General features: G+C 46.4%; 3 protein-coding genes across 6 annotated transcripts in view; all 3 read right to left on the reverse strand.

Annotated features, from left to right (window-relative positions):
• LOC143335503 (protein MTSS 1-like) overlaps positions 1-19,919 on the reverse strand; it is a 47,459-nt gene extending 27,540 nt beyond the window's left edge. For all 3 annotated transcript variants that reach the window (XM_076754978.1, XM_076754977.1, XM_076754976.1), the window contains exons 1-3: positions 19,500-19,919; positions 11,866-11,927; positions 10,137-10,210 (exon numbers count right to left, since the gene is read on the reverse strand). In XM_076754978.1, the coding sequence (XP_076611093.1) occupies positions 10,137-10,210; positions 11,866-11,927; positions 19,500-19,571 (208 nt within the window). In that variant the 5' untranslated portion in view covers positions 19,572-19,919. The remainder of the gene's footprint in view (positions 1-10,136; positions 10,211-11,865; positions 11,928-19,499) is intronic.
• Positions 19,920-30,526: 10,607 nt separating this feature from the next.
• On the reverse strand, positions 30,527-34,396 carry LOC143335498 (secretagogin-like). Its single transcript, XM_076754971.1, has 11 exons — positions 34,211-34,396; positions 33,630-33,700; positions 33,297-33,392; positions 32,769-32,858; positions 32,560-32,616; positions 32,253-32,330; positions 32,116-32,171; positions 31,938-31,983; positions 31,749-31,808; positions 31,355-31,423; positions 30,527-31,044 (listed from the first exon to the last, which is right to left on the reverse strand). The coding sequence occupies exons 1-11, from the start codon at positions 34,278-34,280 to the stop codon at positions 30,919-30,921; spliced, it is 819 nt and encodes a 272-aa protein (XP_076611086.1). The 5' UTR covers positions 34,281-34,396; the 3' UTR covers positions 30,527-30,918.
• Positions 34,397-34,460: 64 nt separating this feature from the next.
• carmil1 (capping protein regulator and myosin 1 linker 1) lies at positions 34,461-60,217 on the reverse strand. Of its 2 annotated transcripts, XM_076754967.1 has the most exons (38): positions 59,843-60,217; positions 55,379-55,476; positions 52,022-52,072; positions 47,095-47,154; positions 46,603-46,724; positions 45,976-46,073; positions 45,818-45,888; positions 45,256-45,329; positions 45,090-45,165; positions 44,884-44,972; positions 44,605-44,699; positions 44,211-44,297; positions 44,018-44,121; positions 43,801-43,878; positions 43,618-43,694; positions 43,341-43,445; positions 42,987-43,056; positions 42,792-42,873; positions 42,602-42,701; positions 42,362-42,416; positions 41,969-42,141; positions 41,613-41,681; positions 41,420-41,513; positions 41,217-41,315; positions 40,990-41,118; positions 40,763-40,885; positions 40,504-40,679; positions 40,035-40,122; positions 39,771-39,938; positions 39,567-39,633; positions 39,084-39,337; positions 38,598-38,713; positions 37,956-38,436; positions 37,753-37,795; positions 37,456-37,656; positions 37,214-37,351; positions 36,079-36,234; positions 34,461-35,793 (listed from the first exon to the last, which is right to left on the reverse strand). In XM_076754967.1, exons 1-38 carry the CDS (start codon positions 59,880-59,882, stop codon positions 35,669-35,671), a joined length of 4,332 nt encoding a protein of 1,443 aa, XP_076611082.1. In that variant the 5' UTR covers positions 59,883-60,217; the 3' UTR covers positions 34,461-35,668. The 2 variants fall into 2 exon arrangements, with proteins under 2 accessions (XP_076611082.1, XP_076611085.1); XM_076754970.1 differs by lacking the exons at positions 47,095-47,154; positions 52,022-52,072; positions 55,379-55,476; positions 59,843-60,217 and having other exon boundaries at positions 45,976-46,077; positions 46,603-46,639.
• Between the last annotated feature and the right edge of the window lie 731 nt (positions 60,218-60,948).

The raw sequence follows: 60,948 nt of genomic DNA on the forward strand, positions 1-60,948 counted from the left end.
GCCTTTCTCCTCCTTCTTCACCTGTGAGTCATCACACAATTTTCTTTCCCATCTCTTCTCATTTTTACTTCCTTTTCTTTCTCTCCATCGCTTCATACTTCTCAACCGAATGTGAAAATAAATAAAAACAAAGCTGTGAATTTTAAAGCTTCCACCTCGACTACGGGCCAGCAGACCTGCACTGAGCCCGAGGCCAGGCCTGCAGAGGGAGCGCTTCGTTATTCTTTCTCATGCTGCCTCAGACAGGTGGGGTCCCATAACTAATTAGAAGCAGTTTGTGCAGGAGATGAAAGGAACACACACACACACACACACACACACACACACACACACACACACACACACACACACACACACACACACACACACCTGCTGGGCGCCCCTGGTTAATAATTCAAACTCAACCTCTGGCTGATTCACAGACAGACAGCAGGTAGATTCCTGCATCAGGACTTTTTTTTTTTTTTTTTTTTTTGCTTTCTGGACATAAAGAATGAATTGAATGAACTACTGACACTTGTTTTCAATTACGTCCAATAACCACAAAATTTTCGTTAGTTTTTCTTATTTTTCAAAAACTAAAATGAAACTATGGATCATGGAGGATGTTTTTTGTTTGTTTTTGGTGGATTATCTCCCCTCAAACCCCCCCAGTAGGTGTTGTTATCCTGAAAAATATCACCAGTCATGTGCATTAACTGGATGTACAGCAAGTCTGCAGGCTGCCTGCACTCCCTCCATATGTTCACTGAGAGTGTGTGTGTGTGTGTGTGAGATTCTTATACATCTTCTGTGATGTCATATCAGGCAGCTGCTGCTGTTGCCATGGCGATGCCATACCATAATGAGGCCCTTTCAGACCACGCGCTGCAGCGGTTGTGCTCTCACCGTCTTGCTCTAAAGAGGCTGAGACCTTGTTTGAGGACCAGGAGGATGAGACGTGTCCTCCCAGAAGACAGTCCAGGCTGTAGACCCTGAACCTTGTCTTGGACTCCAGACTTGTATTGTGAGCTCGTAACATTTCTACATGTCTGAGTAGAAATGTGTCTCCGTCTTCTCGTCTTGGATCGATTTATTGTTCTTTTCACGGCAGAAAATGGGACTTTCTCAAAAGAGGCACCGGCTGATTCATTCTGAGGGACCGAAAACTCGAATGTGAGTCCGACGTGAGCAGGATAACGACATTTAAGCCTTTAAAGGTGGACTAAACCAGTGAGTGTTTCTGGCCCCTGGGATCTGATTTTAAGGGTATTTTTTTATGTTTTTTGAGGGTGAATCACAATTTCCAATCTTAAATAAATGATTTTTTTCTTTTCTCTCCTGTTTTTCAACTCAACACAACTACATAAATTATCCAGAAAGACAGTGAAAAACTATTTTTCAGATCTTTTCACATAACATCTCTCATTTTCACATAATCCCTTTAATAAAGCTTTCAAAAATATTTTCTGAAAATTTAGTAGGAAATCATCTGTAAAATAAAAAGCAACCTATTTAATTGTCTCTCAGACGGCAAATCAATATGTTGAGTCCTAAGTTGAAAAGTATTTGAAACTATTTTTAAATATTTTAACACAGCACATGTACTTTACGGTGAAATGTGAGAGGAAATGATGCAGAACATGCACGAACAATTTGATGTCTAACTTCATAAATTCACAAATCGCAAGTAAAAAAAGTCATTTCAAAGGATCGACGCTCTTATTTCTGCTGTTTTTCACCAGCGGCCACATTAACATAAGTCAGCACATAAAACATGAAGAGTCTGAAAGCGCATGTTCATGTAATTTATGCATGAATTTCAATGCGACAGATATTTCCTGATCTGGTCCTGAACCCTGTTAATTATTGATCCTGGTGGGTTTGATCTGATCTGTGATCGAGGTCTGGTTATAAAAATTTAAATGTAACACAGCTTTCTCTTATTTCTGTGTCTCAGTTCTTCTCTTTGTCTCTAATAAAAACATTTGCAGGCCACAGAAATACCAACAGTGCGCTGCGACCTCTGACCCTCATCTCTTTATTTCTGGTTTCTTGTCATTTAAATCCATGAACCGTTGATTCTGTAGAGGAGAGAGCTGAACTGAACATATAAAACATTTCAAACATTATCAGCACGTCTGATCAACCAGTGTGTTCAGTAAAGAGCTCAGGATGAAGCTCAGAGGAAATGTGAGCTTTACCAAAAGCAGAAAGCGACGGCAGAGCTCCGGTTTCCTGCCGGACCCTGAACCACGGGGGCACACAGCTGCCGTGTGACTGGCGAGCAGTGACCTGAGGGCAGCTTCATACAGACGGCAGGACAGAGGGACGTTCACCTCATACAAACTGGACACACAAGCCTCCAAATCTCCAGCTGTGTTTACATGTGACCCACTGAGACAGACTTTGAAGTGGTGTCCGTCACGGAGGTCAGTCGGAGAATTACATTTGATCAAATCAAGTCTACGAGTGTGCAATAAATAGTCTACATATCGACCAACAGAAACCTCCAAACCTCCAGGGCTTGACGATGAAGCCAACAGTCGAGTCCCAAAAACTGCAGTTCCTTGAGTGGCCACTCGAGGCAGCCTCCTCATCGAGCCCTTTGGTCTCACTCCTCTAAATTACATTAAGGCTTAAAGTTATGCATTAATCTTGAATTCAAAGCTCATTTTCTCTTCGCTGTACTAATGGAACTTGACGTCTTGAACACTGTTGGACGTCAGACTCTGACACCTGTTATTCCCCTCCAGTCAGACTGATGCAGCTCTGGGATCCTCAGACTGAAACCAGTCTTCACCTCAACAGAGACCAAATCTTTCCACTGACTTTGTGTACTCATCATCATCATCATCATCATCAAGCGGTAATCACAGACTTAACGAGGTGATTTCATCGCGGTTATGATGTTAACATGCGTTGACCCAAAACAAGTTGCATCATGTCAGTCTACAGAGTTTTTAAAACACAGTGTGTGTGAGTGTTTTCAGTGTTTATGTATGAGGCCAGTCAACATGTGTAAAACACTCCAACACTGTTTTTCAGCACTTCACGAAGCCTAAAAACAGCTGAACATGGATTTTGGGGGAAGTTTGAACATGGAGTCTCTGTGTGACCTTGATGAGAATCCTAAAACAACGCAGGCGTGTGGACACTGCAGATATGACGTCACTCACCTGCGACTGAGATGATATCATTAAATGACGAGCTGCCAAAGGAGGCCATCTGTGAGCTGCTGAGGACTCAACCCCAACACACACACACACACACACACACACACACACACACTGCAGATACTGACTGCAGCAGCATCCACAGGGATCCACTTCACTACAGTCCGTCTAAAATCCCCAACACACATTTACAAAGTGGTGCAGACGAGCTGTTCATGACGTCTAACTCCCTCACAAACACAACCCGACAGGTCAGACCTCTGAGAACAACACCATAAAATATGAACTTTATGTCACACTGAGGACAAGGTAAGGCCATGAAACACTCGCTCTCCGTGTAAAAAAAGTCAAAGCTACAAGACGACGGCAGGAAGTGAACTACGCGTCCCACAGTGCACTGCGGTCAGGAAGTCAGCTGGCTGCAGCGGCAGAGGTTGAGCCTGGATGTTGGATCAGATTTGGATAAATAAATTTGCCATTCAGCATACCAAATGATGTGACTGTTTTCAATAACAAAGGTCAAATATTTACAGCCAAATCATCCACAAACGCGTGGATCTGTGCTGAGAAACGTGCACTGAAGCTACACATATTACATATATACAGAATCTATGATTACCAAATGATCCTAATTAAACAGATCGCTTCCTTCACAGTTCCCACGACCCGCAGCTGGATTTAATAGCAGTTTAGCTTTCGAACTCATACCATCATGGAATTACATGGTTGGTCTGCTTCCTGTTCACACTGAAAAACAAACCCAGAGATCCACAATTTCCAGAGGTCTCGGTCTGGTTCTTTGGAACCGAGTAAGAAAAACAAGAGAGTCTGAATCCACCGAGGTTGGTGTGAAAGCGCCTATGTAGGCAGCCCTGTCCACTTACTTTTGGCCTGAACCACTTCACTCCACTGAAGGGAAATCTTGACATAACAGACAGACTGTGACAGCAGCAGACTGATGACCGTGGTTTTGGAGTGAGATGTTTAACTTTCAGGTAAAAATAAGGAAGTTCATCAGGATGTGCTGCTGCAGTCGTAGCTGCAGATGATGCTCGTGTGTGTCTGCAGATGGAAAATGCTGGACATCAGCTCAAGAGGACCAGCGGGAGTTTTTATCCTGCAGCTTTCTCTCAGCTCCATATGCTGCAGCTCTGCTCACACAGTTGAACCACAACCACCGCAACACATCGGAGCCATTTAACCCGAAAACAACATCTGGCCTTAAGCCTTTTGTGGCTCATAAGCGACTACAGTTTTTACAGTTAGGCGGTGATACAGAAGCTCTGATAACACGTGACTGAAGTGGGAGTATCGAGGGTCTGCTTCAGTTTACTGCGGCTAACTGTCAGCCTCTGAGCAGATGGACCGAGGTGTAAAAAACAGTTTCCGCTCTCATCTGGATGTCAGAGTCTCCACGAGCTTTCCAGATGTTGCTTAATGAAACTCCAGGACTTTACAAGGTGAGACAACAAAAAACAAACATTTACACAGAAGAAGGTCTTTAACCATCAGCGACTTTCAGGAAACGGTGTTTTTCTACCCTAACAAACAAACGGCACCATTCAAACATTCACACATCGAGCTGCCAAGCAAGAACGAGAACCCAGAAACAGACAGACGGCCCACGACTGACTGATCTGCTGATTTTATTATCCTTTCCATCTGTAAAACATCAGGAAATAGACCCCCTGAGCCTAAATTCACATCCTCAGATTACTTCCTATGTTCGACCAACAGCCCACAAGCCAAAATATTCACTTTACTACCAAAGATAACAAAGAAAAACAGCAAATCCTCACATTTGAGTAGCTGGAACCAATAAAATTTCATTATTGTTGCTGTCGACAGACTTAATGATTAAATGATGATTCAAATCATCAGTCAAACATCACGTTCTCAGTTTTTTGCTGCATCATTGAGCGTCGCAGGCTCTGTGACCTTTAACAAACCGAGCCTCGCCTCAAAATGACCAAACTACAAATCGAACTGCAACGGAAACAGAGAGGAGTGATGGGAGAGGAGGGCAGAGCAGCGCTTAGCGTCTGCTTCGCTTTTCTTTGATAAAAAAATACCTGTAGAGGAGTGAAAACAGGGACCAGAAGCACACAATCAAGAAAGAGACGCACTGACGTAAACTGGAAAGTCAGAGTCCACTCTCAAATCTCCAGTACTGAATTCTTTTAGCAGTACCTGAACGCACCGTCGATCAGCCTCAAGCTGTATTTTCTTGTGGCTGAAATGTTTCTTCTAACCGGCCTCCTTTTCTCCTTCCCTCCTCTCCTCTTGCCCCTCCTGTCTACATCCCTCTCTCTCATGTTCTCCTCCTCCTCCTCTTCCTCCTCTTGTTCCTTCTCTCACCGTCTTCTCTCTTCCCTCTTTTCCCCCCTTCTTCCTCGTCTCATTTCTTGCTATCTCTCCTCCTAATTCTTCCATTTCCACCTCTCCTTCCTTCAAACATACTCAGTTATTTCCTCCTCTCCTCCTGCCCAACTTCCTGTCCTCCCCGCTCCTTTCCTTCCTCTTCCTCCTCGTCCTCCTCCTCAGTCCGACCCAGTCACCAGGTGTTGACATACTGACGTGGCCCCCGCCAAAGTGACGGAGCTCATCAGCCCTTTAAGGATGAATTCATCCCTGGAAGCAGGTTGCTATGGTAACCGTGGACCAACACACACGCACACACTAACAGGTGGAGAGAGGACACCTGTGTCTCATGTCCACAGTGTTTGTGTTGGATATGATCCTCGACGCTCACAATGAGGACAGCTCGTGTGGTCAGACACTGTCAGACAACCACGAGTGAACCCACCTGCAGCCGTGAACTTTGAGTTTAAGGGAAAATAAAAAGTGACTGAAGGTCAGAGCTAACCTCAACTTTGAACTGACTTTTATTAACCTCTCACCATTTCAGCCGAATCATTTAATCTTCAGAATATTAGAATTAAAGACAAAACGGACGCAATCAGTCACAAGAAACATCTGTGGAAGTTCCAGCATTTCCCTCCATTTCATTACGTGTTACGGTATGTGAATTTAAGATAAGATAAGTTAAGGTTAGGTTCTTTGCTTGGGCTGAGCCCTGCAGTGATTTCCATCTTGTTGCCATGAGCACCAGCAGCAGCCGGCTGGACATGACAGCCAGCAGCCTCCTCCCCCTCCATCCCTCATCCATCTTTTGCATCATCTCTCCCCATCGCCATCTGCCCTCTATCCTCTTTCTCCTCCACCTGCTCCTCCTCCTCTCCCATTTGCAGTCCATCCCTCCACAGCACATCTTCCTCTCTTTGGTGTTTTTTCTTACTCTTTTATATGTTTCCACCTAAAATTTCACACCTTCTCTGACTTCTAACACCACTTCCCTCCATTTCTCACTTTTCACCCAACCTCCTCCATCCCTCTGGAAAGGTGATGTACAGGGATGAAAGTGAGTGCTGGTACACTGGTAAGAATTCAATAGAAATTCAATAATTCAACACATCTGTCAGAGTGGACCGACTGCAAGCTGAACAAGATTAAAACCCAAAACACCAAAAGGGGACTGGTCTACACATCTGTCTACATCTGGTTTGTGTATATTATGACCTTTTTTAAATATGGGATTTTCTAAAAACCTTTATAGAATCTGATATTTGAAGAATATACGTAGAAAATCCCTAAAAAAAATCAATATTTTTAATCACATCGATGTACCAATCATGTCAACAGAAAACTGCCATAAATCAGTCCAGCTCACTGATGTCCCCCCGAGACACCGAGAGGACACCACCACCGCATGAACAGCGAGGCACAATCTATGACGGTGGGCAGATTTACAGCATCGCACAGACCATCAGATCACCCAAACAGTACAAGCAGCACTTTATGTATACAAATACTTTATGTACACAAATACTTTATGATACTGTTGGAGGAGACGAGGCTGGAGGAGCTCCGTGGAGGAGGAGGTCAGGGAAGGAGGAGCGTGGCTCCACAAACCTCTAATTTATCCCAACAGATCCTGAAGGAAACCAATAATTCTACACACTGCTCCAGGTGTAACAGCTACCGCAACACACACACACACACACACACACACACACACACACACACACACACACACACACAGAGTCAATTACAGAGCCGCTGTGACCCAGAGCCCTAGAATCACCATGACATTGACTGATTGTTTCCTCGGCTGCTGTTGTCAAAGTGACAGCGAGTCACCTCGACAGGAAGCTGGCCTACATCCCACCGCAGACACACACACACACACACACACACACACACACGAATACACACACAGTAAACCTTAAAGACAGCGTTTCCTGAAACAAAACACGCAGAAAGGTTACCAGAGAGATAGAAGCTGAACACTGCTGGAAACAAACAAACACAAACACAAACACACACACACACACACACACACACACACACACACACACACAGCTGCCCATCAGGGCTTCCTGCTTAATTTAATCAATGCAGGAAGAGACCTCTATTGACGTCCCAGTCCAGCGATCAGGAAAGCAGCCACCTCTGATCATTAGTCAATAATGAAAAAGCACTAATCAATAGACACGTGCAAACTGCCTCACAGCAGTAACAACGGGGCTTAAAATTGGCCAAAATTGGCCTATTTTTGCGCGTTATGTCCGTAACAGAGAAAACAAATATGAGAGACGTCTTTTAAAAGATCTTAATAGCCACACATTACAAAATGAATGGTGTCCTGTACCGTGTTGCTGAATTGTTTGCTGGTTTCATCCTGACCTGCATTTCACACTCAGTCGAAGTGATGCTGCGCGCACAGTTGTTCGTCCACGCGTCCTGGAGGACTTCAGTGTCCCGGACCAACGGGAGGAATTACAGCCCCATACTGTCTGATAACGGAACCTAATGTTCCATGTTTTTGTGTCCAATGGACTAATGGAGACGACATTTTTTCAAGTTTTTACAGTGTTGAACGAGAGCGCTGCAGCCGGCAGCAAAGAAACGATGCAATTCAACCCCCGCGGGTGTGTGTCCACAGTCACTGTACGTCCACTGAAAGCGTTTATTTTCTCCACTGACAGACTCAGATTGTTATAACACGTGTCTGACATCATCATGGAAATGATCCATACAGAGATACCTTCTTGTTAAAGAGATAGATCCGTTTTGTTTAACCAGAAACAGCCGTTATATCGCTCTGGCCAAAGCCACCAGACTCCATTCAAAAAACAGTGATTTTAATTATCGTAAAACGCACTTGTCTCAAAGGCGACTAAAACAAACTAAAATTAAACAAAATCTTCTTGGTTCATCTTTCCGCTGTTCAATCAACCATCACTAATTCTGGTTTGGTTGAAATAAACTCTTAATTTACTGATTAATTCACCGAGAGGAGTGACAGGACGGACATCAGAGAGGCAGCGGAGGACACCGGAATATTTAATATTTTCACTTCTGTAACTCAGGAATTATTTTCACTGAACATTATCAGACTTCAATATGCTGGACTTCAGCTGATTTCACCGGTAAAAAAAAAAAAAAAAAGAAACAAAAAAAGAAAAAAAGAAACAAAAAGAAACAAAAAACAAAACAGTAATTACTGATCAATAGAAACTAGGTTTGTGTTTTCTGTCCCTGGTGCAGTGCTGTCGGTACAGCCGCTAGCTTGATATCAAGGTTAGCATGAAGTCTGGATGACGCTGCTAATGAGTCAGTTGCTTTTTGGTTGACGTTTGGCTCAGTTTGGAGACATTTTGAGGCGTCAATTCAAACACGATGTTAGCTACTGAGTTCGTTTACTGAGGTCAACATAACAACATGAAGAATATATAATACAAATTCAACTTCATGCTGTCTCGATGGTCCGCCTGCAGGCCACAGGCGGACTTACCGTTTATTGTTGAAGAACAGTATTACTCTACTGACACAAACGTTCCGTTCACGGTTATACTCATATTGAACACGATAAAAGCCAAAGATTCTCGTGAAATCACGACAAGAGTCAAAATGAACGCCAACAGCAGACAAACAACCGTTTTTAAAATTGACGCAACATAGAGGCAACTCACCGATCACGTCTCTCATTGATCCACAGATCCATAAAACTCCGACAAAAACGGTCTGGAAACATCAATAAAGATCCAGAAGATCCACTGCAGTAAAAATATTTAGTCTAAAACATGACAATAATCCACAGAAAGATGTTTCTCCAGCAGGTGATGGGCTCTTCTTCCGCTTGTCTTCCGTATTTTCACCTTCACAACTTCCGGGCAAACATAAAAATTGGCGCCATGTTGTCTAGCAACAAGAGTGGCCAATAAGAGTCTGAGTTGAACAGAAGGACCGCCTTCTCTTCTGCCTGACAGTTCGAGTAGCCAATGAAATTCTGATCATGCTGATAATGCCCCTTCAGTAAGTTATTTACACCTCAAATCAAATTAAATCAAGGATGGCTGTGCTAACAGGATATTACACATAGTTTGAAGTGATAAATATAGTAAATTGCCTCAAAATAAAGATATATAGCCAAAATATAGGTATAGATACCTTGAATGTGATTACTGATGGCCAACGTTTTTGGAGAATGCCTAGATATACAATTTGAGAAAACATGAAAATATTCAGTTTCTGTGGTGTTGTTATCAGTTTTTGTTGAACCTAGTCTTACAACTTAGTCTTAAATTTGCTTTCTCCATTTGTTCACTCTCTTCAGTCAGTTGGACACAATCTGTCATACAGTTTGAGTTCATAATGTAATGTCAATCTAAAAACAAATCCGGCGTTTAGACTGTTCTGTGGCTGACGCTGCAGCAACTGCTCAGCCAGAGGTGATGACGACCGCCGCCAGCCGGCATCTCACCACCGGTCCATTGACTTCCATCATTTATTCAGCTTCATCACAACCACAAACAGCAGCTTTGAGACGTTACATCCCGAAGAAAAACACTCGTGACATGAGACAGCGAACAGCAGGAAACACCCTCACCAACACAAGACAGACACGTTGACACGTACCTCGGCTGTTGGTTGCAAGGTCGGCCACCTTCTGGAAGGCATCCAGGAAGGCTGCTACCGCGACCACTGTGGTCCTGGGAGACACAACAGAGGAAGGTTTGGATGCAAATGGTGATTGAAAATCAGTTTCTATGTTGTATCTTCAGGAAATATGTTAAGATTCTAGGTTTGGGTCCACTCACTGGTTGCTGGATTGTGCCATATTCAGAGTGAAACATTACACTTTTAATTGCTGCTAATCCTCATTTTAACAACAATAAAAAAAAAGATTCTGTTAATCACATCCTGTTTTAGTATCTAATTGAAAACACTTGACCACGTTCAGTTAATTTGTGATGTTGACCTTGATCTTTATCTGAAAGTGTCAGGTGTTTGCAAGAAGATTTTTCACGACATACTGAGGTGACACCATCCAAACACGGCAGGTGATCTGCAGTACTGGAGCGCACGCACAGGAGAAACATGCTCAAGCACTGGCCTGGTCCTTTAATGCCACAGACACGAGTGCTGCCCAAAACGCCATGACGCCGTGTGGTGAGGAAGACGAGGAAGGATGCAGTCGCAGTGTTTGCAATCAGCTTCGACCTCTGGTGACCTCTGCTCCAGTGCAGAATCTCTGGAGGCTGCTGCTGATCCATCTCACTGATAATGACTTTATGGTGGCATCATTAATCTCTGCCAGCCACAGAAGGTTAATTGAGTTGTGCACGTGTGTGAGTGTGTGCGTGAAGGTGGATGTCGGTGGGTGGTTAATAGCTGGAAGGAGTGAGTGTAAACCTGTGTGTGTTTGTGTGGAGGTAGAGTCCATGATGAATTAATGTTTAAGTGTATGTTTGCAGTTTGTATGTATACGTTTCTCAAAGTTACATGTTTGTGTGTGTGGATGACCTTCAGCAGTGTGTATGTGTGTGTGTGTGTGTGTGTGTGTGTGTGCGTGCGTGCAGAGCCACTGAACCAGAGCGCCGGGGACGAGGCGACAGAACAGAAGAGGTGGGCCTGACATTTAAACACTTAATGATACAGACTGATTGGATTTTCATGAGCTCAGGTTACACAAACTCTCAGCATGTGTGTGTGTGTGTTTGCGTGCGCTACCTGTGCACACATTTCTCTTTTTTCAGCATCGCAGAGAAAACTGAATGTCGGTTTTGACACGCTCTGCAGAAAAACATGGATGGAGCATCTGAAACATCACCTACAGGTTTCTAAAGAGATGTTTTGAACCCTAGAATGGACGACTGAAGCTGATTCCGCTGTCGTGGTCGTCCCGGATATTCCCATATCGCTCTTCATCCTCATAATCTTCATCACAGCATGAAACATGGCCCGTAACAGCTGACGTGAAAGAACAACTACAACTTTCCCAAATGAACAAATCCCTGCGGACCTCTCTCCAGATGACTCGTGTTTCCAGTTTTCAACATTCTTCTTCTACTGTCTTTATTGCAGCCAGGCGTCATGTATCTTACACCACCAAATTCGGAGGAAGCTACGCTTTGCGTAGCCTCGTTTATTCATTATGATGTCACAGCTGAGTCTTCCTGCTTTAGAATTGCAGTGGACCAATGACAGTGCCTGCACAATCTGTGTGTTGACCTCTCTCAACTCTCTCACTTTGTACTTAACAGAGCCAACGACACACCTCTGTGTGTGTGTGTGTGTGTGTGTGTGTGTGTGTGTGTGTGTGTGTGTGCGTGCGTGTGCGTGTGTGTGTGTGTGTGTGTGTTACCTGAGCTGTGATTGTAGCTTGCTGGCCTTGCTGATGAAGTCGTCCCACACAGGATAGCTGCCCTGAAGAGAGAGAGGGGAAATCAGAAAGGTGCAGCACAAACACGGAGTAATATCCTCATTTTTATGGAAGGTTTATAAAATCGTGTTGTTGTAATATCTAAATTGTACAAACAGCGTTCAGTGCTGATTGATCATGTCTCGTAAATATCCTTCAGTAGGTCGGGCACACAGTTTCTTTTCATATTAATGTGTATTGATTACATGCACACTCAACTACAAAAGAGAACATAAAAGTTCTGCCGTGTACCGATCGCCAGGCTCAGCCAAAACACATTAATCCTGAGCGTCAGATGCAGCAGTGAGCCAACAGACAACAAGGAGACAGATCAATACCAGCGATCCATACGCCACACCCACCCAGCCAGTGTAGAGGAAGCCAAACAAGCACCCCCAGGCATGCAAATCCAGTTTGGGTCCACCGACTGGCTTTAATATGAGACAGATACAAAGACTGAGAGGCCAAAACGCTGCAGTGCAGTGCTGCTGGATGTGTGTTCAGAAAGTAGGCTGCATGGAGGGAAACAGTGCAGCCAAACACACAAAGACACAAGAAACTGGGGTGCGCTTCTAATGTCTGCAGGAGTCCCCTGATGTTTTAGGGGCGGGTGGGGCTTTTCTACTGCAGCGAAACATCCGAGGCATCTTCGCTCTCTGGATTCGGGGTGTGCACTCAGATCGTGCTGTGACTGTGGTTCTAAACAGCCAAACAAATAAATAAAGATTCCTTCCTTGGATTATGAGCGCTGCAGAAATACGACCCTGGAACACTAAAAGTATGTGGACATCCCTGAAGTTTAGTGCACGTTGCTTCCAGGGCCGTCTCCAAGGTTTAGGCGAAGACCTTCACGCCTTCCTCACAGCCCAATACAAAACCAACATGGCTGCACATGCAATGGCTTGTCCACACCAGAGGCGTCTCAGCTGCTCTCCAGTCAAACATCTGACTGACAGAACGCTTTCGAACACAGCTGTTTTTAGGTCTTTTGAACCGAGTCCAAGTCTTTGAGGCCTTATATTGACATTTGAGACATTATGTTGGACAGATGTTTAAAGGACACGCTCTGAAGTCTATTTTAATACAATTCTCACACGCCACATGCACGTCGTGAGAGTTGCTGTAATCAGTTCTCCTGTCCGGACTGGCCGTGAAAACACTCCCCTGTGCCACGACTACACTCTAAGAAACCAAGAGCTAAATCCACGTTCTGTCAAAGCTCAGTCTGAAGTTCAACCAAATTCAAAGTCATTTCACTACAAAATCCTCCACAGTGTTGCATTCAGGGAACAAAACAGCAGCACCAGACAACAAGCCACTACTGGGACAAAGACACGTCTCAGCTTTAGCTTACATGATTACAGAACAAGGACTGTTGATTTTGTCCCTCATTTCTTTCAGTGTAGCCTTTCTTTGACGACCAGTTTGGAAAGGAGAGAGACCAGTGACTCGTCAAGGCAGACCCAGACTGACCACCCTCAGCTCCTGCATGGCACTGTGTGGGCGTCGCCTTTTGTCAGCATCATCGGCCGAGCCGGCCGAGCCGAGCCGAGCCGAGCTGAGCTGGGCCAAGCCAGGCTGAGGTGGGTGTGTTCAGCCTTGCGCTGTGAGAGTGATGCCCAGCGTCATCGCCTGGCTACCGTTGCTATGGCGACGCTGCAGCTGCAGATGCAGAGGGGTCTCAGACAGAGAGGGATGTGTGGGGAGGGGGGAGTCACACGTGCATTCATCCTCACCCAAACACACACACACACACACATTTTTTCCTGTCACACATTTGCCTTCTTTGTGTCTCTCGCTCTCTCTTTCACATTCAACACACACGTATTTTTTTGTTCTTCTTTTCCTCTTTTTCTCTCTTTCACGTGCGCACACGCTCAATCTTTCCATTTCCATCCAGTCACTTCATCTTCCTGCTCTTCATTACTCATTAATCATGTCCTCTGTATTACACTGTACATATCTATATATCTGTATCTATATACACATAGGTTTAGATATATAGCCACATCTCATTACATCCCCTCTCTCTCCGTTTTTCTCTCTCAGGGTCGCTGCATCAATCAGTCACTGAGAACATAAATTGTCACCGTGGCAACAACCAGAGGCAGCGGCGGCGGCAGCAGTGGCGGCCCGCGGGTCCTTCAGGAGTCCTCGGCTCTGTTTGTTTGGCCTCTGCTCGGCCCCTGTGAGCATCTGCACAGGCTGCATACCAAGAAATCCCACTGTGCTTCTTCTTTATCGGTGATGGTGAGCGATAATCACTCAGATCTGATTCCTCAGACTTCAGCGTGATAGGGTTTTTTTTTTTTTTGCCGTGTTAAGCCTGGGGACAGGGGCGGGGCTTGCGGAGAGGCAAGACAGGCAGTTGCTTGGAGCCCCCGGCCACTAGAGGGGCCCCGGCCACTTATTTACAACAACGATTATTGATAGGCCTGGGCTTTCAGGGACCACTGTTGGTCCCTGGACCTCACTTTGAGAACCACTAATCTATTTTTTTAGTATTCATCTCAAATGTCCCAGAAATTGTGCATCGATGTGTGCAAAAACCAAATTTTTGCAGCGTGTACAGGTGGGGTGGGGTGGGGGCCCCAGGGACCCGAGCAACACCACTGCCCGAGGATGTGACTGAGTATTTCCTTCAGCATGAGGAAAAGCATCTACCTTCTCTATAAAGGTCCCAGATGGGTTCAGCCTGAGGATGTTGCACTTACATGAGCAGCATCCTAAACAACCAGGACACCTTAACGGTCATACAGCTACGTGAACATTAGTAGAAAATATCAACAAAATCCAGTCGAGTACCCAGCAGAGGATTTCACCTCTGAAAGAGTAAACACATCAGAGAGCAGAAAAAGACTCACGTCAGCCAGTTTTATATCAACAACAGGCCAAAAAAACCAAAGTGACCCATTTGGCCGAAGCACCGAAGCCAATAGCAGCTCTGTCCGTGAGGTTTCCATGACGATGTCAACACGGACACACAGCAGCCCCCGAAAAAGAGACGAGGATTATTTTAGCTCAGAGGTGATTAAGATGACGCTCAGTCCAAGATAAACGGTGATTAGAATTCAGCTAATACGCTCAATGGCATTGCTTTAAACCAAACACACACACACACACACACACACACACACACACACACACACACACACACACACACACACACAGCAACACCTTGCACCCTGGTTGCTTTGTAGCAGTAACCAGGTTAAAAAGCTCCAGCAGCCTCTACAGAGTCTCATCTTCAGTTAGCATCACAGCTGTTTCCACAGATGTTCTCCACAGTTTAGAAAGTGTTCAACAGAGAAACAAAGTCGACTTCTTATTAGTTCAACATTTACAGTGCTGCAGTACGCTCCAACACACTTCCTGTCAATTGTCTGACTCACAGGAACAAAGCTTGGAGAGATTTGTACTAAATTAAATAAACTAGACAGATAGACGGCAACAGAAGTATGAGACCCTCTGCCCCAGCTCATGGTTTGGACTCTCCAGGTACAGATGGACAGTATAGTATAGTAGAGTCTCACCAACCCCCCCATTTAAATAACGGGCACCTGTTTCCACCTGTAAACGAGCATTGATAACCCCGCTGCACACAGAAAAGACAAAGTTAATGACCAGCTGCAGAAAGTGGAGGCATTTAGCAGCTATAAGGGAAGTGAATATCCGACTCAGACAGGAGAATAACGGAGGTCTGTATCTGCTGGATGTGTGAGTGAGGAATAGTTTGCTGAAAGACTTTCACTTCATTAAATCTCATTGAATTTCTTAGTATTCTTAGTATCTATTGTTCCTCTTGTCCAATGACCTGCTACGTTCACAGATTAACTGTGAAATCTTGTGATGTCATGTCAAATGTTGTAAGATGCTAACATGGGCTCGTTCCACATCCACAGTGAGCCTGCAGTTCAGTGTCTGTTAAACGACAGAAGACACAGTTCAAAGGCAGACGTGAAGCTCGGTGTGCAGCAGCTCGCAGTAGATGAGGACGAGCCAGTTTCTCCTCCAGGGAAAAACATGCAGATCGGTTCCACTTAAACGGATCAACAGCAATGTGTCTGCTTCAATTTAAGCAGCACAATGATGTGTGGATGATGAACGGCACACAGCCACACACACACACACACACACACACACACACACACACACACACACACACACACACACACACACACACATTTACACAGTGGATACACAACATACTGACTGCAGGTGTGCTCAACCTGCTGACAGGAAATGTGTATTTGATGGTGAGGAGATGAAACTTCAAGAATCTCATTTAAGTGCAGTTACATCAGGCCATCAGCAGCATAATGGACCAGAGCTGATAGACTACATGAAGATCAAAGTGCTTTTACAGCAACACTAGGAGGCGCTGTCATGTAATGTTGTGAAGTCTCTTATGTGGAGCATCTCTGCTTGGTCACATGACTGAAGATTACAGGTTACAGTACAGGATTTCCTCAAATTACAAAGACCAGTGAATTTTTGGTAACTTTCTCTTCTCATTTTTTAATCTTGACATCAGTCACAGTAAATGAAATGATTTTGAGACGTTTATGGTGTTGACAGTCCGCCCTGGTTTGCTTTAAATAACGGCCTCAAACATCCTTTTTCGGCTGCAGGAACCTAGCACAGCATGAAGCCATTGTCACAGGTCCTGTTTTTGTCTCCGCCGCGCTCTTGGGCTCTGGTCAGGAGGCGATCTGAAGTTCTCGGGACTTCTCTGGCAGTGCTGTCGATCGTGATTGGTCGAGCAGATGTGCGGTCACAACAAAGACCACTAGAACAATTTAACAGTGGTTTAAATTCCATCTGTTACAACCAATACTTAAAAACACACAGCTAAACAGTGCAAGGGGAAAATGGAGATAAAACAAAACCATGGCCAACGTGGAGCAAACTGGACGGCGGTTTGGCCAACTAACCCGCCTGTGTCAGCCACCAGCAGGGTCCTGGATTCTCTATTAACGTATGAACTGGGACCTTGTGTTTGTGTGAACATGAAAGAAAATCAATACAGATTCCTTACAAACAGCACGTAAAAATGCTGTAAATGCACCAACTTCTGACAGACTCTTACTGTCTCAGCTCTCACCTCTGAATGTTATGAGCTAAAAAATCAACTTATTATTGGTTATTATTAGCAAGCAAGCAGGCATTCTGACTGGCTTCATTAACCCAGCGGCTGTAAAATGTTCTCATTGTTTACCTGTGACTGAAGGTAAAATATGGACTCTCTCAGCTGACTCTCAGCCTGAATATACAAACAAAACCTGTGCATGTGAAACAATTAGGAGCAGCAGAGCGGAGTCTCCTCCACGGTGACAAAGTAAAACCTCTCTCCACCCACACATGCTAATGTTAACAAGGGAAAACCTGCATCTGGTTGTCTGTGAGTCACGTGTATGAATAAAACATCAGGCCGTCTTACAGTGAGGAGCATTTCATTCAATTTAGATGATTCAGTCAGCAATTAAAGATCATCATGAGGATTATATTCATGTTGTTGTTCTCAGTAAGCGCTGAGTGTGAATCAAAGCCTGACAGATCTTCTTCCTCTTTGCTATAGAGCTCAGTTTTTGTCCAGAAACTATGCAAACACATCAGTGAGCCTCACTGTTGCACTGGCTGACACGTTCCTTCATCACAGTGAACACACACGCTGTAGTTTATTCTGACACAAACACTCCACATGTGGATTAATCCGCCGCTGAAAACAGTCCCAGACAAATGCACAGTTTCCTCCTGTTTTCATTTTATGTTACTTCTTAATTTTCCTTTCACTATATACATAATAAAACAGAGTATCTTTACTTGAAGATTCAGATTTAACAGAAAACCTGTGATGAGCTCACGAAACATGATGCAGCGTTACAGGTTAAACTAGCAGTGCAGTTCAAATGAGCTCATCCATGACCAGCCATGAAGTCCTTCTGAAAATGGTCATCATTTTATCTTCATTATGAACAAACATCAAACAGTCCACTCTGTTCACAGTCATGATGCAGCATCGCTCCCGGCTCCGATCTGCAGCAGCCATGTTTGTGGATTCAACACGTTTAGAGAGAGTGTGGAAGCAGCTGACTCATTTCGCGCCATCGAGCATCATTAAGAGCATGAACCTGATACGAGTTTCAGCGGTTATCACGAGATGATGAAGAGGTAAAACAAATGCCACAGAAAAAGAGAGACGAAAGATGAAGGCCGAACTGAAAGGAGAAAGGATGGAAGAGAGGGGAGAGAAAGAGGAAGATGAAAAGAGAGAAAACTGAAGGAGGACAAAAACCGACAGACGTGTATGAAAGAAGAAAACGAGGGAGAACAAGACAAGAGGAGCAGGAGGATGGGAGGATAACAGGAGCAAGAGGAAGAGGAGGGCATGCTGTAGGAAAACAAGATGACAGGAGGAAGAGGAGGCTGACAAAGACAGGAATAGAAAGGAGGAAGAGGGTGTGGCAGGTTTCCCAGACCTCCCTTTGTGAACCAACCACACCACACCTGTTAGAAACCACCTGTCTGTTTTTACGTCACCACGGAAACAGGTGTGTGTATGTGTGTGTGTGTGTGTACATGGTGCCCCTCCCCCAACAACACACACTCGTGAGGACACTGCAGGCTAACCTTCAGTATTCACCATAACCTGCACACACTCCACCCTTCACCCAAACTCCTCCCAGAGGTTAGCGCCCTCATCACACACACACACACACACACACACACACACACACACACTAGAACAACATTAACATTGAAACTGACCAAAAATGTGTGTTTGAATACACAAAAACACTGCAGAGCCATAGAAGCTTCCTTTAGAGACGACAACAGTTAACACACACACACACACACACACACACACACACACACACACACACACACACACACAGGTGTGTGTTTGTGTCAACCCTCACCTCATTTAGGATCACAACTAATTAATATCTTCATTAGCCAATCACAGAGGACGTCAGAGAAGGGTCTTTTAACATTTGCTCAGTCCACCTCCCTGAAGGACTCAGTTTCCTGTCACACTGGACAAAGAGAAGCAGCCAGGCTTCTCATTTCTGAGGCTGGAACTGCGTCAATTCATGTTCCTGAAGATCACATTTAAGTTCTTCTCTTTAAGAAAGGAGCAAACCACATTTCACATGTCCATCTCCATGAGACGGTCCCCGTCAGTCCACCCTCAGTTTGTCCCTGTCCTACCTAAAACCCCGTGAAATGTGCCTGAGCTTTGGTGTGAGGACATCAAACTGTCCTTCAGCATCACTCATCTGTCGCTGTGGTCAGCGGGATGAAGCTGCTTTACGCGTTTCAGTGCAGAAAAGCTGCAGGCGGTCACATCCTGAGAGCCCGAACACACCCACCTTGCTCCCCCTCCTCCCCCTCTCCTGAATAATTAGAAAATTAGTGATGAAATCTCCAATAATCAGACGGAATCAAATGTGCGCTTTTCCTGGTTTGACGCAACAGGATCCACGGAGGGATGTTTTCCAGGCGCCCTGCCCTCATTATTTCAACATTGATTTAAATCACAGATCAGATGCAATAATAATGTTCCTTCATGTTACCTTCATGTCTCCTATGACAGTCTGGAAAAGCCCCCCCAGCGCGCTGCACTCCCTCTCCATCACTGTCTCCATCTTCAGCGTTGTGAACGGAAATTACCGACAATCACTCGCAGCTTCTGTGGTCCATAAATGAAGCGCCAGGAAACAAATGAATTAAAGGGGGAAAAGCAGATCGGTGGTGGAAACGCTGAGACTCGCGCTGCAGGGTTCCCCCGGCTGAAGGAGCTCAGAAGACGGACAGAAGCAGCAGCAGAGGCCGCGGTTAGTTTCCGCTCAGAGCCGATAGATCCATGTCTGCAGGAGGAGACGCATGCTGGAGCGGAGAGACGCTGCGGGCAGGAGACCGAGAGACACAAGCCCTCACTGAGACCTGCTCCTCTGGCTCTGTGCGGCCGGGTGCGCGCCTGGAGGGACGAGGACGCGCGTCCGCTTTGCCCCGCCTTCATCTGAGGAAGCTTTTTGTTAATGAGACCGAAATGGGGAGGAGGAGGAGGAGGAGGAGGAAGGGCCAGCAAGGTGAAATAAAAACCAGCTCCTGGACACTGAAATCTACGAGACAAGTCCGAGAAATAAAAGAAGTTAAAAAAACAAAGATTCATCCAACAAGAAGGTCTTCAGATAGAAGGTCATTTAAAAACGTGATAAAAAAAGAAAGAAAGAAAATAAATGAAAAAACAGCATCAATATCTTAAAATGTCATGAAAGATATGAAACAGTGAGAAAAATAATGTTTATTATTATTATTGTTGTATTATTATGCTGAACATTAAATGTCTTTACTTGCTTGTCAGAGGAGGAACCTGATCCACTTCAACCTAAAACTGTGCCGCCACCTAGTGAGTGTTTCTCTGAACTGTTTGGATGATGAAAAAGTGGAGGATGAGGAGTAAAGTGAAGGAGAGGTGACAGATTGGTACTGGAACAGAAAATCAGCCCATCTCACAGATACATTATGACACAATAATAGTAGCTAACAACTCATAAACATCTGAAATTAGACAAGAGACCAAAGAAATCCAAAGCTAAAATGTTAGTTTAATCTTCAACAATGCTTCATATTTTAGAGTCTTATGTGTGTTTATGTTCTATTCGAGTCTGAAAAGTATCAACATTAGGCAGAAAACTGCTGTGGAGTAAAAAGTACAGTAGTTTCCTCTGTAGAGGTGGTGATAACTGTGTTTATTCACTCATCAGCTGAATTCATGTGAACTTCATGGATTCTCAGTACTGACCTTCATGTAAGTGGGAGGACACCTAGTGGTAAAACTCAGTCAGTGCACTTCCAGTTGTCTCTTGACTGACCACATACCAAAGAGCTTGATTTATAAAGGACAACGCAACAAAATGTTAAATGCACTCCTGCATTTCGTCAGTGCTGTACTGTGCCTCTTTGTCTTTAAAACCGAGGACTCTGCTGGTATCTGGACCTGCACTTTATCCAAAAGAGCCACCAGGTGCCACAAGCAGAGATGAATAGTCTCACTGGAATCACGTGGTACACTCGTTGGTGCCGTCAAACCCCAAAATGTCCGTCCTTCAGCCCTTGATGCCTTGTTTCAACAGGATATGCTGTGTTTTTGTTTTTGTGTGTTATGTGCTTGATTCTGCAGCAGAAACTCAAAGGACTTCCTGTAACTGCGTTGAAAAATTACTTTGATCCATAACAAATCAAACGAACATCTGGGCAAAATAATATTTTGATGCAGATTTGAATTCAGATGTAGATTATAAATGTATACACAACACATTTAGAGGACTGTTCATGCTTTGCATTGCTCTTAAAATGCTGTTTCAGAGACTTTGGTGTCCCTCCACAGCAGCGCTGAACAACCACGTGTTTCCACCACAGAAGCTGCGAGGGAAAACCTGCAGACTTTGGCCTAAAGTAAAGCTTTGGAGGCTGGATTGAAGCCAGCAGGGCTGACCGGTTTGCTGGAGGAAGATCTGGGATCAGATGGCGAATCTGGCAGAGCTTCAAACAGTCAAAGCTGTGTCATTTTAACCACATAGACTCACTGCTTAATGACAGGGAGCAACAGCACACACACAACACACACACACTGAGAGCCAGTGCACAAAAAGCAGTGCTCTGTGTTATTATCTCCCCCAAACAGGAGAAGACTAAACTAATAACAGCTATCAGAGGGGGGGGGGAGTGGGAGGGAAGCAAAAAGACGAAGAGCTGGAGATTCATGATTCACGGCATGTTAAATCGAGTTCAGAAGGTTTTTATGAGTCTCATCATGAGATTATGACTGTGCATTTCCAGTCATTCTTTTTCAGCAATAACATTCACATCAGAGCTCAGGCAGAGAAACCGACATGCACTATTCAAACAGCATGACGAAGAGGCATCGGCGCCTCAGTTTCAAGAACATCTCATCAGCAGCCGAGCTCTGGCTGCTGCAGTAGTCTGAAGGAAGAACAAAAGAGTCTTCAGAGTGATAATAAGCTCCTGATCAGAGAGCATGATGCTGCCAAAGGCAAAGCATCTGCTGTGGTATCACTGATGGTGGTGTGATCAAAGTCATGGCTCATAAAATCTGAATTAAAAAAAGTCAGGATGAGAACATGAGGTGAAAAAGGGAAAAAAAGTAACACATGCATGCACATTTTATAGCACATGAGCTAAAACATGCTAAATTACAAGCATGTCCTTTAAAAGATGAGGTGTGGGCTTTTATCAAATGACACCAGGTCCAAAGTGATGTTTGCACTACTGGAAAGACATATATGACTCTACAGAACCAGTGATACATCAGTGGCTCATTTTTGGCTAGGATAGCCATGCAGAGCTTTGAGCTAAATGCTAACATCACCATGCTAGCAAGCGCTCAGACAATGCTGGTGTTAAGCATGTATAATATTTACAATGTTCACCATCAGGCAATGTCATCCAGCTAAGAATCACCAACCTGTAGCTATACCTCCATCTGTGAACAGCAAGTACCCTTGCAAACCATAAGCAGCTGAACTGAATTTCAGATCATGGCAGATTCTGCAGAATCAGGCTCTTGATATTCATCCTCTAATTTCCCTGAAAGCAAGCACCTGTTCCCACTTGCTTTTAGTTACAATCCAACTGCTCTCTGCAGCAGGGTAGAAATGACACGGTTTTTGTTTGAGATGAATGTTTAAAAGCCATGCTTTGCATTTTTTGAAACTGCACTAAGAGCACTGCCAAGTCATTGAATGACAATTTAAGATGTGCTGAAATCATGCTGAGAGAAAACAATTTAAGCAGAAACCTCATTAAAGTACTTTTTGGATACTACTGCGAGGTACCATATAATGCCTGCCCCAAGACCAAACATTCAATAACCAGGAAGAACACCAGAGTTCAACAGGGTTTGGTACACTTCATTACATTGTGCAACAACATCACTAAACAGTTCAAACATTAAATGACATCCATGGATAGGGAGTGTAGTTCCAAATACTTTATTAAATTTCACAAAAGTTGATGCTAGGTCAAACTGCTTCCAGGATGTGTTTAGGAACCTGAGAACAGAAACACATGCATTTTATCCTTAAGGAACATTCCTTATGAAATAAGGCACCTGCATGTTTTTAAATAAAGTAAGCCACAATCCTGTCTTCACCTCAGCATAATAGAACATGATCTACATTTAAGATTTGAAGCTCTTGGAAAACATAGTAAGTGCAACTTTACAATACCTAATGTTGAAGACCATTGTATACAGGCACCACTCGCTGCCACTTGTAGGCATACACAGGTGCCACTGGTCTAGAACTTCTCGGGGAAGCGGCTCCCTGGGGAAAAGCAAAGTCCCACATGCCAGCTTTAGTTTGGCTCACACTGTCTGAGCTTGGCTGCTGGGGCTGGGGCTTGGCTGGGTAGCTGGGCCGCTGCGGCTGCTGGGGCTTAGCTGGGTAGCTGGGCTGCTGGGGCTTGGCCGGGTAGCTGGGCCGCTGGGGCTGCTGGGGCTTAGCTGGGTAGCTGGGTCGCTGGGGCTTGGCCGGGTAGCTGGGCCGCTGCGGCTGCTGGGGCTGCTGGGGCTTAGCTGGGTAGCTGGGCTGCTGGGGCTTGGCTGGGTAGCTGGGCCGCTGCGGCTGCTGGGGCTTGGCCGGGTAGCTGGGCCGCTGCGGCTGCTGGGGCTGCTGGGGCTTGGCCGGGTAGCTGGGCCGCTGCGGCTGCTGGGGCTGCTGGGGCTTGGCCGGGTAGCTGGGCCGCTGGGGCTGCTGGGGCTGCTGGGGCTGCTGGGGCTTGGCCGGGTAGCTGGGCTGCTGCGGCTGCTGGGGCTTAGCCGGGTAGCTGGGCTGCTGCAGCTGCTGGGGCTTGGCTGGGTAGCTGGGCCGCTGCGGCTTGGCCGGGTAGCTGGGCTGCTGCGGCTGCTGGGGCTGCTGGGGCTGCTGGGGCTTGGCCGGGTAGCTGGGCCGCTGCGGCTGCTGGGGCTGCTGGGGCTTGGCCGGGTAGCTGGGCCGCTGCGGCTGCTGGGGCTTGGCCGGGTAGCTGGGCCGCTGCGGCTGCTGGGGCTGCTGGGGCTTGGCCGGGTAGCTGGGCCGCTGCGGCTGCTGCGGCTGCTGCAGGGGCTGCTGGGGCTGCTGGGGCTGCTGCAGGGGCTGCTGGGGCTTGGCCGGGTAGCTGGGCCGCTGCGGCTGCTGGGGCTGCTGGGGCTTGGCCGGGTAGCTGGGCCGCTGCGGCTGCTGGGGCTTGGCCGGGTAGCTGGGCCGCTGCGGCTGCTGGGGCTGCTGCGGCTGCTGCGGCTGGGCCGGGTAGCTGGGCCGCTGCGGCTGCTGGGGCTGCTGGGGCTTGGCCGGGTAGCTGGGCCGCTGCGGCTGCTGGGGCTGCTGGGGCTTGGCCGGGTAGCTGGGCTGCTGTGGCTTGGCCGGGTAGCTGGGCCGCTGGGGCTGCTGGGGCTTGGCTGGGTAGCTCGGCTCGGCCACATTTCCATCTGGACTGTAGCCGTCTACTTGCCTTCCATAAGAAGCACCCAAATGTCCAGCACTAGGCGCAGCAGCAGAATTTAGATGCCCAAATGAAGCACTTTCAGTGTAACTGGGTCCAGAACCACTCAGAGGACCTCCAGGCTGTGCATAGCTCTCAGCAGAAGGAGCTGAAGCAGGTTTGTAGTTGCGCTTATCTTCAGCCCCTTTAAAGAGGGGTGCGATGCCACTGGAGCTTCTACTTCCAAAGGTGAGTGCTAGAAAAAGGAATCTTTTCATGTCACTGTAATAACTCACCAAATGAAAATGCAGATTGTTTAGCTTGAATTCTTACCTTTTGCATGTTGTCCAAACACTGCTAGCGAGAGTAAGAGCACCCTGAAAAAGAACAACATGTGAAACAAACAAAACCAGTCAGTGAGTGAAATGGCTGCCAAAACAGAGAAAAGTCATCTTACCTCAAACAAAATCCAGAGGCCATTTTTCTGGTGGAGCTGAAGCCAAGCAGCCTTCTCAATGTGTGCTGCTGACAGCCAAACAAAATCAGAAACTATTGTTTCAGCTTCCTGACTGCTGCTCTCACACTGGCCCTTTTCTAGTGTCTCACACTGATGAAGGAACTGGAATCAGGTTGGCGCTGTCAGCTCTGGCAACCTGGGCAGGTGTTTGCACTTAGGCAATCAAGCTGCATTTCACTTGTGTCAGCTAAAAACTCTTCAGCTTCTCACAGCAGGTTGTAGATCTGCCTCATGGCTCAGCTCAACCAAAATACTGAACAAATAAATAAAAATCACCGACCGCTTGTGGTGTCTTGAGTTAATGCTGTCGCTCATGTACATTGTCTAATGTGACTGTGTGGGGGTACAAAAGGATTTGTGTTGACATATTTGTATTATGTGTTGTGCATTAAATTAAATGTCTCCTTCAGAACAACAAAGGTGAATTTTAGAGCAGTTTTGGTTCAGTTTGTTGAGGTGATGTTTGTTGAGAAGACCATGAAACTATGAGTTACGAAGTTGCTGCTCTTCATGCTTTGTTGTCCATCATGTTGTGCATGTTCTCTAAGCTGAACTAATTAGGATGGGAGAAGGAATGAGTGGGAGGAAAGAGTAAAATACTAATACTGAAATTTAATAAGAGAAAGACAAGAGGTGCCTGAATGAGGAGGAAGAAGAGGAGTGATGGAGGGTGATACTGTGAGGGTCTGTTAGCTGAGCTTGAGGCCAAGGCAGAGAGCCAGCTCATTCTTCTAGAGCTTTCCGTCTCCACTGATGTCGCAGTGCTAAATCTCCATTAGCAGTATATTTTTACCTGTAAAGATGTTAATGTGTTTCACATATGCATACATATGACAATTATCCACAAAGTGTGCAAGGCGCGCTCTCTGTCCGCTGGTGGGAGCGTAGACAATTGTAAACACGCGACCATGTAGAGACAGAAATGACACGTCATTGTGTAAATAAGATAAATAACATATGGCTATTTAGTTTGTTTCGTAAAAGGACAAGACATGTTCTGTAGGAAAGGTATCCTCAAATGACTTCTGTTGTGATCTGGCCCTATTTAGAAAATAAATTTAAATTAAATTAATTTGACCTTCAAGGGAGGGAGGCCTAATAATACATATAATATATATAATATAATGGTAGGGAAACTGCATATGTACACAGGAGATTGACATGATGTTTTAACAAACATGTATTCATTTGAGGCAGCAGTCCGTGTGTGGTGAAGGGTTTCTTCCTGAGGTTTTTGCTGAGCATGTTGTTATTGTTTGTCCTTATTTTTGTCAAACATCTTCATGGGGCTGCTGGGGCTTCATCAGTTGACGACAAGAAGACGTGTGAACGGCTCAACCCTCCGCCGCCTGTTACCATGCTGTCCGTGTACTCCTCCATCTTATCGGGGGTGATGGACTTCCTGTGCTGGAGGAAGAGGTCCTGAAGGAGCCCTGCAGGGACAAGAAAGACAAACAACTTTTGGTTTGCTTTCTAAACTCCTCCTCCTGATGATGCTAGAGGAAAAGTCAAAGGACCACCAACATCATAAGGATTCATCCTCTGGGGACCATAAATGTCAGGACTAACAGTTGTTTCAGTCTGGACCAAAGTGGTGGACAGACAGACCGACACTGCCCTACCTTGAGCTACGCTGCTAGCATGGCTAAAAATGTCTTCACACGGTTTAAAGCTATCACCTGTTTAGATGCAACATAATCTGCCTGCTGACTTAAATCTGATCCACATTTTAATTATATTTAGCCTGAAAATAACACTGCTGGCCTCAGATATGACAGAGATCAGGCTCTGCTAAAAGTGTTGTGTCAAAGTATTTTAGATGCCACTCTACTACAATATTCCTGGTTGTAAATGGAGTCTTTCTTCAGCTGCACCTCATAGCCAGCTCATGTCATCTCTTACTGGGTTAAAAACATACTTCAGTCTGATGTGTTGGATGCCAGGCTCTTTGTACACAATGGCTTATTCATTAGACACATGTGGTGTCAAGCTATTCTGCTGCCTGTATCTCTTACAGAGAAGCTGAATCTTGGCTTTCATCTAAAAAGATCTTTATCTGCTATGGTGTCTGCACAACTCCAATCAAATGGCAGCTGATTTCAATCATTAATACACCTTCAGCCATACAGCAAAACTAAAAGCAGTTGATGGTGAGAGACTGTTTCAGAAATTGTGCATTCTTTTGGTTTATAGTTCCCAAAATTCAGTTATTCTGTTGCAGGGCCTTGCTCAGTATAACTCTACTCAGCTGTGTGGGCTCCTGTTTTACAACTTATTTCAGACAGTGAGCCAAAGGGGGTACCAACCAACAAGCAATATTACGCAACTAAAGGTAGAAATGACACTGAGAAGAATGTTTAAAAACCTTGCATTTCTGAAAGGAACTGCAGATAAAGTACTGCCAAGTCAATGATAGAACAGTTTAAGAACTGCTAAAGTCATGGTTTGTGTGATTAACTGAGACCAATGTGTAAGACAGGAGGACACGTTAAGCAGAAACCTCAATGTACTTCTTGGATATTACTGAGAGTTACCATTTCATCATTCCTGTCCCAAGACCTAACATTTAATAACCAGGAAGAATAAGAGTTCAACAGGGTTTGATGCACTTGATTATTGTGTAGCAACATTACTGAACAGTTCAAACATTAAATGACATCCATGGACAGGGAGTGTAGTTCCAAATACTTTATTGAATTTCACAAAAGTTGATGCTAGGTCAAACTGCTTCCAGGATGTGGATAGGACCCTGAGAACAGAAACACATGCATTTTATCCTTAAGGAACATTCCTTATGAAATAAGGCACCTGCATGTTTTTAATACAAAAGTTAACCACAATCCTTTACTCACTGCAGCATAATATTACATCTACATTGAATATTTTAAGCTCTTTGAAAACAAATTAAGTGCAACTTTACAATACCTAATGTCGAAGACCATTGTAGACAGGAACCATTTGCTGCCACTTGTAGGCATACATAGGTGCCATTGGTCTGGAACTTCTTGGGGGAGCAGCTCCCTGTGGAAAAGCAATGTCCCACATGCCAGCTTTAGTTTGGCTCACATTGTCGTAGCTGGGCTGCTGGGGCTTGGCCAGGTTGCTGGGCCCCTGCGGCTGCTGGGCCTGGGGTGAGTAGCTGGGCCGCTGTGGCTGCTGCTTGGCCGGGTAGCTGGGCCGCTGCGGCTGCTGGGGCTTGGCCGGGTAGCTGGGCTGCTGAGGCTGAGGCTGGGGCTTGGCCGGGTAGCTGGGCCGCTGAGGCTGCTGCGGCTGCTGCGGCTTGGCCGGGTAGCTGGGCCGCTGAGGCTGCTGCGGCTGCTGCGGCTTGGCCGGGTAGCTGGGCCGCTGAGGCTGCTGCGGCTGCTGCGGCTTGGCCGGGTAGCTGGGCCGCTGCGGCTGCTGGGGCTTGGCCGGGTAGCTGGGCTGCTGAGGCTGAGGCTGGGGCTTGGCCGGGTAGCTGGGCCGCTGAGGCTGCTGCGGCTGCTGCGGCTTGGCCGGGTAGCTGGGCCGCTGAGGCTGCTGCGGCTGCTGCGGCTTGGCCGGGTAGCTGGGCCGCTGAGGCTGCTGCGGCTGCTGCGGCTTGGCCGGGTAGCTGGGCCGCTGCGGCTGCTGGGGCTGGGGCTTGGCTGGGTAGCTGGGCCGCTGAGGCTGAGGCTGGGGCTTGGCCGGGTAGCTGGGCCGCTGAGGCTGCTGCGGCTGGGGCTGGGGCTTGGCCGGGTAGCTGGGCCGCTGAGGCTGCTGCGGCTGGGGCTGGGGCTTGGCCGGGTAGCTGGGCCGCTGAGGCTGCTGCGGCTGGGGCTTGGCTGGGTAGCTGGGCCGCTGCGGCTGCTGGGGCTTGGCCAGGTAGCTGGGCTGCTGAGGCTGAGGCTGGGGCTTGGCCGGGTAGCTGGGACGCTGCGGCTGGGGCTTGGCCGGGTAGCTGGGCCGCTGAGGCTGCTGCGGCTGGGGCTTGGCCGGGTAGCTGGGCCGCTGAGGCTGCTGCGGCTGGGGCTTGGCCGGGTAGCTGGGCCGCTGCGGCTGCTGGGGCTTGGCCGGGTAGCTGGGCCGCTGCGGCTGCTGGGGCTGGGGCGGGTAGCTGGGCCGCTGAGGCGGCTGGGGCTGGGGCTTGGCCGGGTAGCTGGGCCGCTGAGGCTGCTGGGGCTGGGCCGGGTAGCTCGGCGGCTGGGGTTGCTGGCCTGAATGCTGACTAGGTTTCTGATTAATCAGTGGGCCAGGCCTGTAATTGGAAACACTTCCCTCTGGACTGTAGCCATCTACTTGCCTTCCATAAGAAGCCCCAAAATGTCCAGCACTAGGTGCAGCAGCAGGCTTTAGATACTCAAATGAAGCACTTTCAGCGTAACTGGGTCCATGGCTACCCAGAGGACCTCCAGGCTGTGCATAGCTCTCAGTGGAAGGAGCTGAAGCAGGTTTGTAGCTGCGCTCGTTTTCAGCCCCTTTAAAGAGGGGTGTGATGCCACTGGAGCCTCCACTTCTGTACGTCAGTGCTAGGAAAAAGAAACATTTGATGTTACTGTAATAACTCACCAAATGAAAATGCAGATTGTTTAGCTTGAATTCTTACCTTTTGCATGTTGTCCAAACACTGCTAGCGAGAGTAAGAGCACCCTGAAAAAGAACAACATGTGAAACAAACAAAACCAGTCAGTGAGTGAAATGGCTGCCAAAACAGAGAAAAGTCATCTTACCTCACACAAAATCCAGAGGCCATTTTTCTGGTGGAGCTGAAGCCAAGCAGCCTTCTCAATGTGTGCTGCTGACAGCCAAACAAAATCAGAAACTATTGTTTTAGCTTCCTGACTGCTGCTCTCACACTGGCCCTTTTCTAGTGTCTCACACTGATGAAGGAACTGGAATCAGGTTGGCGCTGTCAGCTCTGGCAACCTGGGCAGGTGTTTGCACTTAGGCAATCAAGCTGCGTTTCACTTGTGTCAGCTAAAAACTCTTCAGCTTCTCACAGCAGGTTGTAGATCTGCCTCATGGCTCAGCTCAACCAAAATACTGAACAAATAAATAAAAATCACCGACCGCTTGTGGTGTTTTGAGTTAACGCTGTCGCTCATGTACATTGTCTAATGTGACTGTGTGGGGGTACAAAAGGATTTGCGTTGACATATTTGTATTATGTGTTGTGCATTAAATTAAATGTCTCCTTCAGAACAACAAAGGTGAATTTTAGAGCAGTTTTGGTTCAGTTTGTTGAGGTGATGTTTGTTGAGAAGACCATGAAACTATGAGTTACGAAGTTGCTGCTCTTCATGCTTTGTTGTCCATCATGTTGTGCATGTTCTCTAAGCTGAACTTTAAAGGACAGTGCTGGTGTTCTGCATGTTTAAGCCCATTAGAATATGTATATTTTGCATTACTGCTGGGGAATTATTACATCGCAAATCATATAATCAGTCATTGGATTGATTTCCTTCCCTTCAGGTCGTCACTGATTTCATCAAAAGCTACTCGCAGTCAATTAATAATGCAGTTTTTGTTGCCACAGAACAACCTTAACTATAAAAGCAGACATAACTGGGTAATTGTTTCATTCTCATCATGTTGTTTGCAATGAATTTACCTCACGTGTTAGAGAGGAAAGACACAGCTGACAAAGATTGAAGGTTTTATTAACCATCACTCATGTTACAGGTTTCACAGTAACGTCATGCAAACACAGTTTCATGTATTAAAACATTACAAAGAAGCAGCATGCAGTCATGAAAACACCAAACACGTTTATTTTAATCTCAAAACTCAGCGTTTTCTACACTTTTTTTGACCTGTACTACGAACTTAAATACAGAAAAATATAAATGCACTCTGCTGATATTAAAGACCATAGAATATGAGGATACATCAGTTTGTCAACACCAAACTGGACGCTAGGAATTAGGATGAGGGAAGGAATGAGTAGGAGGAAAGAGTAAAATACTAGTATTGAAGTATATAAAGATGAAGAAAAGAGGAAGAGGAGTGATGGAGGGTGATGCTGTGAGGGTCTGTTAGCTGAGCTTGAGGCCGAGGCAGAGAGCCAGCTCGTTCTTCTGGATCTTTCCGTCTCCATTGATGTCGCAGTGACCCAGCAGGGCTTTCCTGAACTTGTCCAGGTCTGTGCCACTGATGCTGGGCTGGAGGAGAGTGGTGGGGGTGGGGGGGTGTGGAGGCGTTAACAGAGAGGCCAGAGGTCAGTGACTGAAGGGTGGGCAGTGAAGGGACTGCCTCTGCTCGTGCTATGGCTTGAATGCTTACATGCTAAGCTACGCTAATCTGGCTGTGGTTTCATATTTACTGTACAGACATGAGATCAATGAAAGCCAATAAGCGTTTTTAACGTTCCCGTGCCCAGGAAAAGATGATCAATCATGATCAGATCTGAGTGACACTGACTGATCCCTGATTAGTTGAATACTGGCTCAGCAGTGTGTTCACGATCTTTACCTTCACCAGCTCCATCATGTCCTTCACGAATCCATCCACCTCAGGGCCCTCCAACGCACCGGTCTGACTCTGTGCGCACACACACACACACACACACACACACACACACACACACACACACACACACACCAAAAGTCTTTACTTCCTGTTCAGATTGTGTTTCATACTGAAGGCACAGTTTCATACTGAGTGCAGAAGCTAACACAGTCACAAAGCCTCCTGGCTGAATGTCAGCTGTCATCTGATGGTGTTTGTCAGCTAACGTCACTGTTCATCACTCAGCAGGCAGCATGAACACACATCCAGGCGTCTGAGGAGCAGGACCCCCCTGCTCCCTCTGACCGGACAGTAAACATGAAGAAAACTCAACAGTGAGGGAAAAATTCAAACTCACAACATCATAGTGAGCGAAGATCTTGTCAAAGTCTCTCTTCCTGTCCTCTTGACTGCAAGCCTGACACCAAATACAGCAGATCAATAACATTTACACCCACGAGAAGGACTACACGTAGACTGAGGTGAAAGGGAGGCGGCTGTAAGTATTTTTCTGATTTATGATTCCAAATATGAAATGAAAACTTACGTCCATCTTAAACTTCAGCAGGAAGTTCTCTTTCAGGGCCAAAATTCTGAACGGAAACGACAGAATTAGCCTCATGTTAAGTCTTTTTAAATGTCAAAGATTAAAATCTGATGTATTTTTTCTGATCATTCTCATCTGATGATTCTTCTCTTGGTCACATGACACAGATCAGCAGTACCTGGCCAGGTCATTCAGGTCCAGTCTGCCGTCCTTATTTTTATCAAACATCTTCATCTACGAGGGAAACAAGTCAGAATGAGATTAACAGTCGACGATAAGAGGACGTGAACGGCTCAACCCTCCGCCGCCTGTTACCATGCTGTCCGTGTACTCCTGCAGCTTATTGGGGGTGATGGACTTCCTGTGCTGGAGGAAGAGGTCCTGAAGGAAGCCCTGCAGGGACAAAAAGACACCCAACTTTTGGTTTGCTTTCTAATCTTGACAGGTAGAGAACAACTGTCTTCTTTTCCTTCAAAGTTTTAGTTCAAGTCAATTCTGCAGCTAGAAGTTCAAACCAAACACATCATTTCATTCAAATGTGACGTTGAATTGATTTGTTGACTCTAAAAGCTGTTTTCTGTGTCTGGCTGTCGGCTCTGTTACGTCTAAACTCAGCAGTTACCTTGAGCTCAGTGGCTGAGATGTAGCCGCTGCTGTCAGAGTCATATTTCCTCCAGATCTACAGACAAAGACAGAAAGAAACGGCTGAAAATACAACAGGCAGCAGGCCGGTGCTCATCGTGGTAACGAGAGGGACGTGCTGCTCATTCACATCACGTCCTCACTGCCCTTCATTCACCTCTGCACCATTTGTTGACCTTTGACCCTCACCCTCATGAACTCCACACTGTTGTCCAGCGGCGTCTCTCTGCGAAACAGGAGCAGGAAGTTCTCCTCCTCCGGCAGCATCATGGTGGCCAGCTGGAAAAAACAATCACAATCAGGATCAGAATCGGCGTCGTCGGCCGAGCGCGTGTGAACGTTCAGAGGATCTGACTGGTTTTGGACATCGCAGTCAGTGTCTTTGTACGGAAGTCTACAGTGTTCAGAGTGCAGAGTCGTCACATGACAAAGCTCTTTTCATTTACCTGCAGTCTGTTTTAACTCAGTGAAGCTGTCTGAAGGACACACCTGGAAAAGTGTGTGTTTTCTTATGGGAAATGTGAAATGAGAAAAGATTTTCCTGCTTCATGCTGTGAATCTGCAGGAGTGAAGACGAACCGTCGCCTCAGCATCATGCTGACACCTGAACTCTGCCCAAACACAGAGGTCACAGGTCACCGTACCGACTCTGACATGAAAACGTCCATGAAGACTGTTCTGGAGCCAGCAGCAGCTCAGGGGAAAAGGTTTTTGTACCTCTTGTATCTGCAGACGTCCATCAGCTGTGGAGTCTCGAGCAGACATGAATCTCTGTCTCAGTCTCCTGATTTGGTCCTCGGTTATCTCCTCCCTCTGAAAACAACATGGACTCATCTCTCACACAAGCTGAGGCAGGTTTAACCAGTGAAAAGCTGAATGATAAACAGATCAACATAAAGCCACTGTGTGTACACTCAGACACTGTCTGCGCCCCCTGCTGGTCGTATGAAATACAACACTGTGGTCTCTGCCGCTGGAGAAGCGGTTTCTTCATTTTATCAACAGGTGGGTGAGAAGACGACCAACTCTTCATCGGTTTGATGTCTTTACCTTCATCCCAAACGTCCCCAGCATGTGCTGAAAGAAGGAGTCCAGCTCCTTTCCGTCGATGTACCCGTTATCTAAAAACATCAGAACATGATGAAGGTGAAGAGAAATTACTCCAAAAACCTTCAGCCTAATCAACCGAGTGTTTTTTATAAAAGAGCATAAACTACTAATGTTTAAAATGTCAAATTTCATCATCTTACACCAGTTTGAATGAAGCTGCTGTGGTACCAGAGGTACTGTCAGCTGGTGAAGGTGGAGCTGATGTGAAGCATCTTAATCGATATCAACACATCCTCACGGATCGATCATATTTTCTATCAACAGTTTAAATCTGCACTGCAGCTTGTGGCTGAAGTTAGCAGCTAAATAATGCGGAGTAAAAAGTGCATTTCCCCATCAGACGGAGTGAAGTAGAAGCATAAAGTAGCAGAAAATGGAAGTAAAATACATACATGTACCTCTATGTTTACTCCTCCTACTACAGTACTTGAGTAAATGTACTGGGTACCATAAAGTACAGGCTCCGTGTTCTTCTTATGACAGCATGACTGACATCCTCAGACCCCCCCTCACCCCCTCACCGTCGGCGTCGAAGTGTTGCCAGATCTGCCAGAAAGCCGCCGCGTCCAGGCTGTGCATGGCGCCGTCCATGGTGCTGAAGACCAGTCCGCAGGTCGAGCTGGTGGCAGACAAGCGAAGGAAAAAGCTTCTTCCAGACGTGTGCAGGAGGCTCTCAGACACAGCCGACCCCCTCAAGTGAACTCTGCTGTCAGAATCCAGAGAAATGAGGCTGAAGGCGGATTCAGCGGCTCGCAGGAGGGAGGAGAGAGTGAAGGAGAGAGTCCGAGGGGTCAAACAGGATTTATTGGTATAAACATACAAAGACAGAAACACCTGACAGTCACATGTAGATAAAACATTCTTTAACTTACGTTTAAAAAGCTGATTTTTTAAAAGAAATGACAAAAAAAACGTCCCTGTGAAATGAAAACCATCACCGTGTTTCTCAGTTCATGCAGATTCAACAGCACGTGTCATTGATTTTCTGCTCAGTCTACAATATTAACTGATATAAACCCATTTATTTTAGAAACTGTGGAGTTAGTACATATGAACATATTTACACTGATCCAGGATCATTAAGTGCAGCAGTACGATGAGGCCACGTGTCCTGCTTTAGTCTTTGGCAGGAATCATTTCATTGGTTAAGATAAACATCAGTGGGTGGGGCCAAAGAGGAGACGCCCCCTTTGTTTCCACCCACTGAGGTTTGTGCTGCGTTCAGGGACACAGCAGGTGTGTTGACCACCTGCATGTGTTGATGTGACTGAACGCCTGAAGGCAGCTGAGGACACACAGACAGACAGACAGACAGACAGACAGACAGACAGACAGATGGACGTTCGCCGGCGTGAGGTGTTGAAATGTCAGACCTTACAGAAAATGTAGGACTTCTCCTGTCGTTCTGTGGATTTAGATGTCGACATGAACAAGTTATTTACACTCACAAACCTCGTTAACGCCAACAGGACCTGCAGCTCAAACCTCATTTTACTGACTCATATTTCCATTATTGAGTCCTTAAATCTGATTTTATTAAAACACGTGAAAAGGAGACAAAAACTCCAATGATCTTTGCAGGATTAACTGAGATTTTCCTCGTCATCGTCTCTGTTTCCTTGAAATGAAATAAAACCTCCAGCAGCTCTTCAGTTTAGCATCATTAGCATCAGAGTCGTCCTCAGTGCTTTGGACAAACATCTGCTGATTGTCTCTGCACCAGATGAAACCATCTGCTCTTTATGGTCCAATCAGAGCTGTTGACAGAGACGGTGATGGAGCGTCCCTTTGACAGCTGGGACTGATCCGAGGTCAGGACGCTGCTCTGATAACAGCATGTCCCCTCTGCCCATGGAAAGAAAAAAGATAAATCATTGTCCGCTGTCGCTGCTTTCACTGTGTGCGATTGACGTCCCTCCAGTGTCTCCGGTGCAGAGGACGGTCGAGCGGGACAGTTGGCTGCGGACATCTCGTTGGAATCAGACTGAAGGAGCGTCTCCGGACTCGTCCTCTGATCTGTTGTCAGACTTGAGATCGGCGACCGGAGACGGAACGTCCTCCTCAGCTGGACTGAGATCTGTGTCTGCCAGAGCTGGAGGACTCACTGAAGAGACGGAGACAAAGCGCAGATGAGGAAAGACAAACAGGTGGACTGGAACCAGAAGAGATGTGTTCGACCATCAAAGCAAGAAAAAAAATACTGGACTGATAAACCAGGAACACTTCAAATCCTGAATCCAGGAAACAAACATACAACAGACATGTTTCAAACATGAAGGCTGAACATGAGTGCGTCTTAAAGGTGGAACTGATCCAGTCGACAGTTAGCTGGAACTGCATTGACGAGTTAACGGTGAAGTCTGTAATGTGTGAAAGGTGGATATCGAACCGTAGGCGGGCAGCGACTTGGCTCGCTCTCGGTCGTCCTCCCTCGCCGCAGCAGGACTGGCCGAGCTCTTCAGAGACGACCACTGCCGGCCGCCACCGCCGGGTTCAACCGCGGCGCCGGGCGGCTCAAACGCGTCGCCGTCCGCCGGAAACTCAACTGCAAGAGAAGAAGAGAAAAAAACGATGCGTCTTCTTCCTTCAGACATATTTCACCCATAGTTTGTCTCCTGTGACTCATTAATCAAAGAGATTAAATGAGACCGAACGAAGAAATCAAAACTGAAAAACAACAAATAAGACTCCTTCTCTTTTAAAAAGACGAAGATGAGAATGAAGACAACAGCTTGGAGGACAGTTTTGAGGACAGCGTCTTCTGACTTTTACAGTCACTCTGATCTGATCGTTTATCCTTCGTTTTGTGTCATTAATGTCAAATTTATGAAGTACAGGATGATTATTACCATGATTATTACCATCATATGGAATTTCCCTTGCGGGACAAATAAAGGAATATTGGATTGAATTGAATTGAATTGAATTGAACTGAATTGAATTGAATATACTACTGTGTATTATCATTATTGTTATTATATTATTAGTATTAGTAGTATTTCAGTATTAACGCGTCACTGCAGCTCCTCAGCAGAGGACAAGCTGTTTGTGTAACGAACGCTTCTTAAAACGACCTTTTCCTCGTCTCTCTTTGATTTTAAAAACACTCGTCTTGCACAACAATCTTAAAGACAACTTGTCTTTTTGATTACATAGAAGAAAATAGTTCCTGTAAGCTTTAATTACGCGAGCCGAGTGTTAAAAATCACACACACACACGCACACACAGCGTTGCTTCAGATGGCGTGTGTGTGGTGTGTGGAGGCGTCAAATAAGCGTTCATTAAACAAGTTGTCACCTGTTAGACTGAGTGGTATATTTTGGGCTCTGAGTCACGCGCCTCAAATTGAACACATTTTAATAAAATACCAGCAGTATCAGACCACTGACAAGCCCTTCAGGCGCTGATTTTAGCCCAAACTGACCTCTGAGCAGTCATCACTCGGCTCTTTCAGAATACTCTTTATTTCAATCCGACCCTCATCGGGCTCCTGGGGCCGCTAACGGCTTGCTGGGATACGAACCGTCCTGTGGAGTCTGGGGTCCTGCGGGGCTGCTGCTGGTGATCTCTCTCTCCTGCTCTGACGGCGCCCTCTTCAGGCGAGGAGCGGGAAGTGGTCCTTTGGCAGACGAGTTTCCTGCAGGAGCCTCAGCAGAGTCGTCTGAGAAACAGATCAATGAAACGACGGATTGATTTTCAGTCCAAACACACACATTAAGAAAGCTTCTCGTGTCTGCCTGACAGGGACGTCTGCTCTTCGTCTACCTGTGACGTAGGTGCTGCTCGGCCGGGGACTGGTTGGACTGGCAGGACTGAGGGGACCAGAGGTGCGGGGCCCCAGCGGGGGCTTGGTGGCCTGGGGTGGGGGCGGTTTGGGGTTGACGCCGGGCGGTTTTGAGCGGGGAGCCGGCTCTGGTCTGGACTCATCAGCGTCCGCTGAGACGGCGGGGTGGACGTCTGGTTTGGCTGCGTGGTGATAACCGGTTTGAAGATAAATAAGATGAAGCTACGACATTTAACCTCCAACAGACCCACAGCTAACACAGCATTAAAGACACTCACCTTTGTCGCCCTCCACCTTCTCCAGCACGGGTGGAGACTCAGACTGAAACAGATGGAGTTTTCATGTTAAATACGTTGGCAGTCATAAAAACCTGTGGCAACATTCAAACAGCTAAGCGCTAATCGTCTTCCTGGTGCTGGTTTACTGGTATGATGATGGTGGAGAATGTGATCAGAGATGCTGACGTATGCGCTCCACCCACCTTCCTTCCAGCCATTCTCTCCTGTCTGGCCTTCATCTCAGCCATCAGGTCCATGCCCATCACAGGAACACCAATGTGACGAGGAATGAGGGGGTTCTCCTTCTTCTCCACATTCTCCTCCTCCTTCTCATCCTCTGCAGGTTCAGCGGCGGGCGGAGGAGCCTCCACCTCAGAATCTGCGAGGTCCACGGATGGGGCCTTGTGGAGCTCCTGGTGGGGCTCTGCCACAGTGCCAGGGTTTTTCACGGGCGGAGTGGAGCTTATCTGCGTCGTCTCTTCAGTCACTGGGCTAACAGAGGAGGACGGTGGAGCAGCGGTGGAGGAGGCGGGGCTGGGTGGAGTGATGGAGGCAGCTCCATGGCTCTTCTCTGAGCGGGACGTCCGGGATTTGATCAGGTTAAAGAAACCGCTCTTCCTGGAATCACGTTTCTTATCTGCTGCTTCCTGCGTGCTGGAGGACGAACCTCTCACAGAGGGAAGTCTGGAGAAGAGACCACAGAATCAGAAGACGGAGCAGAACACAGCCTGTGCTCCACCTCTAACGGGTGGAGGAACAGCGAGACTGTGCAGGAACTGTATTCATGTGAACATCTTTAAAAAACGGCCAAAAACACGTGTTTCAGTTTGAAGCATGACTCTCACTTGAAGCTGAGTTTAATGACTTTTTTGGAGAAGAAGTCCTCCAGACCCTCGTCCAGCCTTCCCATGATGCTGTTCTGCTCTGCCTCCTGTGGCGCCAAGCTGCGGGTGGCCTCCCGCTGAAAGACCGATGGCAGCAATGAAACAGAGGCAGAAACAACAACCTCAACAGCTGAATATGTTCAGCAAGGTCGACACCACCAGCGCTGCTACAAATGAGAGGACAGAATAACATCTTCTACTGATAATTAATGAGTTTGTAATAAAATCAAGCATTAATAGGTCAGACATGAAAAGCACAGCAACAAAACATAATTATCGATTCAACTCACACATTTTTCACATGAACGTGTTTCTATTAGCCATGTCATGACTGTTTTTGTCAGGAAAGTCACATCATTTTGTTGCTAATAGATTCAGACGTGCAAACAAACAAACAAAGATCGGCATCACTGATAATTCGAGGACGTCTCTCTGACGGAGACCTACAGGCAGCCGGCTGGGTTTGGTCCTCTTCTTAGGTTTCGGGCGGAATTTGGTGCGATGCTCCAGCGGCACGTGCTCCACCGGCGGCAGCTCGCCCAAACAGACGGGCTTCGTATCCAGCGGAGTAGGGGGAGGGGGGAGGTCTCCATAGTAGGCCGACATTCTGTCCGATGGCTGAGGAGGAGGAGGAAGCAGAGGTGGGTCCTCGACGTGGATAGGAACCTCCTCCAGAGCCTTGTCCAGGTCAAACTCCATCTCTGCTGGCAAACAGAGGATGATATCAGCACAAGCTGTGGATGAAATCAAGACACACCAGAAGAAAGAAAACCTCCTACTGGTCCAGGAAAGAACCTGAAAACAAGGTTTCTTCAGACGAACATGTCTGAGGCGTAGTCATCCTGTCACGGCTGCATGGTGCTTACCGACTGTAAATTTATGACTTTCTAATTATCACAAACACGCTGCAGTCAGGAAAAACAGACTCACCAAACGCCACGGAGACGGGGCGCAGCATCCGGACCAGAATACTCTTCCTCTTGGATTTAGGAGTCATCTAAAGAGGAAAAACAGGTTTTTGTCTCACTTTTTAATGATGCTTCTCTGAGTTTCCACATCGACTCTCAATGATGACAGAACATGTTTGACTGCCACCCTGACTGCTGTTAAAGTGTTTGTTTTGTGTTTTCCAACCATGCAGGTGTCCATGTCCTCCAGCCCGTGCTTCTGGTCCCGCTTATGGCTTTGTTTCTGCTCCTGGTTGTGGTTCTCTGGCTGCAGGACCACCTCATCCAGAACCTCAGTCTCCATCTGAGGCTCCTGACGCAGCAGAGGCTGAGTCTTCCCGATCAGATGGTCGGCCTGGACACAGAGGGAGGAAGGAGGGAGAGATGAACAGACAGAAAAAGACAGACAGACAGACAGACAGACAGACAGACCAGCAGAGAGGACACTAACCAGAGTATGCTGTGATCTGGACAGAGACTCCAGGATTTCATCCACGATGTGGTCAGACAGAAACGATGCCATGCTCAGCTTCACTTCACTGTTTCACACAGAAGAGAAAAAACACACAGAAGTAAAACACAGAACAGAACAGAACTTGACCAAATACAAAAATCCATCAAAGCTGATTTTTCCACTTGGGTTGAGACACCCAGAAGTGGTTTACAGGGGAGGTTTTTGGTTAAAGACGTCTCCTCATCAACACACGTTCAGTCTGTTCAAGGAGAATCAGGACAGACGGACGTCACAGAAGACCGGTTTGTTATGGAGGCACAGGACGGACATCAGGAGAAAACATCTATTCATCACCTTGAAATCACACATTAGCTGCAGTAACACAGATGAAACTAACCCAGTAAATGCGCACACACACACACACACACACACACACACACACACACACACACAGGGCAGATCAGACCTGATCTTGTTGATGATGTCGACCCCGGACTGCTCCAGCAGCGTGGTGGTGATGAAGCTGCGAGGCACGGTCATCCTCCCCGCTCCGGCCTTCAGCAGCTCCTGGCGAAGGCTGCTCCTCTTCATCACATGAGGACACAGACCCTCAGCAGCGTCCACCATGGACACCAGCATTGTCTGTGAAGATGAAACCATTTCGCTTATTGTATCCGACAGGTGTGATAAAGGTAGAAACAAAGAGCTGCTGGAGCAGCTCCTACCTGCAGCTGTTCGTCCATCACTCTGGCCACCTCTCCAGCCATCGACTCCAGTTTGTCCTGGATGGCTCCCACACACGCTCCTCTGGACCCTCCGCTCCTCAGGTGGTACAGGTTGGGGAGCAGCTGGAGGGAGGAGAGAGGCACAGAGATCACAGAGTGTTTCTTACCGCAGACGTTTTTCCGCCTGTTTTCAAACTGGTACGTGAGCCGGAAGCGTGTCCTCTTACTGTCTTGGAGTTCCTGGCATCTTTCATGAGGTTCTCTGCTACCTTCATGTCCTCCTGGACCAGGCCGGTCTCTGTGAACCTCAGAGAGTTCAGGTGGTCCTGCACCTTCACACACATCATGTCGACCATCTGGATCACAGAGGTCAGAGGTCAGTCAGTGAAGAGGAAGATCTTAGTGTGTGTGTGTGTGTGTGTGTGTGTGTGTGTGTGTGCGCTGAGGTGCCTGCCTGCTGTGTGGTGGTGGTGACGATGCCCTGCTGCAGTCGGTACGCCTGCTCCTGGAGGTATTTCCGAGTCTCATGGTTCCTCAGCAGGTACTGCTCCATCTGCATCATGAAACAGAATATTCTTAATAAAATACACTGGAGGCTCACAGAGCTGCAAACATCTACACCGATCTGTAAGTATTCAAAAAGAACAGGACATCAACCTTTAGTAAGGCGTCCTCTGTCTTCTCCGGGCTCGCCTTCAGCGCCTGAGCAGCATCCATGATGGGAACAGGCATGAAGCGAATGGTGTAGTTCCTGATGGAGGTACAAACACAGATCAGGGCTTCTATCAGGAGAAGAAGCCTTCACTGGCTCAGCCTTTGTTAAAGCGTTAAAGCGTGGCTTCATACTCACTTCTCCAAAGCAGCAGCGACGTCCTGTAGACCCTGAGGACTGACGCTGTTTCTGTCCCACACCACTGTCCTGCAGACACACACACACACAAACCAAGGAGATGAAAAAAACCAAACAAACCATTTGGACTAAACAAAGTTTGCTCCTGTGACTTTTTTACTTTTTATAAAGGCCAAAATGATCACTGTTCAGACCATCACTGACCTGCAGAGGGATCAGCTGTTACAGCAAAGTCAAGCTGAATGATTTCAGTCACTTTCACTTCACTAACTTTCCACCTGAACATCAGTCGTTGATCACTTCATCCAGAGACAGCTGGACTCCTCTGTCCTTCTCGTCTTTGTTCCCTGGCTCACCTGAGTTTGGTGTTGATCTGCAGGGCTTTGGCCAGCATCTTGGCCCCCATGTCCCCCATGGCATTTCCGCTGATGTCCAGTTTGGTCAGAGAGGAGTTGCTGCCGAGAGCGTTGAGGACAATGGAGAGATCGGCCTTCAGCTTGGAGTCAGCGAGGGACAGCGAGGTCAACGGCTGCAGGAGAAGAAACTGTTTATTGGATCATTCTAAAGTGTCTAATGAATGTTTCAGCATAAAATAAAACCCCAAATGATGTAACAGCGGTAAAAGGAGGAGGAGGACACGACAGAGACAAGGAGAGAGACTGATGTGAACAACAGGAAAGAAGAAATCTGATCCAGTTCCACGAAGCACTTTAAAAGACTCCTGACGTAACGCTGTAAGTTTCACGCACTGATTCCTCCTCTTGGATCATGTGAACCAGGTTGTCCAGGACTAGAGCCACGTTCCTGGAGAAGAAAATGAAAATATCATCATCACAGGCAACAAAAATGTGATTAAGAGACAAAGCAACAACCTGAATACTCAGTTAAAAACGGAAATGGAACCAAATAACTGCATCTTTAAGACTCTTTCCTTCATTATTGTGCTTTAATATTGTGCTGACGATGCTTGCCGTCAGTTTGTCACCCACTTGGACTTGATGTTGTTGAAGTTCTTGCCCAGTGAAAGGTGTCTGATGGAGCGGTTCTTGGCCAGCCACACCAGCAGGGTGGTCAGATCCATGTCCAGACCTGAACAAAGCAGCACAGAAACATGAACGGGCCACGACTCACAGTCGACACAGCAGCGTCAGAAACGCTCCAAACCTAAAACGTCCTCACCGTTGTCTGAAATGTCCAAACTGGAGATGTTGGGAATCTCAGCGACACAGCCCTCCAGGATCTGGGAGCCTCCTGAACGCAGCTGAGAGCAGAAGAGGGTCAGCTGTCCGTGTGTTTGGATGTTTCAGCACATTCACAACTTCCTTCATTTTCTTTCTCTCTATGACTTTTCGTCACAGCGTGTTGAAGTTTTACCTCACAGCAGCTGAGATCCAGCGACACGTCACTGAGGTTTGGGTTGCAGCCGAGTCCCAACAGCAGCGCTCTGCAGAGGAAAGCCAGCGATCAGACTCAGTTCAACAGCTCAGCTTGATGTTTGATTTTTCAAAGTCCTGCTACTCAAACTGTTTTCATTTCTCTGTATTACACTTCAATAGAGAAATGTCTTCTCTCTGGGTGACTTGAACAATTCTACATATAACGAGCAGGAAAATGCAGAAAATGACCTTCATCACCTCATAGGAACGAGGCGAACGGACTGAAATACAACAGCTCTGTCTTAACACTGAGCCTCTCGGTAAAATCAGCTTCCAGTGGAGATTTTCTTACTTCAGAGCCTCCAGCGGCAGTCTGGTTCCTGACAGGCTCACTGAGCTCAGAGCCTGAGCGCAGCTGAAGAACTGCTTAAAGGACGAAGAGATCTCTTTACACTTCCTGTGTGAATATGAGGAGAAACGTGTTACAGTGATACCTCTGAACAAATGACGACCGCAGTGCATCTCAGACTGTTAGTTCATTTAAACCATATTTAATGGTGACGTTTGTTTAATGCTGCTCTGTTGCTCATGCACCGTCTGCTGTTGGGAGGATGTGTGTAATATCTGACCTGTGAGAGAAGACTGTTTTTGACATGTTGAGGACAGAAAGATGCTTCAGAGATCCTCTGAGCAGAGACGCACACACCTAAAAAACACACAGCTTGAGCGACAGAGGCTGAAACTGCACAACACTAAAATCAGACTGTTCACCACCTGTGTGACGGATACAAACGTAGTATTGCTGCTCTTACCTGCTCCAGCGAGCAGTCGCTGTTGGACAGATCCAGAGTCTCCAGACAGTTTGAGTGACTCAGGAAGCTGTGCAGGTGCTGCAGGAAACACACACTTTAGACATGTACACGAACACATGGCTGCTGTAATCTGAAAAGCTCAGAAGAAGAACTTAAAAACAATGGACTCGTAGAGTTACTCTTGGACGTGACAGGAGGAGGAGAGGCGGCTGCGTACCTGCAGGTCGTCGCCTCTGAGCGAGTTTCCTGATAGGTCGAGGTGTGTGAGGGCAGAGGAGACGGCCGGGTTGGCACAGAGAGCCTGACAGAGGCTGTTCACACCTGCAGAAAATGACAAACGCAGCCTCTAGAAAATATAATGCAGGACAATAATCAAGTGTTACCACATCACTGCTTTTCTGTGTGTTCACCTTTAGGAGACATGGAGGTCCTGGAGAGGTTCAGGTGCTTCAGACCCATGGGCAGCTTGGCGAGCTGAGCACTCAGAGCAGAAACACCTGCACAGAGACACACATCCAGTCACTGTGTTAGACTTTACACAGCAGAGGGGCTCCAACATGGCCACCAGAGGGCGCAGGACGTGTAGAGAGGAGGGTTTAGATCCACATTGGAAATCATTAGAGATCATTGTAATGCAAATTCTTCAACAAGAACAACTTCAACAAGATTCTTCAACAAGAACAACAAGTCACATATTTTGCATATTGTAGAAGAAACCAAAAGATAAATATATACAAACATATCTAAAGTGTTATATCAAGAAGTGTGTGTGTGTGTGTGTGGGAGGGGCACACATGTTTTAACCTTTGTCCTCCAGTGAGTTGTTGCTCAAGTTGAGTGTGTGCAGCGTGGACGCCGGGTTGTGCGACAGAGCGCCGGCCAGTTTCTGAGCAAAATCACTGAAGAAGAAGAAGAAGAAGAAGAAGAAGAAGAAGAAGAAATGTATTATTTATTTACTATTTTATTTACTATTTTAAGAGAGAAAAACAATGAACATGTCACTATGATCTGCTGACTGGGAGAATTCAGGTAGTAAAGATAAGTACAGGACCACATCATCAGCTCTAAGATTTGACCTCTGACCTTTTCAGCCCAGCGTTGTCCAGCACCAGCTCTTCCAGCCGGCTGGATCGAGCCACCACTCGGAGGATCTGGTCGCACACATCTGTCGACTGGCAGAAACACACACACGAGCCTTTAATGTCATTTTTATCTCACACATCTTTCTTTTGTACTGTCAGTGAGTTCTGTTCAGTTCGCCGGCGCTCAGCTGTTTGTGTTGATGTTACCAGTTTGTAGTCTTTGGCGGAGAGTTTAGTGAACCACTGGTTGTGCTCTAGAGCTGCGATGATCGCCACCAGATCCCTGCAGGGGAGAGAAAAACACAACAAGAACATCACACAGGTGTGTCAGACATTATATTCTATATTCACAATGAACCAAAGGTGCACATACCTGTTCTCCAGGTGGATGAAGTCCTGCAGGTTGAGCTCTCTGGTGTCCTGGGTGAGATAGATGGTGTCCACATCCTGGAGAAGGTGAACGTCACACAGGTGAGATGACGGTGTGTTCAGGTACAACACAAAGCTAAACTCAACAGCAGTGAAAACACAAACGAGCACAGCTTGAAGAGAAGACACGGTACAAGTTTACAGCTACAAAATCTGACAAAAGCAACAAAAAAAGATGAGAAGATCAATAAAAAAAGTAGAAAAGGTGGTGAAGAAGTAGAAGAAAAAGAAGCAGAAGAAAAAAAAAGAAGCAGAGGAGGACAAGATGAAGAGAACAGATCACATGATGAAGCGACAGAAGCCCAAAACAATAAAACTAATATTAAACCAAGGAAAAAGAAGCATATAGTGAGCAAAGAAGAAGAAGTGGGAGAGAAAAGGCAGAAGAATAAGCACCTAAAGGTGAGTCAGAAACAGAAAACAGGAAACAGAGCAAAGTATATAAAGACAACAGGAAACAGAAAAAAGCGGAAGTCAAAAAGACGATTTCTGTCTCCAGCACCGACCCATTGGACCTCCTCTCGGTACGGCAGACCCAGGTAATCACACACACACCAGTACTGATGGGAAAACCCGCCTGCAACGAGTCAAGACAATCAGCATTTACACAGAGACACTTCAACACTCCACCGGATTTATTTTTCACACTCTGAGGCTGATCTACCGCAGGGTCCCAGATCCGCCGAGCCCTGTTCGTCCCAGATGGCCTGGAGCGCCGCCGTCCTCTCCGGAGGCTTCAAACTCAACTTCCTCATCACCTTTCTTCCTTACAGAGAGAGGGACAGACAGAGGAAGACGACGAGGAAGAAGAAGAAGAAGAAGAAGAAGAAGAAGAAGAAGAAGAAGAGAAACGTTAATGTCTAACATCCATGAATGTCTGAAAAACACGCTGCATCCAACGACGAAGAGAGGACAGAAGCAGTGAGCAGGATTATTCACTATTTTACAGCAGCTAGCAAACGACAGCCTGAACCATTTTCATGATGACCAATAAACTGATCAATCGATTAGTCTGTAAAATGTTAGAAAACTGTGAAAAAAACCAGAAAAGGAGGCAAATCGTCCCATTTGAGGAGCCGATTTTTACTTTTACATTTTTAATACTGTACTGATGGACAAACCAGCGGACTCTTTTATTACTAATTTGTCTTCAGGTCACAGGTGATGTGCAGCGTTCAAAGTCTACGTCGTCTCTTAATAAACATGTAAAGTACAGCTTGAATGGTCCTTTGTCCCACGCTCCGACAGCCCCTGAAGTACTCCTCGTCTCCCTGCTCTTGGTGGAACCTACACAGGTGAGCCGGCGGGGCAGATCCGGTGCAGACAGCTGCCGATGTGAGCGATCACCTCGTCCACTTCCTCCAGCGAGCCCAGCCGGAGGCTCCACGGGCCGCGCTCATACTCCAACACCAACTGCAGGGGGCGACGCACACAAAGGAGCACGAGATGAAAGACTCAAAGGTCTGAGGCCATAAAGGCGGCCATGCTGCCATTGTGGTTTGTTTTGACTGAGCAGGTGAGTGAACCCGAAACGACCATCACCACAAATGAGACAGAGTTGACAAACAGCTGTGAGGATTCATATGAGCACGTTTTTAAGAAGAAATGTCTCAACGCCCAAACACGCGTCTACAAATTTCACCAATCAATCAGTCTGAAGCGTAGGCGGTGTTGAAAGGCATCACCGCTCTTCTTATCTGTGTGTTTGTGTGTAACTCTTAAGCTGCAGGCCAGGTGTGGTCAGGTGTGTTTGTGTGTCATAAAAGCTTTTGTTTGTGTGTACCTGAGTGGGCTTGTTGCTGCTGATTCCCTGTATGTCCAAGTAGCTGAAGGAGTGCTCGACCTAGAACAAGGAGGAGGAGGCGCATTATGAAACGCAGCAGTAAACACATGAGGCTAATCTTACATGTCGACATCTTATTTCTGGAGGCACGACGAGGGCGACATGTCGTGGTTTGGGAAAACACACAAACAGCCTGCTGGCTTCTCGTGTTATTCTGCTTCAACTAATCACTAATGGAAAGTTATGTGTCCCAAAGGAGAACTTTTGTTCCACTGAAACTGGTTAATTTTCCTCTTCCTGAGAAGCGGAGGACTTTCCCGGGAAATGTTTACCAGACACAGAGTGGATGTGAAATCTCTGACTTCAGGTGACGTACACGCTCTCTCAGGTGTGCTGTCTTCTCTGAATGTGTGCAGCTTGTGCTCTATAAACACTCCACATGTCGAGCTTCGCTTCTGAGGTGAAATGTGATATAGAAAGATAGTATTTGAGCCAACAGCTGTATTTCAGAGCAGCAACTGAATTTAACAGATGGGGGCTGAAGGTCTGAGCCAGCCATGGCTGCTTTGTGATTGGTCACAATGTTTAGTGCGTATATCCAAATGTATGTGGACACACACACACACACACACACACACACACACACACATACACGCACACACACACACACACACACACGTCTGAGGCTGGCTTCACAGTGGTTCCAATAAAAAGGGAAATCTTGTTGTCTTCCCTGTTTTCCCAGTTTGGTGTGGAAGAACTTGACTGGTCTGCACAGAGCCCTGACCTCAGACCCGTCCAGCACCTCTGGGATGAACTGGAACGCGGTCTATGAGCCAGACCTGATCGCCCTCATCAGTGCTGGACTTCACCGACTCTCCTGTCCAAATCCCTGCAGCCAGGTTCAACATCTGGTGGAAAGACTGAAACCAGAGGAGTGGAGGCTGTTGGAGCAGCACGTTAACACTCATGGTTTTGGAATGAGGTGTTCAATGATCACACAGGGCTGGAACGCTCAGGTGTCCACACACTTGTGGCCACGCTGTGCATCAAGCAGACCTGCAGTATGTAACTTCTGCTGACGGCATCCAGAAACACGGTGACAGCAGCCGTCATGCTCATACCGGACAAAGTGAGGCCGCGGCTACAGAACACAGGACGGACGTCTCATGTCTGCTTTCTAAAGTCTTGCTTTAGCATCAACATCTTTGCTGTGCGCGGCTGCTGCCTGCTAGCCGACGCTCGTCAAGCTCCGACTTGTTTTGGGGTTTTGGGCTTAAGACGAGACGGCTGATTGTGTCACAGTGACACAATATATTTTATCAATAATCCCAAAGAGAAATCTCTCCAGCGCTCCTCCACGGCAGACAAAGGTTTGAGCAGAGCTGTGATGCACACACACTTTTTATTAAACGATCAGAAACAGATATATTGATATGAAGCTGGGCGTTCTTACTTTAACAACTTTAAGAGCAAACCTTGGGGATAGGAAAACATGGCTGCCACAACAGGAATGTAAAAACACAAGCTACAAATAGTCTGCAGAACAAATGTCTGGAGCTGAGCTCACACACATTTCCCTTTGAATCCAGAGAGACAGACAGTAAAAATGAAAGTGGATTCTTAACTTACAGCCAAAAGAGCAAGTGAAAGGGAGGAAAGAAGGGAAAAAGCAAAGGCAGAGACAGGAAGGGGGGGGGGGGGGTTATTAAAGAGAAAGTGAAAGATGGAGGAGAGGGAATGAATAAAAGATCATGTGATAAAATTAAAAGAGACTAAAAAGTGGGAGAAAGAGGAGAGAGGAGGACGGCGGAGGAGACATAAATCTGGACCTTTATCTCCTGGATCTGCCAGAAAGAGAGACAGGAAGTGATGAAAGAGAGAAAAAAAATAAGAAATATAGTGAGAAAATAACTGTGACAGAGGAAGAGAATAAAAGGAAGCAAGAGAATGAAACAGAATGAGAGAAGAAGAGAGAGAAGGGACGAGGGGCATGAGGAGTGAGTGCCCCCTCCCCTCCTTTCCCTGCCAGCTGTTAAATTCCTCCATTGTCTTTTTTTCTCCCTCTGCCGGGACAGTACACACTGAGGAACAAACCACCCTCTGTTTGAGTCTCACACACACACACACACACACACACACACACACACACACACACACACACTTAGACAAACCACTGGCCCAGTGTGGAACAACAGATCAGGGGTCAGCTGGCAGAGGGAGGTTGTTTAAGTTTCACGTATTTCGCTGTTTTTGAACTTTATTCTTTATGTGCGATTCATCGTCCGACAGCGTTAAACTCAGCGTGAGATGGTTGAAGAAGAAGAGTTTCAGTTAATCAATAGTGCAGAAGGTTTTGCTGACTTTTACTTTGTTTTAGTTGCGTTTGACTGAAGTGTTTTCTGGTGATAAAATCACTGTTTTTGTGAATGGAGTCTGGTGGCTTTAGCGACGGCGCTTTAACAGCTGTTTCTGGTTACACACAGCCGATCTTACTCTTGAACTAAAGGGTATCTCTGCAGGGATCCTTTCCAGAACGTTTTCAGACACTTCTTATAACAATCTGAGCTGCCAGAGTCAAACACGAACACTTTGAGTGGACGTACATTGACGGTGCACAAACACCTGCAGGGATTACACTGCAGCCTGTTCTGCGGCTGCCGGCTGCAGCGCTCACCAATACTGGAACAATTTAAGAAATTGTCTGCATTTTATTGTTAATTTTGTAAAGTGTGGGCATGTAGATCTATCAAAAGACATTTAGGTTGAAATAATGTACAAGTGGTATGTCTCTACTACTGGTTTTCCCTCTTAATGCACACATAATGCACAAAAATCGATATTCCAGTGGTTCAAACCGACGTGCCTTGGCCAGTTTTGACAGCCCTGCTGCATGCAGTCATAGATTTCGGATGGCAGAGTTTTTGTCACATGACCCCTCATGACCAGGCAGATGCAGAAAGTATAATTTGTGCTTCAGCTAACAATGCAAAGCTGTGGGAGCTTCCTGCTTCCAACTAAGAACCAATCAGAACAACATCTAACTCAAGGAGGCCACAAGGGAGAGCAGGGACGCCTGGACCTTTAAAGAAAATTAAATCTACTCTTATCATCTGACACTTCAGCAGGAGGTGGGGGGGGGTTTAAATCTCAGACACCGCGTCCCACATCCAGAGTTAACTTCAATATGAACAAACTCCAACGCTCAGCTCCACTCTGCGTCTCGCTCTCCCACTTATTTATATGTTGTCTGGTCTGATTCACACACTCATTAGTGAGACGCCAAGAAATCCTGGAGGGGTACCAGAGAGCCATTGAAATAGAGTCTGAGAAAAGGAAAGAGCATCAGTATTTTTAGAGCCGTGTTTAACCATGGCTTCACTTCTTTTAATAATACAGGCCTCTGATGACCCATAATTTCCACAGCAGTTTATGAAGCTTAAAACTAGGAAGTTCACGAGTTCAGGTTTCAGTTTAGATACGAAAAGGATTTGATGACTAATGTTTGTAATTAGCTTTGAAAATTTAGAGACCCTTCTTGAAGTGGGTTATGGTCTTGAAAAATGGGCTAAAAGTTACCAACTATTGCTTGAAAGTGTTTTAATTGTAACAGTTAAACGTCACTATTTCTACCAAGAGAGTCCTCACTGTTCATAGCATTAAGAAGACATTTGGTCTTTGCTTTTTTTAGTCTTCCGAGCATGTTTTTCTCTCTGTCTGTCGCCCTCCAGGTTGAACTTTTCTTCCTCTCTCTGTTTTTCTTTCCCACAGGCTGTGTTCTCACAGCTGCATTGTGGGTAAAACTATCAGATGTCTCCATATGGTGGGACACGTTCACATCTGGGTAGAGAGACAGAGGGCAGGAGGGGGAGAGAGAGACGCTAAAATATCAAGTCAAATAAAAAGAGAACCGAGAAGAAGAAGTGGAGGACTGACACAGACGCAGATCTAATGTGGGTTCATAAAGTGTGATATGAGGAAAAAGTTCAAATGCGTCCAATATAAAAGGTTCAATATGTTCATGTGCATATTTTTTATTGTCAACAAATCCCTTGAAAAGACCAAAACAACAACGAATGTTCAGTCTGTGCACCAAAGTCGGCTCTGGCTTCTTCCTCTGGGCCTCAGAGCTCCATTCAAACACATAATGAGCCACACTGTCGGATTGTTTGACAAGTTCCTTCATGTTCCTTTACGTCCTCGGCAGGAACCAATGGGCTTGAGGCTGAGGGCCTTGGTTCAGCCTTCAGGTTAGGAAGTCCAGGTATCTCGAGACTGACTGGTGACACATTGTTGGTTTTGGTCTTTTTGTGGGTTTTGTTCACCACGAGAAAAGTACAGACCTGCTGATGTTCAGCTGGTACCACGTTTACCACGTTCAACCCGAGGGGAACATGAATGTCTTCATGGCAATCCGTCCAACAGTTAGCGAGACATTTCACTCAGACCCACAAACATGAACCTCACGGTGGAGCCACAGGAAGTGACAATACATCCTACAATTGTCAAAATATTTGTGGTGGACTGACTGATCATCCCTCGAGCCGTGCTGCAACACGTTCGTCACCTGATTCTACCTGTGCGCGTGTTCAGAGAGCTTAAGTGTCAGGACTTGTTGTGGACTCGTCGATGCAGAATTTAAGACAAAAAACAAAAAAACAGCGTAAAAAATGGCCTCTGAAGGAACAAGCAGCAGCATGTCTGCAATGACCAAACAAGAAACATTCCCAAAGAAAGAGGAGGAGGAGGAGGAAGATCAGGAGGGAAAGATAAGGAAGGAGAAGAGAAATATACAGATCAGGGAGAGAGAAGCTTTTCTGTCTGGATGAAGAGGGAAAGAATGAAGATGAAGATGAAGAGAAGAAAGAGGAAGGAGGAAGGAGGAAGAGGATGAAATAAAGACACACACACACACACTCTTACTAACCTTGGAAGGGACCCGAGCTGTCAGCAGATAGGCTCGATGTGATGCCAAGGCCTGAGGACAGACACAGAGACAGATGAGACACAGAGACAGACAGAGGAAGCTTCTCACTGAAGGACACAACCGGTGACTTGAGACTTGGACTCGTGTGCTGAGAGACTCGACTTGGTAACCTGATGTAAGATCTGTAGTGAAGACTTTGAAGGAGCTTCATTAAAGGTATTCAGTGTATTTGTTGGTGAATGAAGTTCTCTCTATCCTGACATGTCTGACTCCAGTCAATAATGTCCAGTGAGAGACACGCTGTCTTCACTTAGAGACGGTGTTTCCAGAGGAGTTCAGAGGACTGATAGAGAGCTTCAACGACAACCACCTGAAGATCAATATCAGCTCAACTAATCAGCTCATCCTTGAGTCCAAATACATTCATACTCAAGATGAGGACGCCGATTTATACAATTCTAATACTACAGCCTTCCAGACATACATGTCCCTGAGACACAGTACACAGACTGAAAGGCGGTGAGGTGGGAAGGTCTTACATGCCAAAAGAAAACATGAGAAAATAGCCTGAGTTGTAGCACAGCTGGCAGAGGGATTTTCACTGACTGGGATAATAATATATATTATATTTCACCACGTGTTGAACTTCTGTCCTGGCAGAGAGCGAGTGCACATTTTGGCTGCTCGCTCAACCAGTGCCAGTCTGTTTCTAACTGACCTTATTTTCATCACAGGGGCAGTTATGGTCTGAAAAGGGGTGAGGTGGACGGTCCCTGTCAGCACATTTTCACTGCAGCGAGACTTCAAGACAGAGAGGGATGGAGGTAAGGGAGGCAGAGCCAGCTGTGGCGTGCACAGAGGTCACTCCAGGTCATCTCTGCAGAGGGTCACACACCAGCCAGTAAGATACAGCCTGGAAGCACCCTGGTTCAGGTGCTTCACAGATGTGAGTGAGCAGGTGAGTCCACACAGACAGACTGGATAACAGGAAACAGACGGGTAACCAAGAGAAATCTGTCAGAATCAAGATGGTTTTCCACTTCTCTCAGCAGAGGCCATGTGAAATAACTCTGTACATCACGGCTCCTGACTCTGATCTCGTTGATACCAGTGGTGTTTTCTTCGCCTGGCTGCGTCCATGAAGATCTGCGTTAGAAGTTTCTCTGTGCATCTTCAGGTGCTTCATCGGTGGCTTCAGCTCTCAGGTGTGATGGTTTCAGGTCAGACTGAGGTGAATAAATGATAGAGCCACTTCACAATAAATCCTGATCCTTATACTGAGTGTCTTCAAACCTTAAGGTGTCAGCTGAGTTTGCTCTTGCTTTTGGCTCAGAGACACTTTGTTTTCCTTCCTCTGACAGAGTTTGTTTTTCTTATGACGTGATTCAGGAAACAATCTGTACTTAATTTTCTTTAAACAAATGAAAACAAATCTGCCTGACACATCATCGTGGAGCCTTTAGCGCGTTGTGTTTTGCCTCATTTCAAGAAATTATAGCATGGTTTTAATCTGCTGGTCTACAGCTGTGGAATGTGGTGTGTATACGCCCCAGTGTGTGTGTGTGTGTGTGTGTGTGTGTGTGTGTGTGTGTGTGTGTGTGTTCAGTCATGTCCTGACAGGAGCTGCAGTCACATTCTGCAGAGTTGTGGTATGTGGTCAAAGGAAAAGAAATGTGGGAAAAAAAGAAATCCAAAATGTGTTTGCACTTCCTGGGTTAAGGTTGACAGGAGCGCGCTTTAGGCACAAGTCCTGAAATTCTACTAGAACTGTTGATCTAACAGACTCTTGGCAGTCAAACATAAAAAACAGTCAGGTGATCAGCCCACATTTAAACATCACTTCCTGTTTCAGAATAACGAGTCTTGCTCAGTAGCTTTGTTGTGTCGTTCATGATTCACACATGAAGGAGCACTGAGGAGAGACGAAGCTGCAGACGTTTGGCCGATAAGAAGTCATGGGAAGCCTCCAGATTCACAGAGAAAACCTCTGTAAACCAGATATTTTGGACTGCAGATCTGGGACAGCGATCCATGGTTTGGGCTGGACTCCTTGATTCAACCCAAGACAAGAAATCTTTGCGATACTTGAGACGACAGCAGCGTGGGGATGGTCTTTCCTGTTTCGACAAAACAATGCCCCATGAACACGGCCAGCTACATAAAGAGACGCTTTGGTGTGGGACAACTTGACTGGCCTGCCAGGAGTCCAGACCTCAACCCTGTCAAACACCTCTGGGATGAACTGGAAAGCCGACTGTGAGCCAGGAGCCTATTTCACCAAATCTGTGACTTGTTTCCTTTCTTGTTAATGTCAGTTTTTCACACCTGAAAACAAACACTACGCTGATCCATGCATGAGGACTCCGACTCTGAATGGGACACAACACCTGTGGCCAGGTTCCAAACTCTCGTGAGGAAGTCGGTGAAAATGCTGATACTGTGCGTCAGTTGATTTGTGAAGTTTGTATGCGTGCAGCTGCCGAGGAAAACAAGGAAGCAGTGGTCTGATGCACAGACAGACGCTGGCCATCGCATCATGACTCACAGCAGCAGCAGCTCCTGTCAGACTGAGCTACTGTAGCCGCAGTCATTGAAAATATTTAACAACCACATGCAGCCGTTCTCAGAGCTCAGCTCAACCCAAGTCACAGGCAACACATGAGGACAGGAAAGAGCCCAGCCTGCTGGTGTCCCTCTGCAGAAAGCTCTTCACAGCCGAGCGTCTCTGAGCTGTTCCTGCGTGTCTCTGCTGTGGCTGGTGTCAAGCGATTTTGGAGTAATGGCCACAGTCGGAATTACAGGCCAACATGTTCATCTGAGAGTCACAAACACCCTAAAATGCCATATTGGAAATTAGTAGGTGGCCCAATAAAAGTTAGGAGGTCTCAGAGACGTGGACAGAGATTGTCATGGTATTCATGTGTGCAGGGAGCCAGCAGGAAGTCAGCTGGTCCAGTAAGGGAAGAACGCTGATGATCCTCATTTACTTCAGTGAGCAGGGGTGTCGTGAACGGGGCTGACGCTCTGCACGGTGTGCTGGCCAATCACATACACGCAAGCACATGCAGCAGGTAGCACACCTTGAGGTGTGAGCAGAGCAGCCCTGTGCTAATCCTGCTGTTATCCATGCTAGCTTTGAGCCTGATGGACAGACCCCGGCTGCAGTGCTGATTCTCGAGGGTATTGAAATCCGCCTCCAGACACCTGTGGTGTGTCTCAGGCAGTTCTCTCAACAAGGCTCACCTTTTCAGAAGAACACACCGTCTACAGGCCAAAACCTGTCAGAGAAACTTGAGGCCACATGTATTCACACAGTACTTAGAATATTTAGAGGAGAAATGAGCAGCTGTCACTTACCAGCACTTTGTTCTCCACCTTGTCACCTTTGACCTCCAGCTGGACTTTGCGCCTCAGGGTCAGCTTCACCCTCCGACCCACCGCCTCCCGCACGCTCTCTACAACAGACAGGAGGTCGAGAACAAGGTTACGCGACACCTGACATTTAACCCCACCGCAGCTGGATGGGTCAGACTCCACACTGGGTTCAGGAGCTTCACATTTGGTCTCCTGAGGCTCCGTTCTCGTCCTGTTTGGCGTTCCTGCAGCGCTCAGCTGGCTGGGCGCCACAAACAGAGCTGCTCGCCACACCTCTTATTCTAACCAAGGGTTTAATTAAAGTGGAAATGATGTGATGTGGTGTTTCTCTGTGCCTTAAAATGTTTACTATGTTCATCCATGTGAGTCTACGCAAACAACCAACTGTTGCAGCGACATAAGCAGAATTATTTCTGATTCTTTTAGAGCTCGTGAAACTGCACAGTGACCTTCAGTGTGTCAAACAAAAATCCATTCAGACAACCTGATGTGCCTTAAAATGTCTGAAGCTCTTTTATCAAAATAAAATCTGTCAACATCTGCTGTGATTTATAATTTGCGGTATTTATCATGTCTCTCATCCATCATGAAACACTGACTCCAGTAGGAAGCTGACAAACTTCACAGAAATCATCTGAAACACGTCTCTGATGCCCTGGAAATCCTTCCAGTTGTTGTTGAGGAGACTGATCACTGACAGTATTTGTGCAGAAGCTCACGAGCCTCATTTCTTTCTTTTTTAATAAAACAACATGTAAGCAAAGACGGCCTTGAAGCTCTTTTCCATAATGGGAACTCAACGATCTGTAACCTGGAGCTTCCTCTCACCTGAACTATGACAGCCTGTAAGGTCTCAGTTCTAGTTTTTTGTGTTTTACAGAGCACAACGTTTTAGATCAGACACCTGTCAGCTGTCGTCGTGAGCTGTTTGGTAGGCGAGTACTGTCGCTTTAATCCAGTATAAAACTGTTTTTGTGTTCCTGTTACTTCCTGTGAAGGCCAGAGGTTACTTGTTCTGATATTGCAAACTTTAAAGACTTACTTGTATACTAAAAATCACACGTTAATGAACCGACTGATGTTAACAGCTCACAGCGTGATCTCCATCAGACCTCCACCATGGAGCCAGCTGTGGCTCCTCAGTGTGAAGCCTCTGTAAATGTAAATGTAGTGTGAGACGTTTAGTCTACAGGGCGTCTTGTGTTATAGAGGATATCCTTCCATCTCGAGCTGAGAATTAAACATGATGCATTTCTGCCCAGACACATTTGAATCTACCTGCGTTCATGTGGCTGTTTTTACCCCAAGCAGAAGGTCTGCTGGAGGTGAGGTGCACCTCAGCTGCTTTTCCACTTTTATAGCAGTGGTGGGAAAATCTGGGGAAGAGGAGGAGGGCGAAGAAGCAGGAGTTATATGGATTAAGTAACAGACAGAGAGAGAAGGAGAGCATGCGAGGAAGAGGCAGAGAACAGCAGGCAGTTCAGATGAAGAAGGAGGTAAAGTGAAGGTGAAATATGGAAACAGAGTGTGAGAGTGTGAGTGCATGGCCAAGAGTATTGATGAGTATGAGAGCGCAGACCCGCCTTCATGACATCATGCTGCCCCGCCCCCCCGCGCTCGGACACATGATGAGGTCATGAGGAGGATGAAAACATTACAGCACGAAGCGGCGTGCAGGCTGATGGAAAACACATGGACTTCTCCCTCCAGCCCAACCTGCGACACGTTTGATGTGAGGTCTGCTCCTCTTTCTGTCTGACCGCTCCGACGCTTTCCACTTGCTATAACTCAGCGAAATATCCAAAATCCAGAGTGTTTTAATTATCACTGCACCACATGGGACATGAAGCAGATTTCCAACTACTGTGGATTTAAATGGTGGCTCTCTCACACAGCAGGTGTTTGTAATGATGACTGACTGCTCTGAAGCAGCGCTCAAACAATCACTTCCATTTTTTATTCATCTTTAAATGTACATTTCTGCATTGAAATGTCTAAATATGAATAGGCATATATTTGGCTGAGTTGCTAACAACGTTCAAGAAAAGTAAAATCTGTAATTTAATTCAAGATGATGTAATTTATTTGGTGGACTCCAGCGGTGATGCAGGAAACACCAGGTGACGTCAGAGAGGAGGAGGAGGGTCTGCAGACGTGACTGAACGTGACGTGAATAAAACTAAAGACTTAAAAACGGCTCAGGTGTCACAGTACAGCTGAACGAGAGGTCGATCATTTCATTCATCAGTAGACAGATATTGAATCTGTTTTGATAATTGAGCAAAAATGTACTGCAGCCTCTCAAACTTCAGGATTTGCTGCTTTTCTCTGTCTTATGTCTTTGTGAGCTGAATCTCTTTTGGTTTTTGACTGCTGGTGGGACAAAACAAGTAATCTGAAGATGTTTTCTGTGATATTTGTGATTAGTCTATCCGTGTTTGTTTACATCATTGCTGAATTTTACCAAAGTTATCGCAACTGTTCGTTAACTTGCTTTGCTTTGGTGTAACGCCGGCATCAGTGTGAGCTGTATCGGCCCCTTTTTCACAGTCAGAGTCAAAGGCTCAGCCTTCCTGGACCATCCTCACTTTTCATTACCAGCTCAGCTTCTGAGCCCTAATAACCTTTTCCTTTAGTTTCCAAACACTGCTGATGAGCAGCGTTAGGTCAGTCTGTCCTATTAAAGCCCACAGCAGGAGCTGGCAACAAAAAGCCCCATTCATCAGCCGGTCCGGTGGCGTACAGCGTGAGATCGGGCTGCAGACACCGTTAACAGAGAGCACGGGGTTGTGAGTCAGCCTCAGCAGCCCGGCGCTGGGTTTGCTTTTGACTTCTGCTGTCAGTCCTGTAAAAAGAGCAGCCTATGTGAAGACGACAGTCCAGTTTAACAAACCGGTAGGAAGCAAGGTTTTAAGGCTCTTCCATCATCGCTAACTCCCTCATTTATTGTTTGCTTTCAAGAACACTGCGATCGTCTGGCCGTGCTTTACTGGAGGCTTCCAGCCACGGTCGAAAGAGAAGTCGAAAGCTCTGGAACAAAATACAGATATCAGGGAAGCAGCTCGCTGAATATTTAAAAATAAAGCTGAAACTGATCTCTTCACGTTAGCCTTTAACTAGCTGTGACTTCCTGATACAGTGCACTGCTGCACTTCTTTATAAATGTTGTGTTTTATTTGATTTTATGCCTTCTTTGTGATCTGTTTTTACCTGTATTTCATTATTTTATTCTGCAGGTTCATGCATTGTCTTCATTATCAAGTGGATCTTACTCTCCATCTTATATTATATTCATTTTGCAGCCGTTTTAACGTCCATTCTGTCTTTTCTACGTGAAGCATTCACTTGCTGCATGTGATTTCTTTCTTGTGAAGCACTTTGAGCTGCAATTCCTGCATGAAAGGTGCCACACAAATAAAGTTTATCAGTATTATTACCCCTGCTATTACCTACCGGTGTTATTTGTGCAATTTAGTTCATTAAAATGCTCAAATATCAAGATACTGGACACTGGCCCGAACTACCAGATGCTGCTCCAGCCCAAAAATATCACCCTCCAAAAGTCAATTTACCAAGACTGCAGAGATTTTCAGCAATCAGCGCCGTGTTTACCTTAAAGTCAACAGTTTGGGCTACTTTCTCCAGCATAATCACAGCCATTTAAAGCTCTTTGCCCCCTCTTTCTCCCTGACACTCAGTCATCCAGGCGGTCTGCGCTGATAACATCTCACAATCCAAAGGAATTTCACAGGACACTCCCCGAACCCTCCCAGAGCTTTCCCTCTCCCCCACTTCAGATAAGGAAGTGCAGAGGAGAAACTCTCAGGTAGCCAGCCTCGCCCTCAGGCCATGAAAAGAGAGTGAAACAACAGGAAAACACCAACTCTGAGCGATAAATCACCAGTAATGCCAGGAAAAATCAGCAGTTTGCTCCCATAACAGTGTCTGTCATTCAACCGTATGGTTCTTCTTCTGTGGTGTCACTTTCACATGTCCACAATTCCCATTAGAAATGTCGTTTAATTAGGAATAAATTATGACTTTATGGCGTTGTAACCTCCACATTTCTACAATAATCTTCTAAGAGTCGTGGCTAAATGTCTATTAATTCATTTTAATCAACCTTATAAGCTTTTTAAGTGTTTTGAGAGAACTTAATCATGTTTAAAGTGTTATTCCCGTTAATACAGGCTCAATTTTTGACATCTGTAATGTGATTTATTCAGTTTATGTCAAGTTTTCAGTGATTTTGTCGTCAATTTTACCTGCGGTACAGACTAATAGTTAACTAGCTGGTTAACTTCAGTCTCACTGGCGTTGACTTGGTTTATATTGAGAGCAACGACAACAGCGCCAGTTAGCACAAAGTTATGCTAAAGTTAGCTAAAGTTAAGCTAACTAACTCCCCGACAGTTACGAACCGTTAGCCGGCTAACGTCTTCTTACCGAGCAGCTCGTTGGGAATGTCCGTTTTTTCCTCCGACATTTCTTCTGCCGAGGTGAACACCGAAGTGGAGTCCGGCGGTGAGGACAGGAGAAGCGGGTAAGCCCGAGAAGAGAAGCGGCTGTCGAGGCGGAGGCAGCGGTGAAGGTGTAGTCCCGTTTTCTTCAGTGAACGCTGGTTACCTGTCGACACCGCGCGTACCTCACTGTTACCGTCCGTGTCCACTCCGACATGCCTGCGCACACGTTACTCGTCCGTGACGCTGGAGGTGACAGCAGGGCTGCAAACTGACCGCAGGTGGCTTCAGTGTGACACACGGAGTCAGAGTGAAGACGGTCAGTGTGTGTGTGTGTGTGTGTGTGTGTGTGACAACAAATCATATACGCACACTTCTTCACTCACACACACTTCAGTGATCCCTCCTTTCCTTCACATGTCCACAAGAATGAAAAAAAAAGTTTGTTTTTGCTGCTAAAAGTGGGAGAATTGTGACACCTGGTGGTCATTTATAAGTAGTACAACTTACAGTAACTCCAGCGTTGTACACCACCAGTGGGATGTAAGTACATTTACTCAAGTTGTAGTAAAGATCCTCATTCTCTTCTTTTTTCCACTTCCTTTCCTTTACCTCACTTCCAGGTCTTGAAGCAAAGAGGTGTGTGACGTGTCACCAGGGAGGTGTTAAAGAGGCGTGTGAACACTGGAGATGCTCGATCACCACCACCGCCTGGTGACCTGAGAGTCAGCAGGTCAGAAATAATGACTCTGCTTGAGTATTTCTAATCAGTTTCACACTTTTATTTGACAGCTTTAGTTACAACGTGTTAAAGAAAAAACATAATATGATTCTATGACGATGCAGTACTGTCCTGTAGTATACAAAGTATTTAGAATTGGCTCCACATTCACAAATTACATTAAAATGCTCTTTTATGTATTCATTAGTGATAAAAACAGAATAATATGATACTCTATACCAACAGCACTGTGAAAGGAGCCGTTCTGCATTACTTTTGATGCTTAAAGAATCCTCAGGTAGGTCCCTGGATTCAGTGTGTGGCTGATTGAATCACTAGGTGGAGCCACATAGCCATCAGTGTTACTGTGG

Source organism: Chaetodon auriga, chromosome 17 (genome assembly GCF_051107435.1).
Source record: "Chaetodon auriga isolate fChaAug3 chromosome 17, fChaAug3.hap1, whole genome shotgun sequence".
Taxonomy (NCBI): domain Eukaryota; kingdom Metazoa; phylum Chordata; class Actinopteri; order Chaetodontiformes; family Chaetodontidae; genus Chaetodon; species Chaetodon auriga.

Bases quoted from the DNA above. Each gene is read 5' to 3' on its own strand.
- LOC143335498 (XM_076754971.1), bottom strand. From the start codon at position 34,280: ATGGACGGCGCCATGCACAGCCTGGACGCGGCGGCTTTCTGGCAGATC. The intron at 33,393-33,629 runs GTAAAGACATCA...TGTTGTTTTCAG, and splicing joins TGGGGACGTTTGGGATGAAG to AGGGAGGAGATAACCGAGGA. The intron at 32,172-32,252 runs GTAACAGGCGGC...TTTCCCTCGTAG, and splicing joins AGGAGTACACGGACAGCATG to ATGAAGATGTTTGATAAAAA.
- carmil1 (XM_076754967.1), bottom strand. From the start codon at position 59,882: ATGTCGGAGGAAAAAACGGACATTCCCAACGAGCTGCTCG. The intron at 55,477-59,842 runs GTAAGAAGACGT...TGTCTGTTGTAG, and splicing joins CATTCCCAACGAGCTGCTCG to AGAGCGTGCGGGAGGCGGTG. The intron at 41,119-41,216 runs GCAGGCACCTCA...TCTGTGATCCAG, and splicing joins TCACCACCACCACACAGCAG to ATGGTCGACATGATGTGTGT.